This window comes from Centruroides vittatus, unplaced genomic scaffold (assembly GCF_030686945.1).
Source record: "Centruroides vittatus isolate TY-2023 unplaced genomic scaffold, ASM3068694v2 contig_976, whole genome shotgun sequence".
Taxonomy (NCBI): Eukaryota; Metazoa; Arthropoda; class Arachnida; order Scorpiones; family Buthidae; genus Centruroides; species Centruroides vittatus.
The window spans coordinates 2,064,333-2,136,421 of record NW_027122649.1 but is presented as its reverse complement, the minus strand read 5'-3'; the positions used below and the strand labels follow the sequence as shown (position 1 = coordinate 2,136,421).

Sequence of the window (72,089 nt, the reverse complement as noted above, 5' to 3'; positions counted from 1 at the left end):
TCCACAAACTACATTTGAACATATCAAACATAAAGAAACATAGGTAAATCAGAAACTTATCAGGCAAAGAAGACTAGAAACACAAATAAATAACATTAGACAACAATTTGGCACATGGCACAATATACTAAAAACAACGTAAACCCCAAACAACGTAACACCAAACTTAATGAACGAGGTTAGAAAAATATTCAAAAGGTGAAAACGCACAAACAATACGAAGAACACAATATGTACGTACAACAGATCTCAAGCAAAACATAGCAGTAGGTCGCAAAGACTGAAACAATACGAAATCTGTAAGCTTTGGAAACAACAAAATAAATTATTCACAAAAGATGAGACATTTTTCTACACACAATATATACTAAACCCACCACACAATCACAGCACACAGAAGAACAATTCATAGGCAATTTGTCTACACGGTTCTAGATTCAGTCATTCTACGAGTGCATAAACAACACAGTAGTAACCTACACATGACATTCGAGGAAAACATTAGACAGTATCCGACAATCATAATTACTGCACACACTATACCTATATAAAATGCAGCCAATAGGCATTATATTTTTAGAAAACCCAACGCATTATTGGAGAACAACACTACACTTCAGACTTCATGCCACATATGTAAAAACAAACGAAATACACATAAAGGAAGGCATTTTGCAGGGCAGAATCATTATGACCACTTTGGTTTTGTTCAATAGGTCACACAACACTAAATATGGATACAACATCAAACAACAGAACGACACAATACCCTCATCACTGATGACATAAATCTACACAATGTATAAATGTACACAATTACAGCTAAATCACCTATTAGAAGTTACACACACTTAGGCCTACTCCACTGACATTCAAATTGATTTGGCCGATACAAATGCAGAACGTTTTACACAGAAAAATAAATCCTAAAGAAAGATGATTTTGTACTCTGAATTGGAGACATCATTGAAATGAAAAATTTGTAGACTTCTCACCTCATCCATGGATTCATTGAAATGAATCCATGGATGAGGTGAGAAGTCTACAAATATTTAGGATTGCAACGGACCAAACTCAGAACATGCACAAATAAAACAGAGCCTAACGAAAGAATGTAGCAATAGATTCAACTGAATATTAACAACACAGTCGAATGTAAAACACACATTAATAGCAATCAACACATGTCGTCCCAGTACTGGCATATTCATTATTTCATTTGGAGTTATACACTGGATGCACACGGAAGTAGAACTCTAAAGGAAAACACGAACAATATTAACAAAACATAACAAACTCCACCCCAAATTCTCTGTAGAAAGGCCGACTGTTTTTTTTTCGAAAGTGGAAGACAAAAGTCTCACAGATAATTGTAAATCTTTACTACATCAGATACAAAGATTTACATACATTACATTATGTATGTATATTTTTGTTTACATACATAATGTAAATACAGATACCGCGAGAGTTTTTCTACAGAAAACGAGAAGTTTTGTTAAACAAAGCTGTAACTTTCGCAGACAGAAATAATAAACCATTAAATCTACACACCACTGACTTAGATCAAACACAGTACACAGTACACAAAATGCAAATATATCATTAGATAGTCTTTGTTTGGCTCGGAAGGAGCTCCACGATAGGCTAACGATCCCTAACGAATTCAGCTAGTCTCACGTTGACTGCTGACTGGCTTATGAATGTCTCTTTGGGGAAACGGTAGGGTTCAAGATTACCATATAAGACCGGATCGTAAATATAAAAACTACAGAAAGCATATTTTAAAAGTCCTAACACAGACGATATTTGTAGGAAATGCCATATCGTGCACAAAACTTATACAACATAAACATATCACATCGAGTTGCAAGCGTTTAACACAAACTGACTTACACGACATAACCAAATAACATAATACATCGAAAGCTTGCGCACAAACGTAAACTACACACAGCTAGAGGACCGAGAATGTCTCTGTCACGTTGCCACACTTCCGTAGCTTTTCCGATCTTTATCGCCCATGGAAAATTTATGAGACCAAGTGAAACGCCAGTCTCAACCATTTACAAATGTAGTAATCTGAAGCAACAGTTGCAACGTCTGTGGGCACTTATTATTATTGCCATTCGTCACTCACAAAGTTTCGATTTCAATGCCTCCATATGCATAACTTTTTTGTTAATGAGTGTAGGCTATATAATAAACTCTCAGACGACTAAGTTGAATCATTCGCTATATCACGCGTTCACTATATACCAAAAGAATAACAAGAGCAATAAAATTATACAGTATATCGAAAGTTCACCATATTCGGTGAACACTACATCAAAAACCCACTGTGTGTGCTAAATAATAACTTGTTTTACATAGTTATTGGAACGATAAATTCATCTATATTCGTAAGATTATTCATTGCACCGTTAGGTAAAAATACTATAGAATCAGAACTCTGGGGCTAGTACCGATATATCTTCAGACGTAACTCGTTTCCAAAATAATATCCCTGAATGATTCTATTTTATAATTTTAATTCTGCAATAATTGTATTTTTACAGATTTTTAAATAAATAAAGGGCAAAGGGCATTTTCATTGAAAACCCGTCATTAGTACTACCACTTTGTTCGTGCAAAATATATTCATTTAATACTACTCGACTGATATGTCTTTTGTTCCTGCTTGAGCTTTTAATTTGCACTAATTCGTTTATGAATTGTTTCAACGTAAAATTATTATTTTTTTATTATTTTTTTATTGTTGTTATTATTATTATTATTATGTTGAATTTTTGCGTCTCCAAACTATGTACCTAGGGGCGCCTGTACCTTGGAGTACTTGGAGAACATGGTCTTCTTTCTAGCCTATTCTGTAAATGTAAAAGAAACCAATGAAAAAAAATCGTCAATTGTCCCATACAACTAGTTTTATATAGTTATTTAGTTTATAGTTAATATAGTCCCGAGTGCAATCAGCGCCACCTTGTGGGAGCGCTAATCTCAAGTTGAATCATAGAGTTTGAAGTTTCTTAGAAGTAAAAGTATCATTTTGAAAGTTCTGGAATTTCTTAAGTTGTTTAAGGTATCTTGCAGGTAAAGAGAAAATGTTTAAAAAATAAATGCTTACACGAACTCCCATTACTTATATATGACACAATTTTGTAATCCTTGTAATGAAGAAAAACATAAAACAATATCACGAAACTATGTCACACTCTTCCGAAGGAATTTTCAATTGACTTTTTAAGAGTTAGAAGTAGGACTGTAGGATTGATGGGATAAGACAACGCAACACATGGGCAATTGCTAACGGAGAGTGCCTCTGAGAGAACTTTCTATAGGAAACTGTCCCATATCTAGGTGTAAAACACGCGAAGAAAACTCGTAAAACATCACGTGTCTAGCCAGTTGGTCAGGCACGAACCCACGACCAGTTGCCTAATTGTTTTTACCAGTCGACAACTGGTAGCGCTTATTGGTTGGGTAATAACCTATTTGAATTTGGTTAAATAAATATATCTGAATCATAAATTTAAGAATTACGAAATAATTGGAAATTGAATTAATAAAACATTAAAAAAATATTTTTGTATTGTTTTCAAGTTTTACAGGTTTTCGATCTTTCACTGATTTAGGAAAAGAAATCGGAATTAGAAAAAATTTATTATGAGGATTTCATAAAAAATCAAAGAACTTTGAAACAGATTTAAATTGTAACTAAAGAACTTATTTCTTCTGTCATATGGAAGAGCGGTGAGACATTTTTCTTTTACCCTGAATGATCCACTTTCGTATCTTACAAATTATCTGGATTTTTCGGAAGTAGTTCATTTTAAAACTGTTCTCATTACTCATTCACGACGACCGATTCCGCTGTAGGTCAGGTTCATTCATAATGAGCAAAAATTGGGATCAGTGACATAATCCGGTAGTAGCTGAAAGTCCTAAAATCCATTCTAATTCTTTGGTAATTTGTTACAATTGCAGTTGTGAAGAAATCTTATCGAATATAAAAATGGAACACTTCTGTAATCATTGTAGAAAAATATATTGTGATAAAAAGAGAAAAATTTACAAACAAGAAACAGTGAAAAAACTATAATTTAGATCTATTGCGATTGAAAACAAACGGGTATCAGTTTAGAAAACTATTGAAAATAGTATTGAGTCTAGAAGTCAGTATCGTTATATACTGTTATCTGTGTTTATTTGATCCTTTTTAAAAAAAAAAATGCCATTGATATAGGTAGAACTCGAAGAAAGACAATAAAATAACCAATTTGTGATAGGCTACACTGCAGTAGCGATTCGTAGTGTAGCCTATCACAAATGTAAGAGCAAATACACGAAAAACATTTCTTTGTAGCTTCTCCCAAAATATTCTAAGTAAACAGTGGTTTTATTTTTTAAAATTTAAAAAGAAACATCTCAAGAACATTTTTCTCTGTTCTTTATATTTTCGTAAGAATGATTATAACAAGGTAAAACATTTTTTACTATGTTAATTGCCTTAATGGCTACTTTAAGAAGTATTCTGCATATTCGACTAAGAAATATTTACACGAAGCTTTACAATAGGTTATTTAATCTCTTATCACTTTTTCTCTTTTGTGTCTTTACCATTCACAATAATAATTTAAATTCTCAACCATATATAGTTTAAATTCTTAAAATAAATACTGTTTTATTCTTATTCAAATCAATATTCTACTTCTAATTATTTTCATTCTTGAAAAGTGTATGATTTTAATATTATTAAACACTATATTATTTTATTAGATCCTTAATTTTGCGAAGACTCAATGCTACTTTACAAGACTGTAAACACAAAGCTACGAGTTGAGCTAAACGGCGTCAAAGACCATATAAATATTGTAAATTAAGTACAGCTTCTTCTTCAATGAAACATTTCTATCTGTTTTATTCAATTTTCTATTGTATTAAGAAGTCTTTAATATTAAATATATACAAAAGCTGTTCACACGTAAATTCAAACTTATAGTATTTTCATCCACCATGTTGTAAAGATAAAAATACACTCTACAGTTCTTTTCAATCGCTAATTAAATGTCTTTCTTTCTAAAATCTTAAAAATTTTAGAATATAAGTAAATTAAGAAAACATAATTATGAATTCACATAAAGCAATCGTAAATGCATAACAGTTTATCAGGTTCATCAGCATCAACACAGTATAAATTCTCATTCAAATACGAAGTGCTTTATGATTAAATAATTTCACGATGCGTACAATATCTCATGAAATTACTCAATTCAATAAAGCTTCAAAATGTCCTATTTATTGAAGAGAACAATCGAAATGACATTAAATTACAATCGAATTGTACACAACGAGAAATTGTCATAAAATTTAAGTAAATAGAATTGTTTTTTTTTTCAAATTATAACAAATTATCGCAATTTATTTATTTATTTGAAAATTTTAAACCGAATGAAAGAGTGATTTATTCTTCTCCGTTTGTTTTCTGATCTTTCGTAACATGTCTGACCTAAATGAATAAATGAGCTAAGTTGACAAAGTAGACATCTGTATGCGTATTTATTCTTGTCAATACGAAATAATTCATTATATATTTTAACATTTACTTAATTCGTTTATTTAAACACATTTTTCGGTATAAAAATACAACACAGTGCATAGATTTAAAAATCAGATATTGTTACATAGATATGATATTAGATAAATAAAATCGATTTTATTTAATTTCTGAAAAAAGACAGCAGCAAATGAATTACAGAAGGATAATATCAGTTTCGATACTTTTATTACGAATTATAACATAACCCTCATAAAATATATTTGATAGAGACGTCACGTTTTTTTTATGTATCGGTCACTATAAGAAAAATGCATTACAATACTAACTTTGTGGAATTAAAATAGATTTCGTGGAGAAGCAAAAGCATATTACGAATTATATGACCGACCTCAATTTTTCCAACTGCTGCATTCCAGCTCTGTATGATTTTCTTGTTGCCTTAAGGGATCCGGTACTAAGGTCAGAGGTTTAGAGGTTCTTAAAACTTAAACACTCGTTGTTTAAGTTTTAAGGAAATAGAAGTGGGATGGAAAGATGGGAGTGAGGATTATAAAGAGAAGAGGAAGTAAGAGAGAAGAGTAATAAAGGAAGAATGTAGAAAAAGTTATGAATAGCATATATGAGAACGTATTGAGACATTTCTTAAATGATGGACGTCTCTTGACAGCACTAAAGATTCGAATTCAAATTGATTTTAATCCTCATAAATTTTTTGAATATTTCATATTGGAATAACCTTATATACAATATTTCATTACAATATATTGTAGTGAAAAGGGGAAATACGATTTCCCCTTTTCACCTGTCTTTTTCAATCAGCTATTTTTTACATTTATTTTAATTAAAGCACATTCCTTAATTTATTTAAATATCGTTATTCGAAGTCTAAAATTTTGGCATGCATAAATATCTTTAAAAGTGGGCGATCTGCCAAAAGAAGTGATGCTTCTCGGGAAGACTTTCTGTGAAAAACTGGCCTTTATTTAGGCGTTAGACAAGTGAAAAATCCGGAAAACTCCACGTAGCCAGCCGTTGGTCAGGAACGAATCTGCGACCAAGTGTTGTGTGTTCAAAAAGGGCACTCTAAGTGCCCACAGGGCGGAAAGACTTAAAATTAAAAAAGTTCTTACGAGCCTATATCAATTTTGCTGATTACTGATTGGCTTGGCCCACAATGGGATCAGGTTTTAGAAGGGCAACTTGTTAAACAATATTAACAAAAGCTGAATTAGATTACACTTATCATTTTCTGTTGTTGATTTTCAAATTTTATTGTTTTTATAGTAAAGATGTCAATAAAGATATCTAGTGCCATGATTCTTAACCTTTATGAATTAATATCATGCAAGTTTTGTTGGCACATCCATAAGCCAGTGTAGCAACAGAAATGTTCTTATATCAATATTTATAAAAGAAAAGTAAAAACTCTAAAATATACAAATAATAAAAAGTAAAGAACAATTATTATTTTAAAATTATTTTTGGAATTTCTGTATAAATCTTATGTTAGAAGTTATCGGGAGCCACTGGTCTAATGAATTTTGATAAGGGTATGTAAACAAGCAATCTGCACAAAAATCAAACCTCATTATTTTACAATATGATTATCCACGAACACAAAATTGACAAAATTAAAGGGAAAATTCTTCTGCCTCTAAATTATAGACTCTGGTTTGTAGTCGATGGCTTTTCTGATTTTATTCTTGACACCGGCCATCAGAGTTCGAAAATGTTCTGAATTAAATTTGTACACTTGATGCAGTGTTTCAGTTCCGTTTCATTTTCGGCGGACTCCGATTTTCGCACACCTGTTTCAGTTGATACCAGAATCATTTAATTGGATTCAGCTGAGGAACATTTGCAATGTTGTTCTCTTTGCTGAATTAAGGACTTCATATTCCTTTAGTACCGGTGCAAGATCCGGCCAGAAGACATGCTGACCATCTGAGTGGCGTTTCTTGAAGAATGGAACCAGTTTCTTCTTGATACACTACTTACACTTTGTTGATACAAAGGCGAGATGGTGCCATGAATGTCCGAGATCTTTCTTTTGGACCGATTGTATCCAAACCAATACTTTCTGAGGATATTTTGCATGACGTTTCAGTTTGATCTGTGGATCAATCTCAACTCCATTCTTACAATAGTACGTGTTGTTCCCATCGCAGTCACTTATATATATATTCTTTACAATAATCCTCCTTTGCTATCTGTCATTTTAATTTTCTTTCGCCCACTCCCTGGACATCTAGCAACAGTTATAGCACTTTTCTATGATAATACAAACTATCCTCCTTGACATTCCCATATCCACAAAATGCTTAACTGTAAAGGTTGCCTGCCAAATTGTATAGAGTTTCAGTTTACACACCTATTCATATTTGTAAATAATAAAACTTATAATTTTTTAACATAAATCTGAATATATATTTTAAACAACTGTTAAAAATTGTTTAAAATATATATTTTCCTCACTCAAAATACAATGATTACATTATTAAAAATGATTTTGAATTCTGACATTTTCTCAAAGTTAATCGATCATATTGAAAAATAGATTTTAATATCTTAGAATCATATATTATCATGAACCGAAAGCTGTATTCACTACATAATACCAGTCATTCGTAATAAAAAATAAGCTTATAAAAATTACGAAACGAAGGTTTTGAGATAAATCACTGCCTAAAAGTACAAGAAAATATTTTTAAAATTTTAGCATAATTATAATAATAATAACATAGTTTAAAATATATGTAGTTTATATGTACCATTGTGTTCAGAACAAGAAGAAATAAAATTATAAATGTATATTCATGTTTATAAAATCTGACGCCCCCTTTCATCCTGTCTTAACAGGAATACAAAATTGTGGAAAAACCAGTCTCACAAAGGTAACTACTGTAAATTTAAGATATTATTTTTATGATTTTTATCCAAATAACTAATTTCTACTTAATTTCTGTCCCATATTTGTTTAACGAGATTTAAAATATTTGCAGAACTATAGAAAACAAAATTTAAACCTGTTAGTTTAGTATTATAGAGAATGGAAACCAAAGTAATTTTACTTAATAATGATTAAAATTCACTAATAATTCAATTTGGAAATTAAATTTAATAGGCAAATTTTATTAAAAATTTTCTTAATTATTTTCTTTATTTAAAATACAATTTTACAAATTTACAATTTACAATTTTTGTATGAAATTATCCACTTTAATAGGAAATTTATTATAGATTTACTTCTCTGTGGAATTTTTATAAAATTTGGTATAAATTAGTGAAATACAATATGCTCTTTACATATTTGAACATTTAAAAACACATATTGGAAAACCTTCATAAACATATTGAATAAATCTTCATTAATATATTGTAAATTGTTCAATAAAACTTGTTTAAAAAGTCCTATCTGTGATCCAGTTATTGTATGCAGAAAACAAAAAAACAAAAAAAAAAAGCACTTACAAAATTAAAACACAGTAATCTATTTTATAAGTTAAAAAATGGAATTAGGTCTAAATGATTTTCCTCATAGATTCGAATGAGGAAATTGATGTTTTAAATAAACCTATTATTAAAGTGAAAATTATAGTTTTCATGTTATAAAGATATCAATAGATAAAAGGTTGATGTATGATTGAAAACATGAGACAACCCGAGTTATAAATAAAATTTTATAATTTAATTAACATTAAAATCTATTCATAGATTACATTTTATATAAATTGTTTATTATAAATAGATCTAATATTTATTTTGTTATGCTTACAGTATAATTTTTATGCATTAGTAACAGATTATTTATTTATGCCCATTATCTAACTGTTAATATTAAAGTCGATTAATTCTTATAATAGATAAATAATCTAATAATTATCATCCATATCTTGGAGAAATAATTACAAAATTTCCATTGAAAATTCCTGTTAGAAAAATGTAACTTTTACCACTAATAAATATAAAAGATTTAAAGTGGCTTCATCTTAAAATAATATTGAAATACATAGAAAATGAACAATTTTCTACGATATAATAATTCCGAGTTAGGCCCCTTTAATTATAAAAATATTTGAAGGAGCTATTTACAATATTAATATTTGGCAGGACAAAATGACTTTAACGGTTTTAATGTTCACAAAAAGACCGAATTCTCATTTATTTTCATGTTTATTTCTCTCCAAACAAATCTAGATTAATTATATCAAACTGAAAAATCGCGTAATGGGAGACAGGAAAAGAAAATTCTTCCATACTGTAGCAAAACCGGAGAATGCCTTATCGAGTTGTAATACAGATAAGAGCATGCCCACTGGAATTAGCATCGGACTTAATCGAGATAAAATAGTTCACAGGGGCAAACTATTTTCATAACCTATTTCAATATTACAGTAATGAAAGATAGAAATCCGTACAATCAAATGTAATGAACGGTTAGACGACGGCAGAAGTAACACTCTTGAGGAATTGCCGATACTGAATATATTTAAAATGCGCCTAGGGCCAAATTCCACGTGATCCTAAGTGTATGCATACTTTTACTTAGTAGACTGCAGTACTAAGATATCTCCAAGGTAGCCTACATTTTCGCTAACTCCACTTGGAATTTAATAGCTCTTGTTTACAGTTAGGCCTATATTTCTTCGGTTTATCAAACGAAAAAACTAGACATGATCTATAATTAGGTCTTACTAATCTTTTAGATTCGACTTTTGTTCCTTAACTTTGTCGGTCCAAGGTTGATCCGCCCATGAGGACGGTTTAATGAATTAACTTTGGGTTCCAGGTAACTTATTAGTTCCAATTTGTGCTTCCTCAACTCTGAGATTTATATGATTAATATAAACTTCTCCTGCACAGGTATACAAATGATTTATTTAGCCAATTAATTATACAGCTTATTATTATACTAAACCGATTAATATTAAACTTACAGCCTATTTTTAAAATTAAAAAATATTCATTTACTTAGCTGTTTTTGCTTTAATTCTAATAAATAATTACAGCAAAAGAGCTAGAGTACACAACATAAAAATAATTAATTGTAGCTTATATTGCGTTTAATGTTAGCATTTTATAACGTTAAATGCCAAAGAAAAATTTCGAGAACTTTAATTAATGTTTAAAAAAAATGAAAATATTTTTCAAATTGAACTTGTTTATAAAAATAGTAATCATTGTTGGCTCTATTACATTCTACTCTAGAAATGTCATATATGAAGATTTCCATCCTCCCCCACTTACTACCACTAACGATAGTTCTGTTGTTTGAGATTAAAGAACGTTCAACGACCTTCTTGGCTGTTTTTTTTCCCCTTCATTTTATTAGGAATTATTTTTCTGGGGGTGGGGTTAAGGCGATCATTATCTCAGGTCAGGTAGGTCGACCAGGTGATGTATCACCTCCATCACACCCATCCTGACCATCGGGGGTAAAAAGTGACCAGGGTCATAATGAAAACTTTAACACGCGGAAGAAGCTTCAAGAAATATTATACAGAAAGTATTTGCCCGGATACACAAATATAATTGTAATATTTCACTCTAATTCCCTATTTATCATGTGCATTGCAAGAATGCAAATGTGAAAATTTTTGAATCGGCTCTATAAAGCCAATTATAGTTTTTATATTATAAATATAATTTTTAGGTAAAAATCGTCGATGCAATAAGTCTAGTATACGCAATTAATGAACAAATTAATCTTCTGAAGAATTTTAAACTGAAGGGTGCTAATTAACCTATCTCAAAGATCATAAAGATTAATAGGCTTGCTTTAATTGCTGAGAAATAAAACATTAAGACGATGAGTCACATTGTTTTTAGTTTCTTTTTTCTTTCTTTTTTTTTTCCTTTCGCTATAGTTTTCAGTATTAAAGGCTGGGGTATGAGCTATGGAACGTTGCATTCTGGCGGATATCACGAACCTTAACAATGTGGGTGGAGGAACATCAGAGTTCTGACCGTTAAAGATCACGACCGACTGGATGCAATCCATCTATGGGACGGTGCCTTTTTCAATTCGTCTTTCTTTTACATTAAATGAGTTTTTCACCAGCTCTCAACTTTAAGAGAAAATAGCATTTCGATTGAATTACAGTACGAGTCTATAGCGGTAACTTTTGATGTCTACCTTCTTGAATTTCGTGATTGTATTGTTAGATTTGTTTAAAGAATTTTCTAACTTAAACACGTAAGATAATTACATAATTAAAATTCGTCTTTAAAATTCTCTTAGATAATATTAATAACCTAAAGTTTGCATCATTTTTTGACTTTATGAAGTACGTAAATTTATTTATCATCATAAAAATGGTACTTACAATTTTAATTTTAAACGTATCGTTTATATTTTCAACACGTTTATGCTTTTAACATAATAATTCGTGTATTATTAAAATGCAAATTTCGTTAATCTTGTTTCGATAATGGACTGTAACGTCTGTCATGTTCAAATAAATGTTGTAGTTATCCTTGTTTCAATGCAACATATTTTGAATAAATTTCTTGTTTTTGCGTGCGAATGATCTCTATCTTCAGGCGAATAAAACTGTATCGTTCGTAATTGCAGTCAACATTTTAAAAATTTCATTTTATAAACTACAAAATTAATTCAATCCTCTTAACATGATCTTGATTAAAAAAGATGTTTGTTGAATCTGAAACTCGAATTACAGTTTATTTATAAGTCTAATTGTACATAAAAAATCCACCTGAATTTAAATTAAGTTAGAGTAATGAATAATTTTAACTATATTCAAGAATTTAAACAGTATTTTTGAATATAAATTATAATTGCCAGCCGGATGGCCGGCGGTTAAGGCGTCAGTTCACCGCTTTTGGACACCCGGGATCGAATCTGGGCAAACGAAAAACGGCAGGAATTTTTCGGGGATGGTCTCGTCTCTGTCCCGGATATGTCGGGCCTCATCTCTCAACATCCGGCCATCCCATTGTGGGCCTGGCCAAACACACGAACCCACGATGGACTTTAAAAAAGGCCTTCTTGGTGCCTACAGGGCAGAAAGAAATAAGAAAAAGAAGAAAAAAAAAAAAACATAAAATTCATACAAAAATCTTGACTGATAAATTGCTTAACTGAGTTTAAGTTAATTAAATTTTTAATAAGTTTTATTGCTTAACTAATTTTAATTAAGTGAGAATATTAATACCGGTATTTACAGTTTCTAACAATAAAATACAATTTTGCTTTCTTCCTAAAAATAATTTTTCTATATAATTAAAATTAAATTAAAATAGATTATAAAAGTTTTATGAAAATACAAAATATAAATTACAGTCTTTAAATATGACGATAAATTAAAAGATAAAACTTTTATTGAACATAAAAGGCGTAAATTACTTAACAATTTTAATCTTAAATTTATAGTTTCTAAGGAGACATTTTACTAGATACAAAAGTATAAATTTCTTTATATTTACTGCATATATATATATAATTTATTTAAAGATGTAAAATATAAGTTTATATCATAGATTTATCCATTATCTGATGATTTATATCGAATAGAAGTGTAAAATTATCTTAGCTATTTTTCATTTTAATTACAAAGTAAATACAAAAATAATTCTAGGATAAGATAAGATAGGAAATATAAAAATAATTCTAGGATTAAAATAGTTTTATAAGCATTAAAAGAACTAGATTGAATGGAGGGAGGAAATTAAATTTATGTCGAGCATCAAACTACAAAATTGTTTCGTAGCTTCTAACAGTAGTTTAGATTAAGAATTCTTCTTAGATATATGAAATTGCATCATATCTTTTGAAGGTAGATTAAATATAAAGAATTCCTGACGGAAATAAAAATACAAAATCTCTTCATTAATATTCGACTTCTACATAAGACAAGAGACTAAACTAACGCCGTCTTTCTTCTAACGTAAAAGAATCCAGTTAAAGGATTTATCCATCTTAAAAGAAAAAAAATAATTGCTTACTGTATCATATAAATGTAGGAATTACTTTTAAAATTTATAACTTGCATAGATCCGCGCAATTAAGAAAAAATTAAATTACAAATCTGCAATGTGTGTGTTTTGAATTTATGATCTAACGAGTTAAAACGTTTTCTTTATTTACTAAAGTAGATGCAGGTTCTTCGGGTTCATGGAGTGTTTATTAATCGTTAGAAATTCCATTCCTTTCTAGTATGATCCTGCTGACTACTCAGCTTCTTGCTTCTAAGCTTAGCATAGACGTATTAGTTTCGAGTATATGAGAGACGGCGGAAATATTATGTTGACACAAGTTAAGTGTTTCTGGAATCTGGATCTGTACAACCAGTTTGTTTCAACTTCTATTTAGTATGCAAGACACGCATAGTCCGATAAAAGAGTAAAGCATTAGGAATGAGGTTACCGCCTAAGCCTAAAGGTTAATGAATGGCTTTGTTTTCTTTGTGTTACTTTTAAGTAATTTTTCTATTATAAACTTAAATAGAGATAAAACCAAATTCTACCTTAATTAATACAATGATATATCCAACAATTGAATATCATCTTTAGCTGATGAATAGTCGAGTCCCGGAAATTTGAGAATGGAAAAAAAAGAAACTGATTATACGATAAAGACCATAAAGATAATTAGGCGGTAATAAATCTACGTTTAAAAAAGAGGAAATACTTTAGAATTAAGAAGACAGAATACTGAATATGGTCCTGTAGAGATGTTAAATTAAATGATGAGAATTTTGATGATATCGACTGTTTCGTTAAGCTACCTGCATATGAAATGCTGTAAATTAGAAGGATTAGGATTTGTTGATGTAGATGATTTCGGTAAATAATAAAGGAAAAAATTATATAAATTACATCCCAGGCGAATTATAAAGAAAAGATATAGATATACTTATATGGGAGAGTAAAATAACTGGATCATTAAGTTAATTAAGTAAATAATACTTTAATAGAGTTTGTAAGTAGGACTTTTTTTTTAATATATTGTAACAACAATTATGAAACTATACTTTATGAATATTCATCTTAGAATAATATATTCAAATTGCTCGTTATTTATATTTATCTAAACATTTTTAATTTATTAATATGAAGAATTAAAAGAGTTATATTAAATACTAATTATAAAGAGATTGTAACGTGTATTAAATTAATATTACAGGTTATTTTAAATGATAAAGATTCTATATCCAGCTTATGTGTTTATTATGTATAAAATATTTAAAATGTGTTCTCATGAGTTGCATTTTAATATTAGGTATTCTGTGAGGGAAACAAACTTTGCATATTTATATAAACGAAGATAATTTATCATTTTATGAAAATGATTAATATCATTATCAGTTTACTTAAGGAAAATTAAGATTTTAAACATTCTCTCCCTAGTTCAGAAAGCATTAATTCTTCCTATATAGATTGTGTTAAGAATAATTTATGCATTGGTTTTTATATGTTACATCGAGTGGTTTCTTGTTATAAATATAAACCATTTTCAATGCTAAATTTATTACAGTAGTACAAAATCTTGTCATTTTGATAAAAATAAATCTAATCTATACTGTATTGTATGCGAGTGGGTGTAATTCTAAATAGGTTATTAAATGCATAAATGATTAAAATCAGGTTTCTCTATAATAACATATACGCTAGTCTCACATGACCCCATTGTTTTAAGTTTTATTAGCATTATTATATTGATAAAATTAATGAATAGAATGAAAACTTGATCCCCACTTTTTAACAGAAAGAAAAAAAGTCATAAGATGTAAAAATCAATGCTTTTAAAGTGCAATCATCAAAGCTTAAGTCGAATGCATAATGATAGTTGAAGTCGATTGTCATTACATCAAACAATGGATTGTCATGCACAATGGTGATGTCGCTTGTCGACATCTATGTGGGTGGAGATGTGGGATGAAAGGTGTGAGATGAAATCACTGACCTGCCCCTCAATTATGACCTAGTTTGATGTTCGACGTGATGCTCGACCAGTAATAATAGTCGCGGTTTTAAAAACTAATGAACGTAAAAATAATTATCTACATTTTTAAAACTGTATTTTAGTGGTAATTTGATATTTTAATAACCAGTTGCTACTGTAATTATTGTAGTTAATTATCCAAGAATTTCAGAGGATGCAGTTTCCTCTTTATTGTAAGGGGGAAAAAATCGCGCATTTTTCATTAAATACATGCAACTTTTAACATAAAGGTTATATATTTAAAATACTTTATTATTGAATAAAGATTTATCTATTTAATTATTTCGTTCCCGTGAATTTGAAAGAAGGAAAAAAAAAAGGAAGAAAAAAGGATTTAAAGCTTTAAACTGGTTTTAAATTCTTGTTCGAAAAAAGATCCTAAGAATAAGTCTAAAATTAATGCTCAAGAGTGGCCCAGTGACGTACAGAGTATTATAATTTGTCTGTTAGTTGAATCAAACTGGTAAGAAAGATCAAAGTTGAAATTCTAGTTCGTGACGTCAACTTGAACTGATTCGTGTTAAAATTTCAGTTCAAGTGGAACGTAAGAATTTACAGTTCTTGTTTGATGACACAAATATTTTTACTTGACGTCTAGATCAACAAAAAAATACTTCTTGTACACTATTTGAAATGCATAAAATGTTTCATATAAGCTTATCAATTCAATAATATTTCCTTTCAACATCATCACTACGCGTGTGTAATATCAAGTACAATTAAATTTATGGATTGAGTTGTATAGAATATTACTAGGAAGATATTTGAATCGATTCCGCATTTTATCTTGTATAATTATCCGTAGAATCTAAATTATGTTATTATGTAGGAAGTAGTCACGAATCTCGATGGTTGCTACATCGATACAATTTAATCGAAATAAATTAAGAAATAAAATATAAAATTAAATATATCGATAATTTAAGAAGATTATTTAGGTATTAATACAAGTATTTAAGAAAATCTCGCTTTATATAACCTGTCAGATTGCTTACTGAGCTACCAGGCAGGTTATCTTCCAAATTAGATGGTGAAGTATAATCTCAGTTGCATATACTCTTAAAGAAACTTCAACTATAAAAGCAAACAATGGCATTATTGTTGATGCAATAGAAGGAAGACAATGTCTGAAATTTAAAAATATATTACGAAACGTTAACACTTAAAAATGCATATCATTAACTTCACATTTGTTTCTTTTTCTACGACTTCCGGAAACAAACCTTAATACTTTTTAACTTACTAAAACATTAAATAATATAGTTATATTTTTTTAAATGGTTAATCGAGAAGAATGTGTTCCTTTTTAACTTAAATTTTTTTAAAAGGAGAAATATAAAATTTAGTTTAATTAAACGGGAAGAAAGAGAGCGATAGATGAAATTAATCAAAAGAAAATTCGAATTCAATACCTCTCCGTGAAAATAATATAAAGTGGGACACGTCGAACATTCGTAAATTAATGAGTAAAGTTTATAAGAACCATTGTCAAACTATTGACCAATTCAAATTTGTCTTATTAGGTGACTGTCAACGTGTCATAACTTCCTTTAAATTGTTAAAATGTGCTATTTTCGAGTACTCCCGATAGAAATAATCTAATTGCATTTTACTTTATTTTTTCAATACCTCGTTATTTTTGAAGTGATCATTAAAGAATGTCATTTTTTACTGAAATGACACATTTTAAATTGTCTTAGGCCCATTTCGTGTAAAACAAACACAATCAGTTCATTACGATTTTTAAAAAAACAGGATAAAAATTAAATTATTTTTAATAGTCTTTTATAGAACAAACATACTTATAATGATAGAGAGAAATTTAGACAACTTATATTTTTAAAGTTATTATATATAAAATGTTACTTTCTGAAGGTTAATAAAGGCTAATTATAAAATAATAATGTAAAATTAATTAATTTTTAACATAATTTATATCATAAAACTATGGCATTACATTTTTAATACCCAAAATAATTACTATAAGGACCCATAAACAAATCATACAAGAATCTTTATTAATCTTATAGACATAAAATAAATTTTAAGACATGCTTTCTGGGATTACATTTAAAAGGTAGAGTCATTGGAAAGATAAACTTTATCTTTATAGAAACTACTAAATTAAATGTTTCTGATTAAAAAAAAATATATATATATATTTAGAATGAGATTTTATATATGTGTAAGTATACAATAAAGAACTATGTAAGCTGAATTAATGAGAATCCGTTTTATTTTTTATCATATAGTTTTTTAAGACGAAGCTTTTGATAGTTCTTCCCATTCATTGTATTCTTTTGCTAGTTCCTTTTCATCCATTCTACTTTACTCCCACAACGTTCAGGCTTCTCCTTAGGGCATCCTTTCATCTGGTTCTTACAGTTTTCCCAATCTTCTTAACGAGATTCTATGTTAATGAAAGCAAAATCAATCACTTAAAAAGTGAAAAAATGAGTAAATTATATCTTATTTTTAACGCCATTTTCCAGAAACAAGAAATCGATTTTAATCTCTTTATTTTTTTCCTATAAATTTATTTATTTTTTATATATATATATATAAATTAATTCCAGTTTAAATGTTATGCATAAAACAAGACATTTGGCGTGTTGTATAAATATATTATAGTTACAAGGTATGTAAATTTTTTCTGCAACCGGGTCGTAAAGTATTTTAGATGTTTAAATTTATTCATTTTATGAAAGTTCAACTGTAATAATTTAAAATTCTTAGATGAATAGTTTATCAGATTTAATCAACTAACTATATGACAACGCATAAATAAAAGCCTACCTGATATTTAAATTAAACATTAAAAAAATTTTTTAAGTAACAACCTTCCAGGTAGAAAGTTATTTCGGGAGAATAAGAGAAAACGTGAAGAAAAAAGCTCTGTGGCTTAGGTGAGCAGAGTCCAATGATGTGTTGGTTGCCCTTTGGGCATGACAAGCAGAATCTGACTGGACGAGTTTCTTTGCATATAGAATCAACGCAAACATAGCATGAATGACGGGTGAAGCTGTTTTCTATCTTCATATAGAATGCTTTTTCAAACCGTAAATTTGTTCGTTTAAGCAGTTTGACTACAAAACGAATTCTGTAAAAAGATAATATCGACATCTATTCGAATAATTCAATTTTATCAACTATTAAGTTTCTAAACACGAATTTTTCTATTTTAATATTCTGTATATGGTTATTATTATCTGGAAAATTTTTATCGTGTTTATGTTGTAACTGAACCTTAGTATTGAAGATTATGCATTAAATTATCCAAGTTTTTTTAAACATTTTTATACAAAAAGTCAACGAGATGTTAATATTTTTAATGACGTGAAGAATTTTTTTTTACTGAATTACATTACATTTTCCCCCCTCCCTTAATAAGATATTCATGAATGATTTTTGTACTAGAGGCATAATTCTGCTTATTTTATAATATTTAATGTATAAAGATACTTTTGTAATTTAATATATAAATATATTTTTTACAAGTAATTTATAATTTCCTATAGTTCTAAAGTGCACATTCTTTCATAGTCGGAAAGATAAGAGTTACAAAAAAGGTAGGGGAAAAAAGAGTCATCGCCGAAGAATGATTTTTAAATACTGAAAATAGGAAAATAATTCTTCAGCTGTTGTAGAATTTCTTAGAATATTAGCTACCGCGAATTTAAGTCGCGTGAAACTTTGCAATAAGCTCGAGTGTGTTGGATAAAGTGGTTCGAGAACGAACGCCTTTCTGTCGGACTGCCACAAAACTACCGTCAAAGCGGTGCCGTTTATGCAAGCTGCAAGCGAAAAGTTGTGGACAGACAGGGGAGAAACAGAGGTGGGGAAAGAAAGGCCAAACCTGTTCTCTCTATCCAGCACGTCCCTTTAGCTAGCCTCGTCCCATGCAACTGACTAGTATTGCTTGCATTTTACGACAAGGTTGCATTTGTTGGTTGCTCCATAAATTCCTGCACTTCTAATCTGGTAAGTGTCGATGTTTTGTCTGTTAATTAGAATTAGTCGAAAGTTCAATACGTAACGTACGTGTCGGTTGTTTAATAAAGTCGATTATTTAAACAGTCGTAAGAGAAATAATCCAACAACGTCGACTACTTAGCATTTCTTTCAATGTTTAGCAGCGTGGTAAGATGATAGGGAAGTATCTTATAGATCAATTCCTTTTATTGTTTTCGCTACCAGCATCTCTAATCTAACTATCACGATTTTTGAATATCAGATTTTAAACTTTTACTCTATCGATCAAAATATGGCATGATAGATAATTCTATATTAATATCAAACTAATGGCATCCCGGATAATTCTTCTGTATCGTGGCAATTATGCTTGGGAATTAAAATCGCTACTTCCTCGACCGAGAAAAAAATTTGCTGTTATTTCTGTTGCTTCAGTAGCAAAATAATTTCTCCTGTTATTGATGTTAATAGTGTTTGGTCTTCATTGAGTGTGATCACGCAAGATAAGTATGTTAGGTCGATTTATTTAAGTCCTATTCCGACTGAATAAAGGATGATATATCTAATTACGTGCAACATTCTCAAAACGAAGCATTTCTTGGCATCGAACGAAGTCAATTCTTGAATATAAATTAAGAGGAACTCGTGTTCTAGCCTACGTAATGCCCATATAAAATATTTAAAGGAGGGGGAAGTATGTTAGAATATCATGACTTTATATTAAAACTAATGACTACCCTAACGAATACTTTGCTACAGAATAGTTTAATATTATTTTTATTGCTGAAAAACCAGTTGTTTAAATGCAATTAAAGTATTCCTTGTATAAACGAAAAAAGTATTCACTAGTTTCTACCACTAATAACTATGAATATGAAAATAACAGAAGGACGGAATTCACTTTATTATCCTCTTAACTAGGATATGGTATAATGCTTTTAACTGATTTTTCTTACACGAGTTTTATTTTATTATAGTGGAAACTCACGATTTACATTTATCTTTTGATAATATCAGTGGAAAATATAGGCACGAGATTTTTGCACTGTACCGTAAATATTCCTATATCCTACAGGGGGCCTGGGGTCCACATTGGGATCAGCCTTCTAGGGATAGATCGTAAACATCGAATGTCAGGGTCGTTGTATGTGACAAGAAATATATCTCTTTGGAATTTCGTCCCATCTCTTTGCGTGGGATTAAAGCTGAAGTGTAAGTTAATTTTTTTTATCATCTACCCTTAATATTGGTTTCTTTTTTCTCTTCTTTTTTTCCTCCTAAGTCAAGCGGCACAACAATTTATAAATCTTATACTCTTTTCTAACTCATCATCCAGACTGGACTTTTACTTAGCATCTGATGCAGATCTGTGCTTTTTTAGACCACCTGCTGGAATTACAGGTATAACTTATCAATGCGCATTATGTTAGAATTTATTCGTGCAGTAAAGCTGATCTAATAAAACTAACTAGAAATTTAGCCTCTGGATTATTAAAAAATAATTTTAAAAAATAGAAAATTTATTTTTATTTTTTAAAGGAGAACAGAAGCGCTTTATATATATTAAAATTAATCGATTTTAATAATTTAAAATGTGAATAAAGTGAATTAATTATGCTTTATTTTCTTTTAATTACTGATAATCCAATTATATCACTTCATCAAAAGCTATTTTTTCAATTTTATTATCTAAAATAATAGCATTTTTTATATAAGTTACAGCGTTAAAGCAGCATAAATTAATAAATTTAAAAAAATGATTAGAAGTTATTATTTTTTTGAAATAATTTTTTAAATTTAATCATAAAATAATCTTAATATTTTAGATTTTAAAATAAGAATTTTATTACTTAACAATTTTTTTAAAAAACAATTAAAAGTTCATTTATGACTTCTAAACTTGTTTAATATAAATAGTAATTAAATTTAATTTTAATTAAATATTTATTGAGATAAAATGCAAATTAATTTCAAAAATTCTTCGTACTTTTATTTTTATCTATAGTAATGTTCATTATTAATATGTAATTATTTCTTAAAATAAATATACGTTTTATTTACGTTAGTATATTATATTCTATAAATTACGAGGGAATTAGACTTATATAATATTAAGAACACGTTATGTTGTAGTGGGCAACGTGCTATTTTTAAACTCAGGTGACGCGTGCTGATCTCAATGGGGTAGAAAATTACTGTGATCGAGCTTCTTGTTAAGATGTGAAAACATTCTTTTCCTTACTTGATAACTCGATTTTGATCAGTAAATAGACGTTTTATTAACATTTACCATAGATTTTAGCGATTCCAACGAAGATATTTGTGTAAAAAAAGATTGTTATCTTTAATAATATATTGGGAAAAATTTGCATATCGTTTCCTTTCCACTTAAAAGGATAGTTAGAAAATTGTAAGAAGTATTATTGAATTACATTAATAATAATAAAATATTGAAGCGGATAAGTAATTTAAGTAGAATAGAGTCGAAAAACGAGTAATTTTATACGATAAAAGCTTTTGTAAATCGATAAAAGCTTTTTGTAAGTCAATAAAAGACTTCACTAAAGAGTTGACAAAAAAAGACGACAAATTCTTGACAAAAAGGCTTGACAATAGAACTTGACAAAATAGTTATAGCGAGAAGAAGAATATGAAAGAAGTATGCAAAAGTTTTCAGATGGAAGATAAACAACATTTCAGTAGACTACTCAAGCAGCCTTCACTTCCAAGAATGTCTGCCATAAGAATAATAGCACATAATGTACGGAAAGAAACTTTGCTGTAAAATACAGACGTGCCTTGTACAGTAAGAGTGCATGTCTGCTAAAACCCGTTTTACAGCGGTTGGAGGATGATCTCAGCGGGGAAGTGAACAGACATGTAGGGTCGCACCCGTCTTGGTATGACTAAAGTTATTTATGTTAGGCAGTACGGGCGTCAAGAATTAACGGACAAATCTGGTTATATTAGCAGTAGTGCAATGTTTATTGAGCAAGCCACCTGCATTCTGTTTGCAAGCTACTGATTGATACTTGCGCTGTTACTCCACACAAACACAACTACAAAAGAGACCAGATGGAAAGCACGCCATAAATGTTTTTATTATGGTATATTTTACGGTAGTTCTTACTTTATAGGATGTAATATTCTGAGTTGATTTAGATGGTTATAACAATGCCAAGAATCTATATTGTTAAGAATAAAAATTATTTGATAGTTTTTTACAGCTTGCTTTACCACTTGTTTTTCTTATTTTTTTTAAACTGTTTGGTGTCACAAAATCATTACTTTTATCTCGTATAGTCGTATTAATTTTACCATAAATTAAGATCTTCTATTGTCAGTTCTTACAATCCTTATTTTAACAGGAAATGTTTAATTCCCACAAATAAAATAAATTGAAATTCTAATAACTGAGACCTTTGGCTCATATTCACATCGATTAGATTAAAACTTGTTTTAAATTCTATTACTAAATTTAATAGCCTATTGTGTTTAATTAGTCATAAAGTAGATCTAATCAGATTTGCTATGGTATATAATAGGAATCCTATTTTCATATATTATCCTTGATTATTTTCTTGTTTGTATCCTACTTTATCCGCTAAAAATAGGGTTAGAACTTACGTCAGGATTTAAAAATATTTTAGAAACAAAAAATTCCTATACATATGATTTATAAATTAATTCCTTATATATTCTATGAATTATTGCAAAACCCAAAATTTATCTCCAGTATAATTTGATGCATACTTTTGCATACGCATCCCGTCGCTAATAACTTTACATAGAACCAAAATTAATAAAAAAGTTTCGAGAAAATTCCGGGCATAAATTTATGTGCTCCATCAAGACAAGCAGAAGTTATAAATATAAGTTAAAAGTCATTAAGATGATTACTTTAAGAATGATTTAATCAATTACAGGCCTACAACATTCACGAAAGGCCTTCAATTTTAAACCATACTTTAGGTCTTGACACTTGTTTGTGTTGAGCGTGGGAACAATAGTGTCCGAGTCACACCGCACTGTTGATGCGATCGACCCATACTGATTGGGGTCATGACTCTAGGAAATCAAATCCTCATCTTATTTTTGGCTTACTCATTAATAAGTTATATCAACAATTGTTTTACTATGGCCTAGATTCGGTCATTTCAAACTGTTTTAGTCTGTTAATAAATGTACAGAATCATGTAGCATAATTTATTAATTCATTAAAATCTGAAGTCAGAACATGTTCATTGAATTTAATCATTCGTGAAGATGATGAAAGAGTAATTATAAGCGAAAAATTGTATTACTTCGTTACTTATTTTATATTTTTTAAGAAATTTAAAGCAATAAAGTAACGATAAAATAAGAGAGGATATTGAATTTTTAGCATTTATTTTTTTGTAATTATTCTTGTTTATAACAATTTAAATTACAAAATATGATGACAAAGATGGAAAAATATCATATAAAGTAAATCAAATAAGAAAGTAGCCATGAAACTAGAAGAGAGGAAGCACTAGAAAACAACTAGATGACAGATTTCAGGTCGTGACCCTTATGTAGGAATGCTTGAAGTTCCTGAGGCAGAAGTTGACTTCTTTTCACTCCCCAACTGCGTTCCCCAATCTTCTATTACGACAATCGGGAAGGAGACGAGAAAGAAAAGATAAGTAACCCCCTTTTGGAAAGTATTTTATGGCAGGGATCATGACCCCTGGTGTTTCTATCAGGTTTGGGCGTGTGCGCAAAGGGTTGCAAGGGTCTATCGGAAGATGAATGGCCGCCATCACATAGTACTCTAAATAGCAAGAAATTACGGATAATGAATAGCAGTGTCACACGCATCCAGTAGAGAGTGGATGAACCATCTTTTCTGTTGTCTTACTTTTGTCAATATTAGAAGAGTAAATCATCGGCTCGCCTTTCAACTTACATTGCTTGTGTTTATTTATTTTAAAATTTCTCTTTCGTTCTAATCTCCTAGGATAAAAACTCAATACTGCTGTATAAATTTAATAGTAGACTTTAAAGCTTTTGCAAATATAGAGCTTTTTGTTATAAAAATACTAAAGCTTAATTATAAAATGAATTACTAGAGTAAAATTGTTCTTATCTCATTTTTTAAGGAAGAGACTAGCTTAGCAATGTAACGCGATAGAAACAAAACATTGGGAGAAGGTACGGTACATTATTAGATAGGATCCGTGTTCTATGACGCCCCTTATAAGATGCAGGAAAGTTAATAGGTTGTTATCGAGATTGAAAATGATGAACGACTTTGTACGGATATACAAGATAGTATTGTACGAGATTACTTTTGACACCTTCTCATTTCACCTCCAACCTAAAGTTTAGGCCATACTGGATCTTCTCATTGTGTAAATAACTTGAAACATAAAAATCAAAAACATGTAATATGAATTAATAAAATTGTATAGAAACTACACGAAAAACGATGTTAAAAATCAGTTTAAAAATAAAATAATAAATTAGATTATTAAATCGGCATTCCTTTTTATATAATTAATATTTTATTTTTATGTAAAACATGATTTATTCCAATTTTAAATCATTTTTTTTTACAATCTTAATCTATGTATTTTTTGATTTTAACGAATATAATTGTTTTAAATTATTTAAAAATTATATATTTATATATATTTGTAATTTAAAAACAAGTAACAATCATCTGACTAATCAAAATATCCATTACACCGTAACTCATGTTCCGCATGCTCAAATACCATCGTCATTTTTCCAGTGGTTGACTATTTAAATTCTATCTGCAGTAAACTGCGCCTGCATCAATATAAAGTTCATTCAAGGGTACGTTGAAAGGTTAATGCTAGAATCAAGATACAATAATATAAACAACATTCTCGGACGTTACACAATTGCTTGTTATCCCCACCGAAACATATTGTGTAGAATATGTACACTATGATCAAACCTTGATCATACAGTATGATAAGGATATTATAGAAACTTGCTTCCATTCTTGAGGCATTTTGTGATGGTTTTGGGATGCTTATCTCGTATAACGATCAAAATGCATTATTAAATCGAGATTCCTTTGTAAATACTATAGTTTACTCTCCATTCTTCCCTATTTATTTTCTTATAGTAGCTTTTTATTCCTGGATTGAGATATGAAAATGATAGAGCTTTTGCTTTCGAAATAAGCAACGATAATAAGAATAAGTCATTTGTTTCGAAATAAAAATAATATAAAAACTTCCGCGAAAGAAGACATTAAACGAAATGTGAAAAGTGTTTTAATTTGAATGAATTCTTTTTTTAATTTAATCATTTAAATATTGTATTTGATATTTTTTATAATCGAAAACTGAATAATTTTTATTTGAAGCTTTTATTTAAGCAAATTAATTTAAAAAAGTTAAGAAAAAACTCGAAAACTGTTGATAAATGTCATTTTATTATGTTAAATTTATATTTGGTTCTATAAAAGCAGTTTTTAAAAGATAGAAACAAGTTAGAGTATTTTTTAATATTAAAACAGAAAACACATTTATTCGAAGAGCAATATAAATAAATAAATATCAATTTCTGATCATTTTTCTTTTCGATAAATTCGCGAGAATGATATATTTCACCCTATATTGGTCCGAAAGTTATCGAATCATTACTCAAAATTACTGAAATTCCAGGAAGAAATTCATTAAAAATTCAAGCCAATTGATCAAAGTCAGTTTATTTAACAAGGAAGCAAAAAATATCATTTAAATTCTTTATAAAATTGATTCATTTCTCATTTTCTTTACATCTAATATACAATCCTATATAATCTTAATTGAATTCTACCATTTATAGGCTATAATTTATATGGCATTCACGAATCTCTATCTACATTTAAGAATATTTTTCACTTAAAAAGCTTTTTAAAATTTCCCATGTTATCTAAGTACGAGAGACAAATTGTGATAGAAAGTCCCAAGCATTTTTATCTTCCCACTTCATACGAACTCCCGTAGGCTTAGATACAAGAAGAACGTTTCACATCAAAGCTTATCACTATCCTATCATCGGTGAATCAAATGACAATGTTCTGCGGTCTGTAGGTCGTCGGCCAGATGGCCATCTCCTGCATGGTGTCACTGCACGTGGTAACCCGCATTCCTCATCTCATTGTAGGAGGAGTTTAAAATTACTGATGTCTTGCTGAGACAAGAGGCGGGACTTGAAAAGAAGTCGTAGCAACACTTCAATCCCTATCTTCTTGTACGGTATTTCTTATCTTTCGTCCACCACATATATCTTTCAGTAAACTATACATTTCCATAACATTATTTGTTTCTTTGTTTTGCTTCAATCTAGTCAATTTTCTTACATTTTTAAACCACCAACAATCTTAGATTACATCCAAATGTATAAGTAAAGCTATACATCAAAATATTTGTGGGGATTAGTGAATTTTCGCAAGACTCAGCTAAAATCCTCCATTCACGATCTCTGACTTATGAGTAAGTAGGCTTCTTTTTTTCCTCTTTTATCAATGCTGTCAATTTATTTTGATAAATTATCACATATTTTATCTTCTTTATGTATTAAGTGATTTTTATTTATTATTATTATATGTATATATTTTTTTTAGATTTCAATAAAGTAATTTTAATTGGTTTTCTAACAAAGATCGTATAAGAATTCAAAGCTTGCTTAAAATTCTAATTTCGTATAAATCAATTTTAATTACGTAAAATAGAAGAAAAGAGTAAAATAAATACTCGAAATAAATGTTATAAAATATAATTTATATAGGAAAAACTACAGCTAATATCTTACGGTATAAAAAAATATATTTTAATATACAAAAATAATTTTTTAAAAAAAAACCTAAATTATTTAAAGTTTATAATACAATTTCGTTAAAAGTTTAATTTAAAAAAAATGATAATAAGCAAAGCAAATTCCTTAATAAGCAAAGCACTGTGCATCTTACACAAAACTTCTTCAGTTATATTGAGGAAGCAATAGTTTCTCTCGTATGGCTATCAGTTTAGTACGACAGGATTGATAATAGATGTTCCTTCATGAGGAAAGTCTCTTGTGCATTACAGTCTTCGTAAACGCGCTTCAGTCAATAACCGCTGCTTGTCTATCCACAATAATGCCTCAAGACGTGTGGCAAGTGAAACAATAGGCGTTAATAGCACATGGATGTAGCGTGACTAAAGTTGCAGTTAAAGGAATAGTTGAACCGTTTATCAAGTGTGCGTTCGTGACGAATTGTTCGCACCTTGCGACATTCTTTAGATCTTTGTTACAAATCGAAGTTGGCATGATTATTTTATTTACGTCTGTCTCTTAATTCTTCATTTACAAATATTGTCAAGTCCGAAGTTTTGTTAACACATGCCATATTGTTCGTTCTGAAGTATCCTGACTCGTGTCGTGTAGGGTTTATTAAAAAAATATTTTACCCGAATAAATTCAAAAACATTATAAATTTTAATTTTAATTATTGTATTTTAAGATATTAATAGAATAAATATTTAATGAGTTTAATTCTTGTCTAAATTAGATAGAGGAAAACTTTTTTTAATACAATTAAAAATGTATCATATTTAATTATGAATTGATTAAAGATTCCTATTAAATAATCTTAATGACAAATTAGAAAAATTATTAATAATCAAATTGATTCTAATTAGGAATGTGTATAAACCTGTAGATTTTATGACGATTATCATCATCATTAAGCATCAAATTGTCACTTATTAATTATTAAATGTATAAAATGAATAAACGTCTCTTATTATTTAATTTTATGTGCATTTGTAATTAGTTTGTTGAATTTTAATTTAAAATATTAATCAGAACTGTATGATCTTTAAAGAGGTTAAAAGAGTTTCTATATAATCAATAGTTGAGAATTAGTGCTATATCGTAGCTGTAAATATAATGTGATAGACAAATTATAAGAGGGGTGTATGATTGTAAATTTGAAGTTTTTTTCCTTCCGACAAGAGAAGTTCGGTGTTCTTCGAATTGCGTGTAGGGGCGTGTGTTGAAATCAACTAGTGATAAATCGCCTAGGCTTCATTGATCTGACAACGACAGAAAAGGTCTACGTGATTGTCTTATTAATCATGCCTACGATTTCTTTACTCTTTAATCATACAAGTCGTGCAACACACATGGAATTGTTTGGTTGTGGGAACCCCTAGGTAATGGAGCTGTCGTTATACAGATAGTATGCAATACCTGAAGGGTAAAAATCAAGAAATGGCATTCTTTGATATCTGGCAATTGCTCTAAATGGACTATTCTCATTTTCCAATCTGGGTTAATGCTCAATCTTTCTCTCTTATCTCAAGAAAAAGTTTAATAGACAATAGTCTGGTGGGTCCTATTTAGTTTAAGGAAAAAAAAAAAAAAAAACTTAGACTTAAATAGTGCATATAATGCTAATTACTTCAGTTTAAATATCATTAAATCTTAATAATATAGGTAAACATAAAGAAACAATACGTAAAATTCGATATAGTTGTATAATCGATAAAGTAGGAGGAGAAGGATTGTTTATTTTGTGTAGGAAGTTAGTTATTTTACTAAATATGGCTTCCCAAGTAGACTTTATTTTAGTCTTCAAGGTCTTGATAGGAAAAATTCTTATCCTTTTTTTTCCTCTTTCTTTTTTTGAAATGTTGTTTATGAGGGAATCCAACAATATGAAATGTGAAATGTTTTAGATAAATGGTACAAGAGTCATCAACCTGCGGCCTTGGGATGTTTTCGATGGCTCTTGGCTCTTCTCAGAAAATAAAGTTCTTGAATAATAACTTTTGCTCAAAACAATATGACATAGAAATGCTGTATTTTAATATCAAAATAGCCCAGGGAATTCTTGTCTCTCTCTCTCTCTCTCTCTCTCTCTCTATTTCTGAAGTCCTCTTGTTGAAGTAGGCCTACTCTATAGATATTGAAATGTAGCCCACCCGTGGTTAAAGGTTGAGGAACGTCAGAGTAATATAAAATGCTTTAAAATAATAGTAAAACATCTTATAAAATGTTAATTTTAAAGAGTCGAAATATTAGATTTTCAAATTTTATGCACTTAATCTCATCATAATGTGAATAAAATTATTCTATAAATTACACAGTCTTATTAAAATGTATATGCAATTTTTTATATAATGAATGATTTGTATTGAAATCTTCAAAATTTGTTAATTTATATAAGAAATATTTTCTTGTAAATTTTTGAGTATTTAGTCTACGTCACAGTATTGAATTCAGCATGCAATTTAAATTGTATTATATTTTTCTTTTACAGGAATCCAACAAGTTTTCTTACAATATGGTGGCGACAAATAGGAAACTAATTCGGGTTTTTGAATCTGGTGTCATCCTTGTGCACGATATTCAATTAATCCCCACTTAGTAAAGGGGATCATCATCTACCTGTTTCAACAATCAACGATGGATTATTTTTATACTGATAGTCAGAATATCGATTCCGGTGAGATAGATGCTGATGGTGTCTATTCTTCCAAATTGTTCTCCGATTTCTCTTCTTGCGGGGCTTCCTATAATCCTAAATCGGACATGTCCAGTTATGTCAGCGGAAGGACATCGCCGGGACACGATCTGGGATACCACACTCTTCTTACTCGACCTAGTGTTTCTTCGACGCCTATCCACACACCAACTATACCAAGAAGACCTTTCGAAATCTCTTCTGGAAGTACGTGGGATGTAACCTCATCTAGTAGAGATTCCCCGTATCCTCAACCACAGGACAGAATACAGATGCCTAATTGTTCTCAGCTCGCTCCTACTACAGGAAAAATACCAGCGGCTCAATTTAAAGGAAAAAAATCGCCGCGATCATCTCCCTTTGATCGGCTTCCGGACGATCTGATCTTAAAGATTTTCTCCTACCTCAGTAGTAATCACCATTGTGTATGTGCCCGTGTATGTCGAAGGTGGTATTTTTTAGCATGGGAACCTCAATTATGGACGAATATTTCTTTAAATAGCGATAAAATACATGTAGATCGCGGACTGAAAACATTGTTTCGTTTGCTATGCAGAGATTCTCCCACTGTTTGTCTAACTGTAGAGAAGATCACACTTAACGGTTGTTCCAGGCTTACTGATACAGGAATATCTATTATTGCTCGAAGATGTCCCGAACTTAGATGCTTGGAAATTCGAGGATGTGGGAATATAACCAATGCTGGCATAAGTGAATTGGTATCAAAATGCCATAATTTAGAAAAATTGGATATTACAGGTAAGATCACGACGAATGCTCTTATTGAATTTAAAGACGATTTTTAAAAGATACATTCTAAATACTGATTATATAAATTAAGTTAGCATTTATTCTAAAGTGGTAGAAGGTTGCGCCTATAATGATTCTCGTATGTATAAATCGTGTAAGTTATTACTATATTTATTTGAATTTTATGTGTTTTGCGTTCCTAACGTAACGCTATTCATTGAGAAGGTTTTTAGCTTGACAGATCATTTTCCACTTTGCCTACTCGAAGAGTGATGCATGAGCGATGACTGATCATTTCTCATCGTTCCGGAGAGGAAGTAAAATCGCTTTTGGCTATAAAAGTTATTTAATGATTACTTAGACAAAACTCGGTTAATTTACATTTATTCTAGCCCTGAGATTATTTTCATTTATCGTACAATTTAAATGATTTGACCCAAAGTAAAGCGTGTATAACGAGCAAAGCCATAAAGATTTCTTCGTTCGAGTGTAAGATTGCTAGTTACATCACATCTGTTCTGCATTTAATACTTTATAATACTCTACAGAAATTTTAACATAGACACAGGGAAAAAACGTGGGATAAAGGAGTTTATATTTACGAGAAATATAATGATTTATCGTGTTTTTGTTCTTAAATTTTAATTAAGTTTGTTATTAGAATTTGCTTAGAAACTGTATTATTTCTCTTTCTCATAGAACAGGCATGGTTAATAGACTTATAAATTTTTATAAGTATAAAAAGAAAAGAACTGTTTTTAATTTTTTGGCAAAAACTCATAAATAAATAATGTTTCAGTATAAGATAACGTGCGAGACTTTTTAATGGGCGTTATATTAATACATTTATGCAAAGATTTTCAGTTGCTTATCTTTTCTTAAACAAATCAGTCCCAAAATTTCACTGGAAACAGGTTCTGGACTCTTTCTTTTTCTGTCGAGATTTGATAGAAAGCAGCTCATCTTAATGCGTTCTAAACAGGTGTTAAAATACCGAGAACAATAAACAACGGGAACGATACAAGTTGCATAGTAATTTCAGTTCGACTGGCTATATACAGTCTTGGAAGGTGTTTGACCCGGTGATTGTCGAGAGCACGTGTCTATATGGGGGTGAGATCAAAAGGTCCTGGGACTCAGACCCACCTCCTCACCCTAGCGCTGGTTGTTAAGACGGAATGCCGAAGGAGGCACGGCCAGCGTAGAAATGTAATAATATGGAAGGTTGCTAACAACTTGAAAAATAGCGTTTATGTTTGCCGAAAGCGAGCAAGGCACTCCTTCGCATAACAAAGTTCACATTGCCCTTATGTCACGTTCGATGGTGATATGAGTCCAGAAATTGCTGAATGTCAGTTAGTAGACAACAGAGTATTATTGAGACCACTTGTAGGTACGTTGATTCTTCGTTGTTGGCCTAATCTTTTTCCAACAAACACATGACGTGTTCTTTTTAGAATAATCTTCGTGTTTTGAAAAAAATCATTTATGCCTCCATAAGGAATATAATAATCATCCGCCTTTATGGTATAATAATCATCAGCCATGTGTTTTTCAAATCCACTTTGCAAATCATTTCACATTCTACTTAAATGATGCCATTGACTTCTGAAATTTGAATTATTCCTCTTGAAAATGAACGATATAAATACATTTACGTTAAATTTTAATCATTTAATTATTTAAATTAAACTTAAAACGGATTTAGATGACTTAAAGTGATCAAATTCTAATTATTTATAAAGAATTTAAAACAACTCCTTTTTGTATAAGTGAAATATTAATTGATTAAAGCAACTTTTGCTAAACATTTTCACTTTCCAAAATTGAAATATTTGTAGCGTTAATGTTAATTAGTTTATTGTACAAAAACATTTAAGCATAATATTATGTACAGAATTACCTTCCCTTGTTATATACTTTAACTTAAGCTTCTAATCTGAAATTCTCTACTTTTCTTTCTACTCTAATGATAGTCTGTGTTATCTTAAGCAATTCAAAATGCATTTCTGGCTATCCTTGTTCTAGTTTTAACGCATAAAATTTTCTCAATTTCTCTAATTTTATGCACAATTTCTCCGAAAGAATGTGCAAAGATAAACCTGCAAAGATTTCTTCGTGAGACGGAGTCAGTTAAGGTAGTAGTATCGTAAGCATGTAGCTTACTGAAACTGCACGTTAGTGGGAAAGTCGGGTATAACTACTGTACTATTAATGTAATGTAGACCAGTCCACTACGTTAGCTGTTGTGGGTCACTGCACTCGCACGTGAAGTCACCCGTCCGGTCAACTGGGACGCTTATTGTCGTCCATAAGATGATACGTGAAAACGTGTTTATAGACAACGATGACAATTTTATTATATTATTAATCATTACTAAAGTTTGATTAATACCTAAAAGTAATATTTGAAAGATTTTCAGTATCTTTACTCATTTAATCAAGCATTGTTATATAAATTTTATATTAACAATAAAATATTTATAATCATATGAACAGCATCTTTGTAGTTTTGATAAGCTTTGTTACTGTGCAAGTCCATTGATTAAAATGTTTTATTAGTCTTATTCCTATATTTTTAAACATGCTTTTAGCAAGAAAATAATAAATTTATTCAATTTTTCCTCTCCAGGTGAGTTATAAATTAGTGCAGGATATTAAAGATTATTTTTGTAACTAAACAAGTTTATAAATCGGGATCTTTCTGTAGTTTTATAAAGCAATTTATAAACATATCAACAGGATTTTTATGTTGTAGATTACTTTTATAACTAATGCATTTCAAACAATTAATATTTTATAGTATAATTAATCTATCCGGAAAAAATAAAGTGCATTTCGTGTTGTAACTAATGTATTTCGGTAGAGATTTCATTTTCATAATTAATCTATTTGAAAACAAATTACATTTTATGACTAGTCTATTTCGAAAGAGACTAGATTTCATTTAATAGCCTAATTAATCAGTTTCAAAACAAACTACCTGTAAAATTCATTTTATAACAACCGTGCTCTTGCGAAACAAATTACATTCTTATAATTTATTACAAAATAAAACTACATTTCATTTCATAGTCTCTCCATTTAACTGTTTCTAAAATTAAAGTAAACTTTAGTTTGTTTACTTTTGTAAACAGTTAAATTCGAGATGGTTTGAAAATTATATTAAGAATTGTAAATATAGAAAGGTTTTAATATAGAGTTGAATGACCTCTAATGGTAGAATCTTCGATGGTCCCCTTTTATCCGTCGAATAGTCTTCACAAACAGAATAATTATGTCCATTGAAATGACACAGAGTGAGGTGAGTCTGTTCTCCTAATTTGGGATAGACGATTTGTCCTGCATATTGAACAGCTGGTCAGGGTGTGGACTCGCTTGTCACTGGACCCGGTCTGACTAGATTTCGGGCACGTGATGGAGTTGCAGGATGGGAAGTGTCAGATCTTGTTTGTACGTCCTCCATTAGCGCTAGGGATAGATACGTCACGTTTCTGTGATTAGTAAAGGAGTCTCGAACAATACTGGAGCACAGGTACGCTCATTATAATGTCTACTTGCCCAGGAACAAAATTCCTTTCTTGTAGATATCGTAGTAAGATTTATTTCTTTGCTAGTTTTTATGTCAATAATAATATCGAAAAAGAACAAATAGATTGTTATCGTTATTTTAATAGCAATGCGTTCATTATTTACTTTTTTCTTGAAAACCGTATTACCTGTCAGACTCTGCATATATCTTCAATAATTGACAGAATCCGGAAATTTCATTTACATATTTAAAAAAATACAACTTGAAATTATTCAAATAAAACATATAAAAATGTATTTTTCTAATGTCATTTAATACGATAATTCGTTGATAATTAAAGAATCTTTTTAAATTTGCAGAATTATTTACTTCTAAAAGGTTGAAAATAAAAAATAAACATTATTTATTCCACTGTATTTAATTAACGGAAAAGATTAAACATTTCTAACAAAAACTTGACAGCTAAGAAATTTTTTTAAATTATAAAATAAAGCGAACGAAAGAGGAATATTAAGTTGCAAACAAAATCAAAAAATTAAATAAAGTTATCTATTTTTACTATTACTAATTATAGAAATTCTTTGCATTGTTATTTCAGACAAATGATTAACAACATTAACTGATATTTTATAGTTACCATTTTCAGTATATTCTTTCTTGAATCTTTGTTCCTTTATGCTCAATAGTTGAACAAAGTTCGGGTTCAAAGTCACAATGGATGATGACCTGTGTCCGTAAAGGATTTCATTTCATTCACTCTAAATAAAGTACTGTCTGGCTTCCTCTTAATGAGTTAGGTGGTCGGCAGACCGAAATGTACCGAGCGCTATCTGTTTCTACTTCAAAAAAGGACCACATATAAAATTCCAACCACCATTCTGTTTTAAATGAAGAGAAAATTTAGTGTTAAAGTGTATATTAACAATGATTTTATATTGTATTCTCCGTATAGAATATTACATAAATTCTAAATAGTTTTAAAGCATATTTTGTGGCAATCAACATCAATTTTTCGAGTTGTAATGTTTAAAAGTTATCAATAAGGGCTACCAAAATTTTGCTTTGCTTACCATATAAAAATATTCTAAGGAAAAATCCAATTTTACTACTTTTATTTTTGATTGCTTTTTTGAAAAATCTAATTAACAATTTTCGTCATATAAACTCATATTAAATTACGGTCATTGTTCTGTTTCTAAAACGTTTTTCAAACTATTGTCTTTCCATTAGCTAATTTATATTAGAATTATATTATTTTACACTTGACCGTACATTGTTGTAACCGTATAAGCATCGATGAATATCTTGATAGAAATTATTAATTTGCCATTTAATTTAATGTGTTTATTCGTAGACTCGTGCAATTAAATATCTATATCTTTATTATGCGTGATTTATTATTATTTTTCTCTGTAAATAGTATCTAGAGATTTATTTTACAGAACTTTGGAATAACATGGAATCTTTTAATTACCCAGATAGCGATTATAGGAAGAAATTTTGTTAATTTAAAATTTAATGGATATAAGTTGAAAGATTTACACATTAAAAATAAATATAAATCTACGTATAAATATCGATATAAACGTCTGTTGTAAGACATTTAAATCAGATGTGCTTATACAGGATTCGTATTATTATTATTAATAATTAAATTTTGATATAATTTATAAAAAGCTTTAAAAACTTAAAACTATAAAGAATATAAAATGTGGTTATTTTAACAACCTGTTCGACATTTAATCATACTTTTATTAGGAAATATGCTGTTTACATTATGTTTTAAAGTAATTTCCCTCTTTAAAAAGGTAGGCTACAAATAAAATACCGTATCAAGCATTTCATAACAGAATTAAGAGTATTAAAGTAAACTTTTATATCGTTCGAGTTTATAATTAAAGTTATAGAATATATTATTTGTATTAGTTAATTATTTTTTAGTCTATTGTAAAAAAATATAACTAAGAAGTTATTTGTAAAATTAAGATTTCATTATTAAGACTAAGTGGGGTTTGGAAATAGAGCAAATGATCATTTCCTGTATATGAGTCTTTATCCCTAATTTTGAAACGACTTCTTATTTCGAAACGTTGCATTAATAGTAATTATTTGAGTTTAACTTACAGCTTGAAAATTACTATATATTTATCCCTGGCGGGTATGAAATTCAAGAAAAAGCGTCTGAGTTATTTGGAAGTATAAAAGAAACAACATTAGCTATGGGGTATCGAAAGGAACAGTAATTTATTGTCATCAACCAACCTCGCCCCAGTCATAAAGACAAATGCATACGGACCATTTGTTAGACGAGAATAGGAGAAAGAGGAGTCTTCTTGTCCATCCTAACGACATTTTCGTGTCTCTTGGATGTCCCATCATCTGTCAGTTTGACAACAGGTTCCTATTCTCCGCCTTCTCTTAGACAACGATGTCATCATATGCAAGTCAATTGCTATTTCCCGTGTTCAGTTTAATTTAGAATGACAGGTGGCTATAGATGCTTAATAGTAGAACAGTAAATGAAGTTCAACGATAAATAAAGCCCTTTTCCCTATCATCCAGGCATTAGTAATTAGCTTAATAGTTACCATAGTACAAAAATAACATTTAAAAAATTTTTGAAGAATTTCTAAAACCATTACAGTTAATAGAATTATTTTAGATTTTACTAAAATTATAACTAGCAAATAAATTATTAAACCGTATTTAAAATCGTTAATTATTATCAGAGTTTTAAAATTCGTACTTAATTTCTCGCATGTTAATTTTCTTAATATTAAATATGGAATAATTTAGAACTTTTTCTTTATTCTATTCGTAATTTTTATCAAAATGAATAAAAATTTATCATTTTTCTAATATCTAAACAACAGATCTTGAAGTGTTGCATAATTCATAAATTCCGAAAATCTCCTATAGCTCTTATTAACTAGAAAGTTGAATTTTCTAAGTACTGCAGTTTGTTTAATGAAAAGGACTGTGTTGTTAAGATTTTTTTTGTTCTGTTTACTTTTAATTTATATTAATTTCTAATTAAAAAAAAGACTATATACAAAGCTAAAGTTTTATTATTGTACGCAGTTAAATATATTTTTGTAGAAAATGTGCTTTAGAATTTTAATAATCGGACTTACATCCACTCAGGTAGAAGGGAATAATATTCTTTCATACGAATAAACATAACAGTTAATCATTTTAATTGCAAGATCAACTTACAAACAAGTATTAAAATACTTATCAGTAAAACATATTATTTGCCTTACTTAAACTTGAAATTTTTGTCTTAAAATTATAAACTATTTATTAATTTTAAATAAATATTCATTTAATTATATAAATAGTGTACATATAGGCCTACACACACACACACCTAGTTTAAACATGCACGAATATAAATTGAAAATATTTCCTAATGAAGTACTTACAGTATCTTGTATAAAAATTAAGATGAAAAAAATCATTCTGTATACTTAAATTATCCTTACTCAAGATAAAAAAACACATGATGTTTTTATTCTATGATAGATAGGCATATTCTGTATACTAAATTACTCGTATTTTGTTAGGTTTATAGTATTGTAAAACTAGTTCTGTACTCTTTTTTTCTTTTCTTAACTCTCTGCTCTATGGGAACCAGATAGGGCCTATGTTCGCCATACATAGGCCCTCTCTGGGGTCGGAGAGACGGGGTCGACATATATGGAACAGATCACCCATAAAGAATTCATGAGAAATTCACTCTTCTGAATTCTGCTCCGTGGGACCCAGGATCCAGGTCCCATAGAGCAATAGTCTGTTATAAATCCAAATTTTAATTCCCGATCTTAAAAAAGAATACTTACTAGTATATAGATGCATTTGTTTAGGATGAAGAACATTTGTGTATTAGAAATATTTATTTTTATATTAATATGAGATAAATTATAAATTTAAAAAGTTAAAATCCTTATTTAAAAGTAATTTTAATGATCAAATTATACATTAAATTGTAATTTTGCCAGAATGGTGCTTTCGAATCTTGCTTTAGAATAACGCTATAATTACTCTACAATTTAAAAAAAAAATATTATTAGTCGTTACAATCTTACTTTTAATCTTATGTATTATGATATTCCATTATGATTGTCACAAGATCCTTTTGAGAACCTCATAATCTCTTATCAAACACTTAACACTCTGAATAGTAGTCTATCTGTACGAAAGCCGACCAGTAATTTATTCCTCTTTTCTTTGTCTACACTTTTCCATTTGATTATTTAATATTGAATTAGAATTTTACGCTGTTTCAGGTAATTTATTTGGGCTATTATTCTACGTTTAGAAGTTAAACTATTATTTTTATATTGTGCTTAAAATATCGATTAAAAACAGGGAAATTTTCAAATAAATCTTTTACTTATAGAATTTGTTTGAAAATTTTCTTAGTTATCCTCGTAATTTAGTTAAGCCAGAATAGTTAGATAAGAAGATAAATATGCTAATTTCTATCGCAAGTTCTCGGAATTGAATTTTGTTTTTCAGTCGTAAATTTTTATAGATACAACTTAATAATCCTATTCGTATTCAATATGAGAAATTTAACTTTTAAATTCTACATTTTATAATGGTATGCAAACTAAAATATTTCCTAATGTAGTAATTCGTATTCGGGGTAGATCTAAATATACTGATGTCTAACTATATAAATCTGTACTATTCATGGAAAATTTGAATGTAAGAATAAACAACAATGAATTTTATTTTTATTTATTTATTTAAAAAATGCAAATTGTATTTTGAAAATGGAGAAAATGCTTTTGACATAAATTAAACTTTTACTCCAGGGAATAGAAGTAATTGTTTTAGTTCTTTAGTTACAAATTCTGTTCTTATTGAATTAAATTGTTGTTCCCATTATTTATATAGTTATATAATCATTGTGTTCGATATTGAATAGCTCATAGACACAATTTTGAAAGCAATTCAATGAATAGAAAGTGAAGTACAATTGCATGCAACTTATTCAAAACAGTGTGACCAGAAACCTATGTACCTTCAGCTCATTACGTTAGATTGCAAAGAATATACTCAAATACTGATTAGATCTTTGCAATTAATATTTATACCTATTCAATGTTTAAATAAATCCAAGTAAAACAAAGTTTAAAAATTGGTTAGTTAAGTTACAATGATTTTCATATTCATAAGCTCACAATACTACCACAGTAATAATTAAATTCCATTTTGCTTGATCGAATATAACTTCTAGGGTTTATATAAAAAATATTATGTAGAATATAATAAATGTTTTAAGTATAACAATTCATTAAAATGGTATATTTGATGTTTTAGTTTTATCAGCAGCTTGAATCTTCAATCTTACAAGTTAGTAGCCTATTAAGATTTTGGAATTAATGTTAAACCATATCTTTATGTAAATATATTTACATAAAAATAAATGACTAATTTAAAAATTTACATACTTAAACAATAAAAAAATATTTCTTATAAAGAGAACAAGACGTAACGTGCAATGAGATGAATATGCAATAAGATCCTTGGTTTACTAGACGCCTGCAACGAGGATCTTTGATTTTAAAAGAACAAAAAGTTTGCAAAAAGAATTAATGTAGTCAGTTGATTCATTTAGAAATTATAACTGTAATAAAATTATTCTACGTGTGTATATTTAAAAGCACTTAAATAATATGCTTACATAAAAACACTTGTTTAAATATGTTTCTTGTTGTAAACTTAATAAAGTATAAAAATATTTTTAAATAAGTGACTAAAAATATGAATTTATTCATTTCTAGAAGAAAATTGAATTATTTATTCAAGTATTTCCCCCAAAATAGTCATTAGAATTAAATTTTTAGAAGATGAAATAGAATAACCAGTCTAAATTTCTCTACTTTTTTTATTGAATATATTTATTTTTCCATCATTAATTTTTATTGATTCAGTGTATATTCTATTGATTTTGCGTGCTGAGTATCGGTATAATAAATTTAATCCATTTGAATTAGATATTTCACCAAATAAGTTATAAATTATCGTGACTAAATTTCATGTCCATTTCGTTAATTGAATATAATAAACAGAAATGTATAGTTTTAATAAACATTTATATTATGAAAAATACTACTTGATTTAATTTTACTTCCAAGCTTCAGTTATATTATGAAATATTTATAAAATTATATTACATTTACAAATTACAAAATCATCAAAATTTAGAAATAGCTTGAAAGAAATAATGCAACATCTTATAAAAAATATGTTTAACATCTATAAAATTTTATATGAAAATTAAGAAAGTTGGAAATAAATCTTCATAGAATAATTATTAAAAATTAATTTGAATTTTTTCTGCAGAAATTGAGATACGTAGCGTAATCATATGGGCAAAATGGGGCAATTGCCTGGGTCCCCCATCAGCATAGGGCCTCAAACCAATCTTTTATAAGAAAATATTTCCCTCAAAAAATTTTCTCGAAGAAAAATGTCTGAAGTCAACACTGTACATGGACCCCCTAATTTAAATTTTCCTGGACCCCATGAAGCTATAACGCGCCACTGTAGAGTTAAAAAATGTTTATCTACATTATATTATATATATTTATATATACGAAATTATATATATTTATATATACGAAACGTTATACATGTTTACTATAGCGTGGATACTTCTATTTTGTAATTAAGGTTCAAAAATTTTTTGGCATATTATTGAAATTCTTTCATGAAAGATAACAACAGTTTACATTTGCATTACTGTGATTAACAGCGCGAGCTACTTCATTAAAAAAATCTACTTATATTTCATTAGTGTAAGCCCTTGGCAATTTCCTCTTTGCAATAAACGGAAGACTTTTCTAACTAATCAAAAATACAAGTAAAAGGTTTTTAGAAGAAGTAAGAAATGACAAATAATCGATAAATCATACAAAAACTTGTTTTCGCTTCTGGTTCAGTTGATTAATCTTCCGCTTTATATTACATCCATTGTTTTTTTCCGACATTCATTTGAATAGAATTACAAATTATTATTATTTTTATTTTAATTAATTTTATTTAATATTTATTGTAACAAAAATATATTTAAGTCATGCTAAAGAAATAAATTATTCTTAAAATTAATAGGAAATTAATGTTATTTTAACAACATAATAATGTTGTATTGAACACGTTTTGCTTTATTCTTTACGTATCAAAATCCACAGGTGAAAACAAATAGATCTATTCATTTTGTAAATTAAGTAAAAGAAAATTGAAATTGTATTCATTTTATATGGTAAATTGATTATTTTTTAAATATATTTTGAATTGTTTTTTCGGTATAATTGTCACCAAATTCACTACTTATTCATGTAATATTCGACTATTACTCTAATTTTCTAATTAAGTGATGTGCTTATCAGGACCTTTTATAAGATAATTGTTGTTTCTCTAAATAAATTTAATTGTTTTTTAATATTTAGAATAATTTTTAAGATAAATTTCTATATTTTTCTATGCAAAAATGAACGCCAAAGAAATATATTTTATAAAATTACTAAGGCACAGTTTTGAATATAAATAAATTTACTCATCCATTTATCACTCAGTATACTTGTTTCTATTGCCTACTTTTTTTATATTAAAGATTTTCATTGCATGCATCTAGTAAACAAGGATCTTATTGCATATTCATCTTGATTATTAAATATTACATCTTGTTCTCTTAATAAGAGATATTTTTCTATTGCTTAAATATGTAAATTTTTAAATTAATATTTCATTTTTATGTAAACATATTTACATAAATGTAGTACTAAGACTTAGAACTAATGTTAAGACGTAAGATTGAAAATTCAAATTAAAAATAAAATAACAATATACTATTTTAATAAGCTGTTGTATTGAAAAACTTAATGTAAAAATAATCATAGTATTGCTTATACTAATTTCAATACATTAGCGATGGAATTTTTGATGTAATATCGAAATATTAGGTGCTTTTCACCTAAAAAAAAACACTTATAATTTAATAGATATAAAAATTTTATTGTGCAATATCTAAAATATTTATTATTTAAGAATTAATTTACAAAAGTCTTTGCTGAATTTATTGCCTTGATTTATTTAAAAATTAGATATTTATCCTAAATTTCACGCTCATTAATATTTATTAAATTCACTAAACGAAAGTACAGTACATTTAATCTGTTTGTACCCTTTTACCTATGATTTTAAATGATCAACTTTATAAAAAGACTGTAATAATGTATTTTACTTTTCAGATAAGAATGTATATTGTATATGCTTTGGTAATAAGTTTATGTCGACTATAAAAGTGCTAATAAGGGCATGCAATACTTAAAATCAAAAGAATTAGAATAAATAAATATAAATTATATTATAATTTAGAACATTAAGATATATTCTAGAGCAGGATTAGGCAATCTTTTCCTAGAAAAGGGTTGTTTTGATGTAAGAATGGGCCGAACATTGGCCGTTATGTAAATTTTACATTCGTAAAAGCAACATAAATATTATAAATAATTAATTTTCAAATCGATCTCTTATGACTTTGGTTAACTAGACATATAGACTTATAAATTTACGTATGTGTACGTATATATAAATTACAATGGTAATGTAAATACTTTTAAGGATCTTGGTAGTATGCGAGCCACACATAAAGTTATGAAGGGCCGCATGGGTCTCAGATTGCCCATTTCTAGAGGACATACCACTAGAAAAAAACGTTTACAGCATCACACCAGTGTTTATAATGAATAAACTATTTAATAATTAAAAAAACAGTATAATCGCCAATTTTCTTACAGAATTGCAGAAAGTTCGACAAGTTAATGATTAATAAATATCATTTTATACTTAATAATAATTACAGAAAAATACTCAAAAATTCAGCATTCTATTGAAATATAGCTATATTTTATTATTAGATTTATGTTTAATAAAATAAATAAATTAAGAATTTAATAAGTAATAGTCTGTTAATTTTTAAACATTATTTAAATTTAAAAAAATCTATTTAATTCCTCATTAAATTTAATTAAACTTAAGAGTGCAGATTAACAAATGTAAATAATTAAATATTAGTGCCTTACTTTCGGCGTAATTTTAAAATATATAATAGTTAATTTTTATTTAGATACTTTACAATTGAATTTATTTTAGTAAAAATTTTATTATTACATTCAATTTCCATTGAATTTCTGAGTAATTAAGTTCGTCTCTGCAACAATTTCATGCCTCAGACATAATTAAACCTTATAATTATGAATATCAATATTATTTTCAAAATATTATTACAGTCAAACCTCACAACATTGATTATATTTTACGTTCCCATCGGTATACAATCAGTTGTTGGGAGGTGGACATTATTGGAAATTTAACTATATTATATGTATTTTAAATTTAGAAATTTCCAGGTTTTAATAATAATTAATTTCTTTAATACATTCGAAATGATTTGAATATAAATTATAATATTTTTGAAAGATAAATTTTGTTGTAGTTTAGCTTAAAGACACTTGTTCTAATCAACAAGAGTTAAAATTAACTTTAAAGTCTTTTAAATTAATCTAAATTTATGTTTTAAACCATTTATTCGGTTTTGAAAACATTTTTTATATAAAATATCTAAATTAAATTGTCGTTTTAAAGAGTAATTTTAATTGTTCTGAATAGACCTTAACTTTAAATAATTTTAAATTACGAGAATTCTAAAAAAAGAGCGTTTGGTCATTTAATTCATCAAGAATCTCATCAATAGCTGTCGTTTCACCTGACATCACGAAAAAGAACAAGCGACATTGAAAGAACACTGTTGATAAATTAGTTGATAAAATTTCCGGAGAATGTATAAAAAGTGGAAAACGCCCAAGATGCTAAATTGCCAAATCAACATAGACAAGAACGTGACAAGAAGGATTTGGACACGGATGACATTTAATTTTTGAATGTATCTTTATAAAACTACTTTAATCTGCTTTATTAAAGAATAATTTATTCATTTATGCCTAAAACATTCATTTAAAATTTGATAAAAGTATTCATTTCGATTCAAGAACTGGTTAAAAAAAATGTACTGTACAGCGCACTTCAAGTAATGCTTCAATAGCGACATTATCCAAACTGGTTCATTGAGAAGGTCTTTCTTAAAGATTTTATCATCCAAGCTTTTTTTTCGAAAGTGGAGAATTTTCGATAGCTTTAAGTTATGATTGGAGAATCCAAGATCTAATCCTGGGATCATTGTTCGTGGGTTTTTCGGTAGAATCTTGAGTTTTTATAGTGTAAAGTTGATTTGTAGCCGATTAGCTATATTCTACACTACGCATAATACTCTATAAATAAATCGACTAATATTTTTTATGTTATATCTATAGAATATTCCTTTCACATCATGATCTATTAGTCTAATACACAATTTATGATCAGAGTTCCAATGAAATGAAGCTGAAATTAAACAGTTGATCTTAAATTTCATAATAATAATAGTTTCGTTCGAAAAATCTTTGAAATATTTAGTTGGCTGAATGGCTTTTAAAATTAGTAATTCACTAAATTAAACATTAATATAGGTCCATTGTCTCTATCATATGTAAATTCATTGAAAATAGTTTTCGTTTAGAGGTGTTTTAATTAAGAAAATATAAGTTTAGCTTATTGTTGTTGTGTATCATTGTGTTGTGTATCATACAAAACAATCAATGTGTACCAAATATCATGAAAATAACATATGCTAGCCAGTACGAATTAATACAATATATCATTATTAAATGTATTTCTTAGTACAGAATTTGGGATTGTAACAGAAAAAAAAACACTACATATTTCACTTTTGATCTATTCATTTAAATTTTCCTTATTCAGTTTTTTAAAGTATGCATAAATCTATAATATTATTTGCAGAATATAACACCAAATACAGATAATAAATTAATTCATTTTATATCATATCATATGATAGTCCAATATGAATTTAGACAAGTATAGTTCACGTTTGCTTCGGATTGAAGTTAGACTGATAAACATAGACTTATAATGTACCCCGATAGAGTATTATATTCTTCTTTAAAGAATAATAAATAGGAATTACTTGTATTTTGTGACTAGATCTGATGACAGTGTTATATATTCAGATATAGATGTCTCAACTATAAAGAAATTCTATGAACTTCAGTTTATAAAAGTAAAATGACATGTTATTTATCTTTTTATGTCATTTTCTATAGAAATTATTTATTTTATTTTAATGTATACTCTCTATTCGTGCACGACATTATTTCACTTATTTTTTGTTAAAAGGAGTAAGTAATAATTTCAGAAATTATTATTTACTCCTATCATTGTATGAGAAAATCTGAAATTTAATAATACTAATTCTCTTTCGGTAAGTGTATTGCATAGAAGCTAAACAAAAAGTCTTCATTTTCACATCTATCATATCAATCATACACGTATATCTTTATATATTCCATTGAAACACGTCACTACCAGTTAAAAACTATTCTTTTTTTTATTTTTAAAGAAGTTTTTAAAATGGAAATAACAATTTAAACGAAAAACAGAAAGCATTCATTCATTGTTCGTTAAAAATAAAATTTTTATAATTTTCATAAATTGAATTGAAAAATTTATAACATTATTTAAATTACATTGTATAACAATCAAATACATTTTAGGTTCACACTAATATTTATTAAAATTTTTATTTTATAAAAAAATTTAAAGAACATAAAATGAAAGTACTTGCTAGAAATGACTATAATTGAACTAATGATACATCAGAAAAAGTAGTCTATAGAATTTAAACAAAGAAATTGAAAATTTTTGAAAAACAAAATGTGTAATAGTTATCATTAGCGAAGAGAATGAAATCAACTGCAATCAATACGAAAAGTGTAAAATAAAACAAATAACTTCGCCATTGAAACAACGTCTAAAATTGAAATACTTCTACAGAAAAATATCTCTGCTAGTTACAAAATAAAACTATAATTTAACTTATATATATATAATATATATATATATCAAAATACTACAAATTCTACGGTTTAAAATGATAATATTATTAAAATATTTTGTTGATTTTTAAAGTTCTTCCATGTAAAGGAATCTCAATTTCCCAACTCTCGTTAGAACTTATAAAATCTAATTCGAATTAAGTCTACTTATTACAAAATAATGCTCGATCTCTCTCCTAAATCCATCAAAATTATGAATAAAAAATAAATATATAACATTTTTTTATCATTTAATTTATAATACTTAATTTATATTACTTTTATAATACGTTTTTTAAATGAAAAAATATAGCCTATATTTGGATGCCCTTCTGTGTTCGGAGCTCAGACCACAGGATCTTCTAATCCTCTTTTATCTAGATTTAATTTATAATCTATATATTATAAATAAACTTAAACTAAATTGCTTTTAAGTATAAAATTTGATTGAGAAATTAAAATAATTTTAAATAATTTAAATTCTGTACGTAATGGAAAGACACGTATTAACCGATTATGGTATATATATGTTACTACGTTATAATCATACGTTACGTTAAATAGGAAAATAGACATGTTTAATACAAAAAATGATACTTGCTGATTTGAAAATCATTGTTGATTTCGATGATTACCTATTAATTTATTTTTATTTCAGATTTCTTGAAGTTTAACGTCAGACCTTACGTGTCATAAATAATAAATCAGATAAACAAATTTCAGAAATTAAGCTGTAATTAGACATTCTTTGCACGTAATTTCTGACGTCATTATAAAACGAAGCTCTGATGAATATAAACGATAATCTTATATAATATTAATAGCTCACACTATATTTTATTTACATTTTCTTTAAGTCGATACTTTTTCTATACTTTTTCGATACTTTTTCGATCGAAGCTTCTTTAATATATTTATTTTTAAAGTAGAAGTTAAGTATTTAATGTAATTATAATTACATAGGTGTAGGATTATTAAGTTAAATACACATCTACTCCAAATACCTTTTGCATTTTTTTCTTTTGTAGAAGAAAATTTCTTCCTCTGTTTCAAATTTTATGTTTATATTACATTTAAATTCTTTATTTTTTAAATTAAAATTTTATTTTATTGTTAATTTTTTAAAAAATAAAGCTTAAATTCTGTTAAAACTTATTACTTTTTTTGCTTTAAAATCTAAACAAAGTTTTAAATTGAAAAGCACATTGGCATTGAATTATAAGGATATTTTTAGTTTTATATAAATTAATAATGACTGAATTATAACATTTCATTAAAATTTACGAAAAATTGAACAATTCATTGTTTTTTTTTTCTCCGAGAAATACTAATTTTTTTAGTATTAACTAAGGTATTATAGAACGTAATTTTTATTGAAATATTTCAAACACATCGATAGGCCTATCTCAATATCTTAAATTGTAAGATTCTATAGAGGCTAAAGTTTTAATAATTAGTTTTCTTTGTTCAACCAATTTGATATTATCCTGTCTCATTCATCATATTGTTTCTGTTATTTACAATAGAAACATCTGTCACTGTCGACGACGCTTATACGATGTAAATCCTGTAATATTGTTTTCTACTATGATTGATTCTCAGGATACCTATTTTATTTTACTCTTATAGAAGCTACTAGAATTGAAATATAGTCCAATGTATTATATATATACATCTCGTACAAAAGCGTTGACTGACGTAAAAATAAATGTTCTTGGTCTGAAGGTTGACGTTAAAATAAGATTAATCTAATAACTAAGGATGCTAGATTGTGATAAAACTTATATACCCAAGACTTTCGTTTTTGTCATATTGATCTTCCAAAATAAATTCGAGAAATTAGACATAGAAATACCACTATTTGAATAAGGAAATTATAAGTTTCTTTTTAAAAATAAGTACAGCCTTGTTGGCAGTAATGGTGTCTTTTACAGGCTTACAAGTCCATTGTGGGTTCAGCCAGGTCCAAAATGGGGCCTGGGTGGTGGGAACGGAGTCCGGGACAGACCAGATCTGAAAAGTTTCCGGGGAATTGCTCGCTCGGATTTTATTAACTTCCACTCAAATTTCACATATGAAAAATAGCATTTATTTTCATTATTTTTAAAATAATGCTTAAGGCAGTCTCTACAAAATTTAGTCATTGATAATATTGTTTTTATCAATTAAAATAATTCTACGTTAGATAATTTAATTTCAAAAATAAATTGATACTAAAAGTAAAGCGTTGTTTCTGAATTTTTAAAATTCTCTAAACAATGTTTATTTAACAAGTAACCAAGAAAACAAACGAGTGTATAATTAAGTAAAGTTGTTTAAAAAATGATTAAAATTTTTATCATTATTGTTATTGTTTTCCGGTTTCTACTTCTTGTTGATCAGGATATTGAACCGAATCCCTTTATCTGTTCCACTTCATTATTCTTTTTAATATATTCTTACGATTATAAATCTTCTCGCCATTTCGATTTCCCTCATTTCCTTGAATTTTCAACCCTATAATTTTTATGGAAAATTATTTACACGAACGTGTGAATTTTATAATATTTTTAATTTTTACATATTTAAAATTTTGTTTTTAATATTTTATTTCTGATCGTGTTTTTTAACTTCGGTTGTAGTCCATTTTTTATTCTTTATATTAGATTTAGAATACAATATGTATTATTACAACCAGTTTCATTTTTTAAATAGTTTTATTCAATAGCATACGCTTAACAGTTGATGGAATTTTTCTCTTTGTTGTATTCTTTGTTATTCGATTTTTTAATTTTCTGTCTGCATTCATTTTATTTATAATTCATGGTTTTATTATTATTATTATTATTATTACAGTATTTCTTTAAATTTTTCTATCTGAAAACTTTTTCTTCCAATTTGATTATCCTGCTTTCGATTAGTCTATTGATTCTAAATTAAATTATTTTTTAAAATATTTACTAATAACTTAATACTTATTTTTTTAAAATTAAATTATACTTTTTATTTTCTTACAAATGGATATTTATATTGTGAATTCTTTAAAATTTCAATTGGCAAACAAATATTTTCAAACTTCACAGCACATTCTTTCCTGTTATTTATCTTTATTTGTTTAAATTATATAATATTCATGGTATTTTAAAGCACAATTTGTTAATAAATTAATGAACTTAATTGTAAAAAAGCAACATTTTAATAAATTTTATATCTACGTATCTAAATTCCAACCACCATATTATTAGATACATTATAATATTTTATTGAATAATCCAAACATAATTAAGATCATTGTTAATCAGGAGTTAATTTATTTTTATTTATTTCATTAAATTTACAGGAAAAGTCTGGATAGACATTTGATTTTCGCCCCCTACAAAAAACATATCATAAAAACAAAAATAAAAACTTAAAAAGCATACAGCCCTTTTTTACATTTCAATTTAAAATTAGGGAGATCAAGGTGTAAAAATTTCATCAAAATTATTGAGGAAAGATGGCGAGTTCTAGCAATATTAGAGGCAACAGTGAAAGGCAGATATACCTCAAGTTTAACAATTTGTGTAATCTTATTAATAGCAAAAGTAATCTTGTGTAAAAGGGAAGGTGCAGCCATTGACTAGATGGGCAATCCATAATCAATGCAAGATTGAAAATTAGCATAAAAATATTTTATTTGTCTATTTTTATTTCTAAAAAAAATTATTAAAGATAAGGTTAATACTCTGTCCCCCAACCTGACAGAGTAAACATTAACCCAGATTAAAACGAAGAAAACATTTCTTAAGATACAACCATCGTTATCTTTTATTATTCCAGCCTTATGTTCGAAGCAGCTGGATCATATCTCAATTCCTTCTTACTGCTGACATCTAATCTTCTTCTGTACGACTTTAACTTATTCTCTACATTATTTTCTTGTACCTTCTCTTCATATTTTGCTTTTTTAAATTTCAGAAACCCTTCTAGAAAAAGAAAACCCCCCTAACTTCAAAATAATTACGTAACATAATCTATTAAATAAAATTTTTATATTGTTCTTTTTTAAATTTTGCATTAATAATAATTTAGCTTTTAGTTTTCGTATAATAATCGCCAGAACTGAATTCAAAATTTAACATAACGAAGCTCAACTGCGAATAATTACTCAGATTAAAGATTGAGTTACAAATATTCGTAAATATTTATCAGTGCAATATTTATTTATTTCGAGAAATGAATTATAAAAGTTATTTATGGTATAATCATTTTGTTTTATTGATTTTTTTTATTTATATATTTTAAATATTTTAAAATTTGTTACTATCTATGTAATATTTATCGGTTTACTGATCATGGTTATTCTTATTTTTAAGTTAGCTTCCAATTAAAAAGTTTTATATTACACTTTTAGATTTTAATATATACACAATAGAGATATTTTTCCTATAATCCAATGAAATAAAAGGTGTGATGCAGGAAAAACAATGCTTTTTTTTTATCTTATCATCTAAAATAGAATGTGCAAATTGAAAAATGCTATAAGATCAACTGTGTAAATGATAAATTTAAGCTCTTATAACATAATATGTATGAAATTTTAATTATTTAACTTTCATTTTCTACTTAATCCTTGATAAAATTCTCACATTTTATTATCGTTTTTCTTATAAAATTCGTACTTTATTGATTGATGATCTCACCTTTCACCTCGGAATTTATTTAACACATTACTCACGATAGAATCATCTTTATAGAAGACATCGTCATTCTACATAGAGTCAGTAAGCCTGTAGAAGTATTAAATCTTATAAAACCTCATATTAAATTTAACTATAATTAAAAAGTAAATCTATATTATCTAACATTAAATAGAATTTCCACGTTATCATATTTATTAAGCAATTGTAAATATCCATAGTAAATATTGAAAAGTTATTCATTAAAAAACAAACGCATATATTACTCGTAAAACAGGTAGCAATCGTCAAGAAAAGCATAAATTAATTAACATTGTAATATAATACAGAGAAAAATAGTAATAATTATTCTACATATCAATATATGTTTACATATACATCACGAGGGAAAAAAATTAATATTTTATAATGCTAACAAAAATTATATTATGAAATCAATTACAGAATTTTTTTTTATTAAGTGCAAATTAAAAAGATTATAATTTTATTATAATTAGTCTTTTAAGATTTATAAATGCGATTTTATTAGCGGTTTTTATTTATGTCTAAGGTCCAGTAGGAATGATTATCTTATCACTTGCCTGTTATATCCTATCCAATGCTACCTACTGAACGTGATAAGTTTATAAGACAATAAAAAGCTATATTAAGCAAATTTAAGAAAAATAAATAGTAAAAAGCACCAAGGCTAAAGAAGATTGGTAAAATATAATTGTCAAAACAGTTCAAGTTATGATTATGTTGCAAGTTAGATCAGACAGTTGTGTTACTAACCAATCTTCATCCGTGTTTTAATAAAAATATTCTTATTAATGAGATTGATCTCTCATTAATAAAACTGTAACTTAATTTTTCTCATGTATTATTTATAAAGTTATCATATTCTTTCATTTATTTTAACTATTCAATTTTTTCTTTTACAATTTTTTTTCCTATATAAATTCATTTGGATTTAGTTTAAATAACTTGTATATAAGATGGCTAAACAACATCTGTTTCTGTTTCTTTTTTATTCTTTTATTTTCAATTAATCATGTAGATTAAGTTAAATTGAAATTTTAATTTTAAATTTCTTCTTATTTCATTTCACCTGTTTCTCCAGTTGTGTTGTAAATTACGACTAACATTTACTTTATATCTGATTACTACTGGTTTGAAGTTTTTTTTTCTTTATTTGTTCTTTGTTCACACCCATATTATCTATATTTTATCTTTTGGCATAGAATTATTTCAATTAAATACGTTTAAATTATTTATTGATTTTTTAAATTTAATTTTGTATCATTTTTCAATACATTTTTTTAATAATCACTATTAGCCTATTTTATTTCTAGTTTTTTTAGTTCAATATTTTAAATATTTACCTAAAAAATAGAGAATTTTTCTGTTTTTTTTTCCTTAAAATGTTATCAAACTTTTAAAAAATTTTCTCAGAATTTTGGCACTTACATTGATATAAATATTTAATTACTTGTATTTAATAAAATTAAACTAGTTTTGAAAACTTTTAATGTTTAAAGTTTCCAAATGGCTTTATTATTGAAAATCATTACTATTTTGGGATATAATAATAAATAATATTCAAATTTCTTTATTTCGTCTTGATTTCTCTGAAATTAAGTTACTATTAATACTAGTTGCATATAAATTTATGTGCATATGTGCATAATATATAAATATATGCTTTTTTTTAAGATACAAGAGTTTTATATTAAATAAATCATACAATATAAAACAAAAAAGTGGAGTAGTATTTTCGAAATTAAGTGAATACGAACAACTTATTATTTTTTTATAAAGTAATAATGTTAAAAATATATTTAATATAAATCATAAAAAATTGAGATAATGTGAAGTAACTTATATGAGAATCTCTTACTAGATTATTTCACATTTCTTCATTTTTATTAATACAATTGTCAAAATATTTATGTAATGTACATGTTAAATATTACTATAAAATCTGAGAGAATAATAATGTAACGTGTATTATATGTATTTAATTACACGATATTTTTGAATAAAATTATAAATTTCTTATTAAGAAAAAGCATTTACAACTTATAAGTAATATAATATTGTAATTTAAGTACTCGTATCATTATATGATAAACTGAATGTAATATATTTATATCTCATATACTAGATTATTACTCTATGTCTTAAGTACTTTAAACAGTTTGAAATGGTTTTATTAATTTATATATTTCTAGTTTAGTTTTAATAAATATAAGTGCTGTTTGTGTGTTAAATTCCAAAATAAAGTCGTTAACATAACACAAAATTACATATATCAAAAACGTTACAGTACTATATGATGAATATCTATATACTGTATAACTATATACTCTATATTATAATATAGAATTATAAGATGATAGTTCTTTTTTAAAAATTGATTTATTTATATAAAAACTTTTTAATTTCTCTTAATAATTGATGTTTTTATTGATTTTCTTTAACAAATTTGTAATTACATGAACACTTCTTAGAAAGCTGATGCTGATATTTAATGAAAAATTTATTTGTTTACCTGTCTTTCATTCTCGATATATCCTAAACAATGTTTTTATTAATATAACTCATTTAATGCATTTAAAATAATAAACGTTATTAATTCATTCTAAAAGAATAAAGTTTGGTTGAGAGAAACAGTCAATGCTTTATAATCAAAAAGTAAAATTATTAAATAGAAATTATATAAATATATTTTAAATTGTCTATCCTAAAATTTTAAAATCAAAATATTAAAAATTAATTGTTGTAATAGCATCTTTTTACTAGTTATTTGTCTAAATACTTTATATGTTTATACTTTGATATATTATACTACTTTTTCAGAACTGTAATTATATCTATTATAGAATTACTTAAATGTTCTAACATCTTGTGTAATAACTTTATAGATCTATCACTTTCATTTGAAATAATGCTTAAAACTTGTTTCAAAAATTTAAATTCATAGCATTATATCATTTACTCATTCTTAAACATATTATTTTCGCAAGCAGCTTTATAATTTCAAATTTTATTGTGTAATTCTAAATATTTTAATAATAAACTTATAGAATTTATAATTTATAGCGAAATATAAAAAATGTATATATATATATATATATATAAAGTGACATGTAAAGTTTCATAATTAGTAGTGATCGTGTACAAAACTAAAGAGAAATTCGGAATGTTATAGAGATGTTACTTTAACTTTTAAGGGCCATATAAAGAACAATAATAGACTTTACGGATTTTTTTTTCCATTTATACATTGTCTATAAAATTTTAAATATGAAAAAAAAGATTTAATATCCTGTTATTTTCACTTTTAACAGCCAATCAAAACTAACAGCAATAGTGTTTATGGCACTTAAGAATGCATGAAAAGATAAGTTAGACATACAAATGATAATCATAAGCCATGAGACGACACCAGTTTGTCTAGATTGTTGAGCTATGACACTACCTGTGACAATTCTGACACACTGTATGGTTAGTTCAGTGAGAATGGTTTAAAAAAAAAAAACTAATCTCTGTATGCAAATTTAACTATAGTTGTAGAAAATGTAGGCTTAAAACGTTCATTTTGGCTTTTATTTGTCTTAAATTTAGATTTATATAACAGATGAACAGTGCCATTTCATATTGAAATGTGTTTATGTGATGTTTTTAATAAAAGAAACACAAAGAAAAGAGGATTGCATTTATTCATTATTATAAATTAATATTATGTAAATTTAGAATATAAATTGCTAGAATAATTCTTATTTTTGCTTATGATTTTGTGCAGTTATAAAATTGTTTATACATTAACTGTTCGGAGTTGTTTCGACTGTGCCATAGAGAGAAATCATTGGTGCGTTTAATGAGATACACTGGCCTCTGCCAAAGTTTATTGACCTGATACGACTCCCTTATTCATGACATAATCCTGGTTTCCTTCACATGTTTTATTACGACTCGAATTTAAAACGGTTTCAATTTGTAAAAATATATTCTTTCAATTATAATTAGAAACGTGTAACGAAATTATTGCTATTATTATTTCATTTTTAAAATTAAAAAAGAGGCATTTTAAATATATAAATATAAATATTTTTATGTAAAATGTCATAATTGCATGTATTCAAAGTAAATTCTAATCTAGTAAATTCTATTTATTATTAATTATGTCATATGCAAGCTCAATAAACTTAATTATAAAGAACTTTTCTTAATAAAAATTATTTAAAAAATTATAAAATGTAATAACAGATATTTAAAAATATAATAATTAAATAATTTATTACATGAAAAAATTTTTTTAACTGTGTAAAGTTATTATTTTATGAATTTAAATGCAGTATAATATTCAGCATTAAGATTTATGAAATGTTCTGATCATTTCATATAAAACATTTAATAATTTGGAATGAATAACGCAAAAAGAATTAAAAAAACAAGTTAAAATATGCTCTTAAGTCAATGGAACTATCTTTAACATTATTTCTGATTATAAAAGTCCATAAAGATTTATAATCGTCAATTAGTTTAAATTATTTTTAATAGAAGAACCGTTATTAATCAAATATAACAATAAGAAAAGTGTCCTAAACATATAATTAAACTGTAATGTAGAATTAATCCAACGTATTGTTATAGTTAATCCTTTAATCTTATAAATAGAAACTGCATAAAAGTAAATGATAGTCAAATAAATATACTGAATGTAATACTAAGTAATGAGTTATATAAATGATGAATAGATATTATAGAAGAAAGAACTCTGAGAATAATTGTCTAGATATCTTCTAATAGTTGTAATTTTTTTCTTCCACATGAAAGAAGATTCATAATTCATCAGATTTAATTCATTTCCAGAAAAAACTCAATGGCTACATTCATATTTCATTTTGTAATTTACACAAAAATTCATTTCGGGTGTGATACTATTCAGCAGCGCGTTTTTATAAGGTTCTGAATTAAAATGAATTTTTATGTAAATTACGAGACAAAATATGAATAAAGGCGGTTGGATTTTGTCAAAAAACATACAAAATCTGATTATAAATTAATCCTTAACATAAAAAAAAATATTTTATGCAGATGAAAGAACTTAAATATTTCGTTAAACTTTAGATAAGATTTTGACAAATATTTCTAGTGCTTCATTTACTTTTATCTTTTTCATTTCTTTCAGCTTCAGTCTTAAAGCCTCGTCTTTTATTATTTATAAATTAAAAAGTATAAATGTATTAAATTGTATTGTAGTAAAAATATGTTAAATTGTCTGCTTCGGCTTATGTCTATATTTAAAAATTACAAACAGAATAAAAGATTAATTCTGAATGAATAACTATAGTAAAAAGCTCAATGTTTATCCAAAATAAAGTAATAGTATATCTATTAGAAAACTATGCACTATTGTACAATGATCAGTAGCTTCTTAATGAATATGTTGTACTTAATATAACAAATCCCCGAGGCAATTGTTCCCAGTTCAAGGTTGTGTCATTCAGCATATCAGAATTGGTCCCGAAGCACGAAACTTAAGTAATTGTTTTTTTATTTAAAACATTTTTGCTCCTCCATTTTTTATTTAATTAATAAGTATATTACACTGTATAATGCGCACCATTTTCTTTACCAGTTAATAAGAAAATCAACATTTACCATAAAAAATTCCTTAGCTTTAAAATTAAAACTTATTTTCACTATTTAAAAATATTAATATTTTAACCTTACACGTAACTTTATTCAATATATTTTCTTTGCTGTTATGAGAGAGAGAAGCGCCACTTATTATTGCTTTTAAAGTTATTGTGTTACTTGAATAAAATTAATATGTAGGCCTATTTTCACTCTATTCAATAAAATGTTGCAGTTTTTTAAACTTTTTTTTAACCTATTCACATTGAGAATTTTAATATTTTCAATAGCCTTCAACAACAAAGAGTGTACAAGTTTCATAAAAAACTATATTACTTCTTGAATAGAGTGGGACATACAAGTACACTTTTCAAAAAAATAATAACTACTATAATAGAACATTCTTTAATATAATCCTAAAAATTATTCGGTTGACTTAGCTTTACATCATATATATAATACATTCTCTACAATGAATTTTAAGAAAATTCTGAAATTGTTATTGAATTTTCTATAATATTCTAATTGCAAAATGTTTTTATATATACTACTTAAAAATATATAAATTTACAAATTTACTTTAAAAGTATGTGAATAAATTGATAGTAGAATGCAGATTATTGTATTAAATTAGTATAAAATTAAATGATGATGATGCTGTAAAAAGTTCTTTAATGGCTTCATCTGAAAATTTAATAAAGTTTAATTAATTAATCATTAATTATTTTAATCGTTCCATATAATTAAATGTGTATTTTTTCTTTTTAATAATTATTTAGGTTGTTATCAAGTTACAAATATTCAACCAAGTTCTAATTCGAGTGTATCGCAAGAAAATGAAGCTGTTCTACCGGCCAGCCTTACGAGACAATTATATATTCAATATTTAGATCTAACCGATTGCCAATTGTTAGACGACAATGGATTAAAGACAATAGTAAGGAACTGCCCTCAACTTACTCATCTTTATCTTAGAAGATGTGTTCAAATAACCGACGCGGGTGTCAAACACGTAGCTAGTTACTGTGTTGCTTTACGCGAATTAAGTGTTAGTGATTGTCTACAGATTACAGACTTTGGAATGTACGAACTGGCAAAATTAGGACCGAATTTGCGTTATTTGAGTGTGGCAAAATGCGATCAAGTTTCCGATGCCGGAATTCGTCAAATCGCTCGGCATTGTTACAAACTAAGATATTTGAATGTTCGTGGCTGTGAAGCTGTTTCGGATAACAGCGTAGAGGTATTATCTAGAAGCTGTCCACGTTTACGAGCATTAGATATAGGAAAATGTGATGTTACTGATCATGGTTTAAAACTTCTTTCCGAGAGTTGTCCAAATTTAAAAAAATTAAGTGTTAAATCGTGCGATTTGGTTACAGATAACGGTATACAATCCATAGCGTATTACTGTCGTGGTTTGCAACAGCTCAATATACAAGACTGTAGAATAACTATTGAAGGATATCGTACTGTTAAGAAGTTCTGTAGGAGATGTATTATAGAACATACTAACCCTGGATTTTATTAATATGTAACGGATAATTCGAAAAGTTTTATTTAAAATATGAAAGGGAATGGTTTGTGCCATAAGGTTGTGTGAAAGATATTATTGATAATGACAGATTTAATATTATCAGTAGGCTTTAATCAAGAAACAAATTATTAAAATTATCGCTCAATTATTATTTGTTGATAAATAATAGCAAAAAAAAAAATTAACTAAAATATTTGTATATAATAGAGTGGAAAAAAAAATATATTTTTTAAATACTGTGATCAACTATTCCATTTCATTTGATCAGTTATTAACCAATCATCTCGATACTTTAATATTGTGATTAACAGAATGGGAAAAAGGAAAATATTCAAATATTCCTTAAATCGAATATTGTACTTAATATAGGCCTATATTTTATGACAGTTTTTGATATCGTTCCAAGTTAAGCAGATAATTTTAATTGTGGATTTGTTATAGCCAGGAATTTATTACAAGTCGAAGGAAATTACTGCCTATCAGAAGCCAGTTTATATAAGAAGATTCTATTGCCTTATTAGGAACATATTTTAGTTCCTTGCCATAATTTAATGCCATAGTCCTACCAGCAGTTCCTCAAGAACCGAAGATAATCCAAAATTGTGATATGCAGTAACTATTCTAAATTGTATCTGAGTTTAATTATAATTAATATTAATATTCTTATTGTCTTAAAGACATTAATTATCGATTATAGGTTAAAAAAATCGACAGTTTTTAAAGAGAACAAAAAAATATTTTCATAATGTTTCCGATAAAATATAATCAATTAAAATGTGCAAGTAATCGATATTTTTGTTTCATATATTGTTCATCGACACAATGATTTTAAATATATGAAATATTAAATAATTATGAGGATATAAAATATGAGCGGAATTGTCTCCTTCAATTAATTCGTATATATTTAATTTTGTAACATATAAAATACAATATACAATCGATGGAGACGATCAATAAACTATGTTTTGGTGTGAAGCGTTTTGTTGTATTTTAAATATATTGTATGAATATAATTTCTCTGTTTTTTGTTATTTATATTTGTTTGATTAAAATTTCATTCCCAGATAAACTTTTGTCTTTAAAAAAAATTAAATTTCGATATTATAAAAATATGATAAATTAAATTACTAATTATTATTAACAAGTAATGTATTGTAATTATTTTATCTACTTAAAATTACTTGTTACCTGCCATTCTACTAAATTAAATATTCAATCTTCAGGTGGAAAAAAAAAAAAAAAAAAATATGTCGCAGGAAATACGTAATACGTTTTGTCGGTATTTTGTCACGTATAAAACTCTTTAGAAATTATTTAGTGACCGGATGTTGCTTCAATTTTCATGTCATGTGTGATGAAGAATGGCCACGAAAAATAACACACTCAATCATTCACTTTTCATAAACTTCTTGCTGAATATCGTTTAATCACTTATTTAATTCTCATATGAAAAAACACGAATTAACATAGAAATTTTTTTTGTTATTTAATTAAATTATTTTAAATAATTTTAATGTTTAATTAATTTATTTTAAAATAGTTTATCAATTTTTTTTGGGTCATTAAGAATACTTTTTTTTCCTTCCTAACAATATTCTTAATAAACCAATGGATTTCTATAAAGTGTTCGATATTTTTATCGGATATTTTATAGAAATCCAGAAAAAATTTTATTCTAAAAATTAATTTTACTTGAAATTTTTTTATTTTAATTTTAAAATAGACTTTAAAAAAATAAAACTTCTGTTATCTTCATAATAATAATCAAATATTTCGTGCACTTTATGGAAATCTGGAAGAAAATTTTACTGGCTATTACAAATAAAATTCGTAGTTAAATAAAAGTAAAATTAAATAAAAGAAAATTTGGGAATAGATATTTATTTAATATTTTTTAGAACTTTTCTTTTGTCATTGAATTTCAATAAAAAGTATGCATGTTTTTAAGTTTTCATTAAATGTAATCAAAAATAAAATATTATGTAATTTAATTATTTAAAAAAAATAAGAAAGAAAATCTAAAAATAAAATTACAATTGTTATTTTTTAAGAGTTAATTCTGCTCTCTCTCAAGCACTTGTTTGAGAGAAGCACAGAACCAACTTCTATTCTTTTATCACTTTCTGATTTATATTGATTTCTTTTGGAATCACAAAAAGAATAATTCAATAAAAATATCTAAGTTAGCATTAAATATAATAATAATATTTTAAAAATTTAAAGTATATTTAAAGTGTATTAACAGCAATGAATGTACAAGGCTAAATATATTGAATATTCTAAGGTTCATTATACATAAAATATAATTTGAAATTAATATAGATATTTCATGATAAATACATAGATTTATTGTGAAAAATCTGTAAAAATATTTATGTAAAAGCACAATAAATTATGTGTATACATGAGTATATAAGTTATGTTATATGAGCTCAATTCAGTTCAATGTCAACAAGAATTTTCTTGAATTGTTTCAAATTTAAATTTAAAACTACTCTTGCAGTGCATTATAACTAGTCATTAACGATTTTGATGTCACATTCTTGATACTCACCTTCTTAATCCGATAAACTTCATAATACTGGACTAACCAGTTACTAATGACGTCATTTTACATTATGTAAGCTTGCATCTTCACATCAAGTTAAGCTAGATTATTTTCGAGATGTAATTTGCAAATTTTTAATTATAAATTGATTTTTTAACTTTAAAAAAAAGAACTTTAAATTGTAAATGATGTATAGTTAACTACATAAAAACTATAAATCTAATAAAATTATAAATACGATTTAAATATAAATAAAATCAATTTTCAAAATTAATTAATTGGGTTTTGCAATTGATAATTTATAAAAATGTAATTACTTCTTGCATTAAATTAATCAAACTAGATAAATGTTTGTCAAATCAAAAATAAATTAAATTCTATCGATCTATATTGAGAGTTCATTGTAGGATTAATTAACTAGTTTGTCCAACGATTATTAAAAAAAAAAAGAAAATTCCCAGAAAAATATTGATAACTAATGGTAAGTGCTCATGAATTTTTAGCTTTTTTATTAGTACTTTTTATATTTATTTTATTCATCCATCTATCTGTCTGTCTTTGTTTATTCACGGTTTCTTATAAACAGTAGAAGCTAAATTAATATGAATTATAATATACTAATAAATTTCACTATTTAAGGTTTTTGATACATTCTTTCAATTGACTTCCATAAAAATTTAACTTTTGATTGTTTAAAAGCAGGGCCGTCGAGACGAAGAAAAACTGGAACTGTATGGCTAGACCCTAGAGTCCTGTTCGGGCCTATATAGGGGTCCGAACAAAACTTTATATAATTAAATTTTAGTTATAAAGTCCAGATAATAAATTTAGGTAATTTCAAGTGCACAAAGAGAGAAAAGTTATGTGATAAGTCGAGAGCATTACGTCGAAATAAGGTATAGAAGGGGCGAGGCTCTAATCCTAGGCTTGTAATCGTTTTCCATGCTTCTATCCACATATTCATTATATATATAAAGAATGTATTTATCTAATAATTTGTTTTTTCTATTCATAGATATAATTTAACAAGATAATGTCTTATGATATTTTAATTAAATTCTAAGTTTTTACACAGCAAAATTATACATTAGTTCGTAGGTCTTTTAAAAACAATAAAAACATATGAAATTCTTTATTCGTAGTTATAATTTTGTTCAAGTAAAGAAAGTTTTATTTGGAACTCCTTTTAAAAATGTTAATCTGTTATTTTTACCGTATCAAATACCTTTCCTATTATGAGATCGTTTATTGTTGAAAAATTATCATTGAATAATAATTATAATAAAATAATACATTTAAATTAGAAAATAAGCATTTATGTCTAAAACATAAAAATCAACGTGTTGATACACTCTATTGTCTGATGGATTTTGTGAAAAATTCTATTTCTTAAAGAAATGAAAATTAATTAAAAATAAAAGTAAGCTATATTTTATTTTTAATTACATTCCAAATATCTAATTATATTTCACGTAAATATATCTAATTTTCTGGTGGTGAATTATTTTGAGACAGCTGATCATATTTTAAAGGATTGAATATTCAAAGGGAAATAGAGTACTGTACAATAATTATAAACGATAGTTAATGTAGGCCTATTATAAAACCTCAGACTCTCACAGCTATACTCATGAGTTATAACAAATGATCATTTTCAGCTAAAAGAATTATTTCATAAAAAATTCCTTTTATTTATTTACTCTTTCCGTCCTGTGGACACTGAGAGATCTCTTTTTCCATGCTCATCGTGGATTCGGACAGTTCCATAATGTGATGGGGACGGGTCATTACATATCTCGGACAGACCACCCCCGAAGAAATTCATCTAATTTTTTGACCGTTCGGATTCGATCCTGGATTTCCCAGAGCAATAGGTTGACACCTTAAACGCCTCCAAAACAAAAAAAAAAAAAAAAAAAAAAAATTCATTGCGATAAAATGATTCCCTGATCAATGGCGGTTTCAGGCATATGCAATTTACTTTCGTCTAGGATTTCATACTTTTAATCGCCTTAGATACGCACAAATACGTACTTGTTAATATTCAGTTCTTATCCAGTTCTAGAATCCATTTATATCTTAGATATTCTGCAATATCATGTGACATGGACTTTACATTATATAAACTTATACAAAAGAGGTTTAGCAAGTTCATGTTAGCTTATGGTTTCGTACACACTCTTAAACAATGAACAACTTAACGCAAGACATGGATTTTTGTTATTTAAAGCTGTATATTTTTAATGACCAATCAAATCTAATCCAATTACAAATACGTGAAAAAATATCTATCTATCTACATAAATTAAGTAATAATAAAATCTGCATCGATAAAAAAAAACTTTATTTATTTTTAATTATTTATAAAATAGCCTTGAGTGTAGATTATATTTTCCAATTACTTAATTATAAATTTGGCCAATTACAAAATCTACTAAAAATGCAATCTAGTTGGAATAAAATACATTTATTTTATACTTTTTTTATTATTTATTCATTTAACTTTATTTATATTTTTAAACAATCATGTATAAGTTTATCTTATTTCACAGTATATAAATCTATTCTTAGTGCTTTTCCCTATATTTTTTCTTCCTTTGAGTAATAATTACTCGTAATAAGGTAGTCCAAATCAAATTTATTTAGAAATAAATCATTTTTTTTCTACAGTTTAAACAATTCGAAGCTAAATGCATACTACAAGTCAGATTAATGAGAGAATAGAAAAACAGACGCTTTTCCCTTCTTTTTCTCATTAAATCTGAAAAAGAAAACAATAAAAAACTGTACAGTTTAGTAAGATACATGATCCTATTATGGCCTTGCTAAGCTTTGACATTTTTTTTCTAAGAAATTGAACTTACGAAAAAGAAAATTCCATACACCATTCAATAGAACAACTATTAATGAGTCACTGAAAAAATCAACATCACATTACTGCATCAGAGTTGTCAACAATAAAACATTTTCGAAAAAGTATACTTTACATTAAGCCATATTTGGAACTCGTGGTTCTTTTTACGACCTATGCATAAAACATTGTAATTAACACTTTATGATTAAAATAAGCATTTGTTTCTTGAGAATAAAAAAAACCAAACAGTCGTCATTCCTAAAATAAATTAAACTACTCACTTATAAAATACAATAAATTAAATAAAAGCCAAATCTAGTTAGAAAACAACAGAAAATTAAAATTTAATTTATCTGCTCCGTTATTTTGTAATTTTCCTTTCCTCAATCTAAATTAAATCAATTGTAATTTATTTATTGCGTAAAAACACAATCTGATAAATGTCAGACTACTAGAACCTGCCTAAGCTATAATAAGAACTCTTAACTAATTTTATTTAATTATAAATTTCAAAATAATAAAATGCAAGTTACAACTATACTAATGTAAATTACAATATTTACTCCATAAAATCAAACTAAATTCGAATGATTTAATTTAACGCTTAAAATACGATGGCGCGTTATCCGAATCGCAAAAACAACCAAAAGTTTCGATCGATTCAATTTGATTTTAGGAAATAATAGATCATATTTGTTTATTCAATATTAATTAATTAAAAACCACTGCGATATCGGAAATAGGCCATATTAGAAACTAGGCTATAATAGGATCATTACAGTAGCTTATATTAATCTGAAATCTATAGAACTATTTTTGGAAAAAACTTATAAAAATGACTTATTATTTACATAAAAATGACAAATTATGGTATAAATTTCGAGCATTTACATCATAATTTACGATAACACTGAAATATTCCATTGTAAATCATAACACTAAAAAGTAACATTTTAAATGGGGTCGGTATAAACCTAAATTTAAAAACATTGATCAGAGAAATCACACAAGCAAATCCGACTTGTAGAGGCGTAGTTATAACAGCTCACAACTAGCACATACAAAAAAAACTTACTCAAACATCAATAAAAAGTCAGTGTTACCTCCAGACTTTTAAATGTAACTATAAATTATATTTATTTATAAGTTATTTGAATTAATTTAATATGTAAATCTATAAACTTTTGAAAATTTTTTAAAGTGTTTTCTTTTAAAATGAAAATCGGAACCCTTTTTGTATGTTATTAGATCTAATAATCCTAATTATACGCTATACTGTAAGGATCAGATAGAAAATGTATAAGGAGATACATTTCGGATATATACGTTCAGTCAGTGTCGGATTAAGCTTCTAGCGAATCCTAGACAAAATTTAAATTAGGGCCCTATTTAAATAAGTTGCTTCTAAAGAAATCTGAAATAATGTCACTTAAAATTTTTATTTATAATAGAGAATACAAACACTAATACAATACATGTACAGTATGCATATTTAGTTATTACGTACACATAACTCACACTGGTACAGTACGTAGCACCGAATCCGATTTTATTACTTTATCAAATATTATTTATTACGATGACATTTATTTTTATAAATATTCTATATTATTAAGTGTTTATTTTAAAATATTATTCTTTATTTTTATTTTTTTCTGTACTGAAGCCGGGCCCCTCCGAATCATGGACCCTAGACATTTCTCTTATTTGTCTATTGGTTAATCCGGCACTGCGTTCAGTATACTGTCTTTGTATCAGCTTAATAAATCTATAGAAACACAATGAATTTAAAAAGTATAGGATTTCTTGATTATTTTCAAACTTACAATTACGAAAGAAAGCCTAAATGCTTTAGGACTGAAATCTAGGAAATTTGCAATAGGAGAACGAATATTTTATAAAAAGCTTTTGTTGGCTTTGTAAGTAATAAACGGGGAAAATGTAGACTGAAAATAATTCGAAAATATTATTTTTTGTGCTGTTTTTATATATAAAAATATTTTCTTTCTTACCTCTCTCCAAAACAGTGTTTGCTTTAAAGTACACATCCTCGAAACTTTTATATTGCGTACTTGAAGTTTTAAGTCCTGAAGTTACCTGATCAGCAAGTTTCAATATGCGGTGACATAGTTCAACAGAACCCTTAAATTTAAATTTTTAAATCTTTATGCTAACAATTTATGAAGGATTTTCCATAGAAAAACTAATATTTTCTATTATGTTACTATCATTAACATCGTATCATTTAAATTATATAGAAGTTTATTGTATTATTATTTTAATACTTTAAATTAGCATATACAGAATAATTTTCTATTATTATTTCGAATTTTTCTAAAATTCTTAAGCCCACACTGATTGACTTTACGCATATCGAATTTATTAGTAGTACCCTTTAGGATGATTAAACATTTAACGTCGGAAAAAAACATCTGTTATAGATAAAAGTAACCGATCATCCTTTTGATCATCATATATTTTAATATTCGACTCGGTTACAATGTTTTAAACGTCGGGGATGTTTATACAATAAAATTAATGCATAAAATATAATTATTCCTTAAGGGCTTCGTCTGGCAACGAGAGTCGTGTCCAGGTTATTTTAAGTTAATTGCTCTGTTACTTCTCAATAATGCATATATTATGAACCTAAACGATGGGAAAATAGACCGACAAGGATTTAAAAAAGTACAAAATAGCAGTTATTTGCTAAATAAATGAATCTCGAATAATCCTGAAAGACATTCGCAGAGCTTACTTAAAATTATATTAAACAAATACGCATCAAATTCTTCATAATTTAGAGTATTGCCAATCGTTTTATCCATAAATTAGCTCTTAACACAATTTCACATTCTTTCATAATGTATAATGCAAATAAAATTAATTTCATTTAAAATCGTCAAAGTAATGAATGAGAAAACACAACCATTGCTTTAATATAATTCAATAGGAATTTGAAGCAATAAATCTTAAAGACACTTACAGTTAAAAACAAGTTTAAATTTAAATTTTTCTAAACAACATTTTTAAAATACTTATAAAAATATAAGGTAAATGTGGGGAAATTTTAATCGCTTAAGGAGAAAATGTTAACGAAGAGAAAATTCATTCATTACAAGTAGGCTAATTATACATAGCAAAAGCTATGTATAATTAGCAAACAGATCTACGCGGCTACATATAAACACAAGAAATTTTTTAATCAAGAACATTAACCTTTTTCTCAAATACGCTCAAATTCCTTGACACGTGGGGAATTTCGATTATCTACTTGGATTAACAAAAAAAAAGTTGATTTTTTTACTCCTGGTGTTTATTACTGTTAACAAAAGTCGCAGATATAATCCTCAGGTGAGTCTAAACGCTTGAACACACTAAACATGTACCAAAGTTCATTGTCAAGTCCCTCGCAACATACGGTACAAATGCCATATCATTCAGGTTTTGCATATGGTAGATTGAATATTATCATATTCGTCGTCGTCATAAAATTCTTCGAGCGCGACATCCTCCTCTGCAATTTCGATCGGTTCGGTGCAATTCCGACCAGCGGTAATTGGGCTTACTCCAAAATGTCATGTGGGAAATTAGATAGAATTGTTTTAGTTATGGTATTAACTCCAGACACGGTTGTAATTAATCAGTAAAATTCATGCTTTCATGCAATGTGAAAACTATCGTTTACAAAAAGTTTGTACCTTACCACTGTTCTGTTGTTTGAAATTGGCGTTTTTTTTTTTTTTTTTTTTTTTTTGTATTTTTCAATGCTGATTACCGCAGGTATTTGCACTCATTGTACTTAATCTCACAATAAATAATATACTCTCCTTTCAGCAGGAGTTTACTAAACACAAAAAGTTCTTGTAATATGTTTAGAAAGTTCTAGCTTTTTGCAGTGTTCAAGGTGTTTGCCACTACAGGTCAGTATAGAACAGGTAACACTGCCAACTTTTTAGATATCGGCTGATCGTATGAATCTATTTCATCTACTAGTAAAAATTCTCATTCACAGAATAATACCTTACCTTACCTTTTTATAAAAGTGTCAAAATATAATTTTTCTAAGACAAGATATAAAATATATAAATATATACTTTTTATTTAGATCTAAATCTACGTCTAAATAAAATAAAATACTTTTATTCATTAACTTTTTCATATAGGCTATTCATCCCTAAAACATCTCTATATTTGTATAAATTCTCACTTTTTAAAATAAAATTTAAACAAAAATTAACCAATGAAAGCGAGAGTAGTTTAAATCTGGAAAGTTGAATATGATTTTGTGTATAAATAATATTAATTTTGAATTAATATGGTCTTTTGTTAATGAAAAAGTCATTGTATAATAAATTGATAATATTTCTATTATTTTTGTATGTTTTAATAATAAAAAACATATATAAATAAATTAGAATAACATTAAATTACTTCTATAAATATATTTTTATACAAAAATTATTGCTCTAAAAATACAAGCTCAGGCAAAAGATTGCAATGTAATAAGGAAGCAGAAAGATAATGAAAAAAAATTATTAATTCATAATATTAAAATATATTTAAATATATTTTAATAATATTTAATATGCTATTTAAATATATTAAATAATATTAAAATATCTTTATGTTTTAATATGTATATAAAGTATTATGTAATATAAATTGTGAACTATAACTTATCTATCAAAGTGCTGTGAAACTGAAACTAAACTTGTGTAAGTCCAGTTTTATAGCAGGTTTCATTCATCACAAAGTACGGGTCTAATAATATATTTCATACATTTATAATTTACAAATTATAATTTTACAATTTGTGTTAACCTCTTTTCAAATTAAGAGTATTTAACGTTTACCTTTAGCATAAATATTGCCCAAATTTAACGTAGCAACTTAAAGCATTTTACTTCCGGTAGAAGAATGAATAAATTAAACTTAAAAGGGGATGTTTGCATACAAAGTTGATAAAATATTTTAAAATTACGACATTATATCTTGCTCCCAATTTTATGAAAAAGTAAATAAGCAAATAAATTTGTACTTAATTCCTAAGTTTCTTTTTATAAAATAATTATGGTAATAATAGCTAAAATAGCATTAAATAAGGAATATAATAAAAATCATCTCGTGGCTATTACAGTAGACTCTCACTGATCCGGACTATTAAAACCCAGCTAGTGCAGGATTACTGGAATGTAGGGACATGGGCATAGAGCCACATAGGACAGAGGAGACATATCCTCATTATTTTTGTACCGGAAATTGTACTCTTCCATCGTACATTTTTCGTATGGTATTTTATATCATACTACAAAAATTAGCATTAGAAACGTTCACTGTGCACATTTTTTAAAAAACTCTTTCCGCCCTGTGGGCACTAAGAGGGCCTCTTTTAGTAGGCCCATTATGGGTTCGGCCAGGCCCACTATGGGGCGACTGGGTGGTGAGGGACGGGGCCCGACATATCCTAATGGACCACCCCCGAAAAATTCCTGGGGATTTCTCTACCCGTTCGAATTCGATTCCGGGTCCCCCAAAGCGGTAGGCTGCCACCTTGACCGCTCGGCCATCCGGCCATCAGAGCGGTAGGCTGTCACCTTATAGCTCGATAGTTCGGACGTTATGTATTTGGTGTCAAAAAAATTAGAAAATTGCTTAGAAAAATAGTTTTTAATACGTGTTTGTCTCTTCAATCACCCTAGCCTTAAATACTTTTTCTTATAATCTTCACAAAAGCTTGGCTTTTTCGGCAGGAATTCCATTCTATAACACGAATAAAAATGATGTGGATAAGGGTTCTGTAATTCTTTCTTTTCTCTGTAAACTTTACAAGTAAGTTTGAGAATTTCAATACAGCACTTCTAACATCCAAAGGTTTTCCGCTCCGTAACGCGACTTGGTGCCGGATTAGTGAGATTCTAATGTATTATCAATATATTTTTTAACTTTTTAAATCGAATATTAAAATTAACTATTATTTTTGCAGTATATGAATAAAAGTTAAATAAAACTAGGTGTAAAATAATATAACATATTTGCAAAATATTGTAACTGTTTACGATATAAAATTTTTTTAAATGAAACATTTTAACAAAACAATTATATTAATTAAAATAAAATTAGTATTTACAAATTTGAATTATATTGTGCATACATAACCTACATATATAATATTTTGCATAAACCAAATGAAATATTTTATGCATAAAAAAGTAATAGAAAAATCCGTATAAAAAAAGTTTATAAATCTACTTCCTCTTTAAGACATCAAGGTCAAATAATTATCAAAACAGTTCGACGAATTTTTACAATTACGAGTTGTAAAGTCGTTGTAATAAAACAAACTTTTACTTGTCTAGACAATGCATTCTTCTATAATTACTATGTGACGCTATCATTGTAAATGAGTTACAAAAATTCCTGCGATACGCGTAGCAACTATGTTTCTGAGAAAGGTGAGTGAGTGAACGAATTACTATCGTGATGTACGTAAATACGTCACGAGATATCCCCAAGGGTTATGCCAAATGAAGATCAGAATTCTTCCTTTCAAACGATATGATAACTGTCTTAGTTAAAAACTGCCGAAAAACTGGAACAAAACTTACGAGCGTGTGGAACGACGTAAATTTTTAGATCGTATGAGACTTATTTGCATTGCATAAGTTAATAATTTATTACTATTACATCCGCAACTACTATATAACCTTCCGGAATTAATAAGTTGATGTCATAGAATATCTTCGACTATTTAACATGGTCTCACCTTACGTATTCTCAGTTACATATCCTCTTAACAGTTTAAACGTAATTAGCATCTTCTGAAATAAGTCACAGCATATATTTTGCTTTTTTAAAGATCTAATTTCATGTTTTTTATATAACTTTCACGTTAAAATACTGTAGGATCTTTATTGACATTTAAAGGTTTTTATAATATAATATTTTCTACGAAGATAGTGTTGATTGGTGTGTTGAATTATAAATTTATTTCAGTAAAATTCTCATATAGCTGAAATTCTCAACGTAATGAAGAAATAAAATTTACAGCTTAGACCATTCTATAATATTAGAAAGTGTAGAACGATCAAAAAGTCACTGTAAACTTACATTGCAAATAATATAATCTAACAAGGTGTAGAGTGATTTATTTTTAAATCTTTTTGGCATATTTTTTACGTCTGAAAATGAAGCACTGGTGTTTAGTACAACAAATACCTCAACATTACAACTTTATTAAAGTTTATTCACTTAAAATATAATTCTATTTTTGAATATTATTTGTTATAAATGCATGGAAAGGAACCTTCACACAAATTTTGATAAAAGAAGATATTGATAGAGAAATTATATAAAAATATCAAAATTTAAAAAAGAAAATGAAGAAAAATATAAACTTTCTTAAATAAATTATATAAAATTAAGCTTTTAACTTAAAAATTTGTGAAAAAGTAAGCAGTTATTAAATGAGATTCACTAAATACAGAAAAACCAAAAGTTAAGATATCATTTTAATAAAATATTTATGGAAATAGGGTAGGATTTATTGATGTAGAGGCCCCGGGACACTGACAATTGTGGATGTCCCTGTAGCGAATAACGCCCGTGGAAATTCTACTATGGCGTTCTCTACTTTAAATTTATAAGGTATTTATAAATATAGACTGCTGTATTTCGTTTCCTTAATCATTCAATACTTCTTTTCTTCCGTTTCTTTCTCTCTCTCTCTTTTTTATTTTCATTTTTATTATTTTCTTTTTGTGCAGCCCCTGGGCACTGTCCAGAATGCCAGCCCATAAATCCTGCCTTGTATGGAAATAGTATCAAAAATTCTGACTTCTTCCTTTACTAAATTAACTGCATTGTAAATTAATAGATACAATTTTAGCAATAAAATCAATCAATAACAATATGAATATTTACAAATACTCAAGAAATATATTTATAGATATTTCAAGTGTAAATATTAAATATATATGTGTAATATTTTAAATAAAATAATATCTAAATGATTTATTAAAATAGTTCATTCGCTAAATAAATAAACGAATCTTTCAGAAAAGTCATAGTTTTAAGGAGGTTAAAAAAATCTGTTGAATATTCGAATCTTATTTAAGTTAAATGATATTGAACATATGAATGTATATAATAAGAAAATATAAAAATTAACTACAATTAAGGCAACAAACTGTGATAAAATGTAAGTTAATAAATGCTTTATATGGATTTTCCTCTATTCATTAAATCGTAATTTTGTAAGCAGGATTACAAAGACAAAAACAAATATTCTCGTGTGGAGCTCCACGTCTAAGAATCAGCGTCTGTCGACACCCACTATTTACAGATTTTAATACCTCATAGACGTTTACAAAATGCGATATGTGTGACCTCAATATACGACTAACACTTCACAAACTTCTTTTGTGAGAGTAGACTAATCTGAGCAATCACATTCTTTAACAAATGCAGCTAGTCACGAACTTCCCCAAGCTTAATAATAAATAATAACTGATAATTTAGATCTTAAAACTTATCTTTGTTTTCTCATATTTAATTTAAAAACATTGTTTAAATTCTAGTTATAAATAT

At 27.2% G+C, this 72,089-nt stretch overlaps 1 protein-coding gene across 3 annotated transcripts; it reads left to right on the top strand.

Annotated features, from left to right (window-relative positions):
• Positions 1-19,283: 19,283 nt before the first annotated feature.
• LOC136985740 (F-box/LRR-repeat protein 7-like) lies at positions 19,284-59,073 on the top strand. Of its 3 annotated transcripts, XM_067283081.1 has the most exons (4): positions 19,284-19,502; positions 20,569-20,705; positions 29,785-30,747; positions 57,338-59,073. In XM_067283081.1, the coding sequence occupies exons 3-4, from the start codon at positions 29,931-29,933 to the stop codon at positions 58,087-58,089; spliced, it is 1,569 nt and encodes a 522-aa protein (XP_067139182.1). In that variant the 5' UTR covers positions 19,284-19,502; positions 20,569-20,705; positions 29,785-29,930; the 3' UTR covers positions 58,090-59,073. The 3 variants fall into 3 exon arrangements, with proteins under 3 accessions (XP_067139182.1, XP_067139183.1, XP_067139184.1); XM_067283082.1 differs by lacking the exon at positions 20,569-20,705; XM_067283083.1 differs by lacking the exons at positions 19,284-19,502; positions 20,569-20,705 and adding an exon at positions 21,382-21,409.
• The last annotated feature ends 13,016 nt before the right edge of the window (positions 59,074-72,089 follow it).

Coding starts and splice junctions, on each gene's coding strand:
- LOC136985740 (XM_067283082.1), top strand. CDS start 29,931: ATGGATTATTTTTATACTGATAGTCAGAATATCGATTCCGGTGAGATA. Junction 30,748..57,337: donor AGAAAAATTGGATATTACAG/GTAAGATCACGA, acceptor ATAATTATTTAG/GTTGTTATCAAGTTACAAAT.